The sequence below is a fragment of the Lytechinus pictus genome, chromosome 5, assembly GCF_037042905.1.
Source record: "Lytechinus pictus isolate F3 Inbred chromosome 5, Lp3.0, whole genome shotgun sequence".
Lineage (NCBI taxonomy): Eukaryota > Metazoa > Echinodermata > Echinoidea > Temnopleuroida > Toxopneustidae > Lytechinus > Lytechinus pictus.
This window is the reverse complement of record NC_087249.1, coordinates 39,007,755-39,068,702: the sequence shown is the minus strand read 5'-3', so window position 1 is coordinate 39,068,702 and position 60,948 is coordinate 39,007,755. Positions and strand designations below refer to the sequence as shown.

General features: G+C 36.2%; 3 protein-coding genes across 4 annotated transcripts in view; all 3 read right to left on the bottom strand.

Moving 5' to 3' along the window:
- Positions 1–717: 717 nt before the first annotated feature.
- Positions 718–21,171, bottom strand: LOC129262018 (E3 ubiquitin-protein ligase SH3RF1-like). 2 transcript variants are annotated; one of them, XM_064100339.1, is made up of 12 exons: positions 21,071–21,171; positions 19,997–20,058; positions 18,356–18,569; positions 17,756–17,851; positions 16,891–17,000; positions 13,244–13,610; positions 12,235–12,353; positions 11,292–11,459; positions 7,086–8,280; positions 4,888–5,192; positions 3,210–4,382; positions 718–2,706 (listed from the first exon to the last, which is right to left on the bottom strand). In XM_064100339.1, exons 4-11 carry the CDS (start codon positions 17,837–17,839, stop codon positions 4,214–4,216), a joined length of 2,517 nt encoding a protein of 838 aa, XP_063956409.1. In that variant the 5' UTR covers positions 17,840–17,851; positions 18,356–18,569; positions 19,997–20,058; positions 21,071–21,171; the 3' UTR covers positions 718–2,706; positions 3,210–4,213. The 2 variants fall into 2 exon arrangements, with proteins under 2 accessions (XP_063956409.1, XP_063956411.1); XM_064100341.1 differs by having other exon boundaries at positions 7,593–8,280.
- Positions 17,839–38,457, bottom strand: LOC129261439 (E3 ubiquitin-protein ligase SH3RF1-like). Its single transcript, XM_054899499.2, has 4 exons — positions 38,113–38,457; positions 19,997–20,058; positions 18,390–18,569; positions 17,839–17,851 (listed from the first exon to the last, which is right to left on the bottom strand). The coding sequence occupies exons 1-4, from the start codon at positions 38,455–38,457 to the stop codon at positions 17,839–17,841; spliced, it is 600 nt and encodes a 199-aa protein (XP_054755474.2).
- A 21,883-nt stretch (positions 38,458–60,340) lies between these two features.
- The window catches only part of LOC129261440 (uncharacterized), a 10,356-nt gene continuing 9,748 nt past the window's right edge, over positions 60,341–60,948 (bottom strand). Inside the window, exon 4 of the mRNA XM_064099501.1 lies at positions 60,341–60,574. Within this exon, the coding sequence (XP_063955571.1) occupies positions 60,341–60,574 (234 nt within the window). The remainder of the gene's footprint in view (positions 60,575–60,948) is intronic.

Genomic DNA, 60,948 nt, shown 5'->3' with positions numbered 1-60,948 from the left:
TTTACTAGCTCATACAAGAAGCAGACCATCCATTGCAAATTTGCATTTAATTGCAAGTTATGATTGATTTGGTGAACTAAATGCGATTGATTGCAAGTTTCTTGTAACGATCCATAAGATGTACCGTATTCCAGTACATGCATTATTGTCTTTATAAATCAGTATATTCCCCTTTGTTTTTAAAGGGGGAGTGAACTGAGAGTGGTCTCTCATTGACTGTGTGTTATAAATACATAGTCTTAGAATATACGTTTTCAGATATCTAATAATACTACAGAGAATAAATTGACCGATAATTGTACTGGTATAGAGAAACTAAAATGTTTTGAGAGGAAAAGTAATTGTTTTGCTACTTGGTAACATAATTATTGCGGTATAAATGTATTGAGTAGTTAATTAGCATGTTATCATTTAAGTGGGTATATATTACTAGACTACACTAGCATTAAGGGTCAGGAAACTGGACAGGTATGAGTAGTTCAGGAATCAAGATGGCGCACTTGGTTCATATATGCTTTTAAGGGAAATCGAGGACATTTGCTTTCTGAAGAATTATGACATTGCTGGCTTTCCATAGTTGAGAGGATTAGATCAATCGCAACTCTTTGTAAGATGGGGCCCTGACATATAGTGCTGAAGAAAAAGCCAAAGAAGGTCTAATAATATCTGCTTTACATGCTATAAATACTAACAAATATTCTATATACATTCACCATATAAAAATAAAAGACACTTGTATTTGTTTTAAAAAAACACACATAAACAAAAGTCACAAACACAGTACATACATGACATACCACCACCGGTTACAATAACATAACTATTATAACTATTCAATTATTTGATGATGGTTACGTTGCCACAGAATGGATAATTTTGTTCTTTTTTTCAGTCAGATATTAGCAATTATTCATAAAGTCTAAGTAATATTTTGTTTTTTAGGATAGATTGTGAATATGGTCATAAATATGAAAATTTGTTTACACAAATTTTCCTCTCCAAAAAGGGGCTCTATTCACTTTCAATTACACGAATACACTGCTTAGCTCAAATCACAATAATTCTTCTGAACCCCCCCCCCTTAAAAAAAAAGTGACACGGCCCTTTCGTATGCAAGCATCACTCTTCTGTAGACATCTATATGAAATCAAACAAATCATCTGGATATTTTCCAAATGATTAAAATTTCAGCTTTTTTATCAGAAAAGTTTTCAAGTTTCTGTCCATAACAAAACTTCCAAACAAAATTAATATTTTTTTATTACCTCAGATGTGGGGTCCAAGATCTGAGTTTTCAATAAAACATTACAAAATTGTATGGCACATGAAATGTACTACACACATGTAGAACACTGAAACATACCCGCTGCCTTCACAAGAGAAAATGACAAACCGTGACACATGTATGACTAGAAGCATAGACTGGGTTGAATTTCATATCACAATTTAAGGGAATTGGCCTTGGGCAAATCTCTTTCAATAAAATGCAAGTAATTATCATGATTGTGTCTTTTCAGTCTATGTAAATCTGAATTCTGGCTTTATCAAGTGAATCATGATCTCAATAAGTGAATATCAAATCAAATGAAATAACAATTTTGTTAAATGAATCTACTATTTTCTGAATTGAATTGTATGAATTATCAACCTATTTGTGAATTCCATTGAATGAATTATCAACTTAGTTTGTGAATTCAATTATTCAATGGAATGAATTATCAACTTATTATCTGAACTGAATTAGATGAATCATCCAATATTTTCTTAATTAAATTGGATGAATTATAAACTTATTCTATGAGTTGAATTTGTTTGAATGAATTATAAATTTTATTTTCTGTACTGATTTCAATGGATTATGATATTATCAATTAAATCTTTCAATTAAATTTAATCAATTGGCAAATTATTTCCTGAATTTAATTGAATGTATCAAGATTCTCAGGCCACTGAATACACAATGTTTTGAGATGATTTTCATGCATTTTTCTTTTTTTTATCAATTCAATGTAGCACCCTATTATGCTTTTGTCTGTGTTTCAAGAACCCTCTCTAAAAAAAAAACCCAAACAAGTTAGCGGCTTGGTACTGAAAGTCCGAGTGAAGTTCTGATCAATAAATAATATAAAAGGTGACCTTCACTATAGCTACATGCAAAATTATATTTCTAGCAAACTGTATTCGCAATAAACAGTAATGTGTAATATAAATGAACATGATTCATTTCTACCAAGTGATAAAATTTCTAAAATACTTGAATACAGAAGACAAGGTATAACCTATGTGTAATATATAAAACAATATTACAAATCAGGAAATGTGGTCGAGATAACATAAAAATGCCAGATAAAACAATATTTCTTTGGTATCAGTGATCACGATACATGAGATTGAATAGACACTGAATATTTGATAACAATTTTCTTTAAAAAAATTTAAAAACAGTTTAGAGATACCATAGATACAAGAATCTTGTATATTCAGTCTTACCTGTTGGAGTGAAAAGGGGATTTGAGGGGAGCATTTCATGAGATAAATAATTAACAATTTCACTGACTACTTTTTATAAGCTACTGAAATCCTTCATTTTGATTGGCTCAGAGTTAATCTCCCCCCAAGTCTTGTAAATTGTGGAAATAGCACAGTCATTCTAAGGATAAGACTACATATCGCGCAGGAGGTTTACGGTACACCGTGTGTAAAGTCCTGGAAGGATTAAGATAAGAAAAGTGGATAGAAATGGAGGTGAATTGGAAAGGCGAGAAAGTGGAGGTTTGAAAGTAGAGTATTCTTTTTTATATGAGTTTAGTCCTTAAAAGGACTGTAAACCAGAAGGAGTGGAAAGCTGAGTAGTAGGCAGGCTTGAGTAGGTGAGAGAAGGCTGGCTTTAGTGGAGTAGTAGAATAGTAGCAAGAGCAAGAGAGTAGACTCGACGTTTCGGGCAGGTTGACTGTCCGTCTTCAGGAGTGTCACGAGTCTACTCTCCTGCTCTACTTGCCTACTCAAGCCAGCCTTCTCTCACCTACTCAAGACTTCTACTCAAGCCTGCCTACTACTCAGCTTTCCTCTCCTTCTGGTTTACAGTCCTTTTAAGGACGACTCTCATGTCGAAAAGAATACTCTACTTTCGAACCTCCACTTTCTCGCCTTTCCAATTCACCTCCATTTCTATCCACTTTTCTAATCTCAGTCCTTCCAGGACTTTACACCTAGAGTACCATAAACCTCCTCCATGATTGCTCATACCACCATGCAAACCTTCAAAACATAAGACTACAGATCCTACACTATTTCAAACATCGATGTATATACTCAAGGTTGTGTGTTTTAAAACTAAATCTCAATTCAAAGAATTTTATTACACCAGAACTGAGTCACTGATCATTAAAGCCTGCTGTCAGGCAAAGATGAAAAAAAAACCTCATATTCTGGCATTACGATTCAATTGTCAATGTACTATATGCATGAATGCATAGAAACAGGGTTTTCTGACATCGACTTCATACTTCTGAGTTATGTGAGTTAGAATATATTCATCGTTAACAATGGAAATAATTTTTTTTGCTCATAATTCAACATGATAGCACAGCCATTCGCTTCTGTTGGACAACTGTCACACTGTCACAGACAATGCTAACTGCTTTTTCTTCCACTTTACTCTAACTCTTCTTTTAAACTTACTTGATAGCAGTAAATTAAAGAAGAGAATTATGCTCGTTACACAATTATCTTGCCGACATTCAAACAAATTGGATTTTTCGCACATGTGTACAGACGATTTAAAAACAGAGAAAGTGTTTTATCAAATGCCCCTCAGGACAAAGAACAACCAAAAAGTCTGTCGCAAATTGGTAAATCATAACAGCAGTTTAGTCCGTAACTAAAGACAAACGACCTGTTTGCAATATTCTATCAGCTCCGAAGCTTGGGACGAATCTGCGGTTCCTGCTCGCCAATTTTCGACAAAGACCTCCCAGCTGTTCTTTGTCAGTTGATGGGCATTTTCAATACACTTACTGTGGTCTTGAATCCTTTGTAAGCATACCATACACATCATCTGAACGGATTCACAAAAGCTCTGACACTTGTTCATGAATATAAATGTAAAACATGATTGAGGCTTTCACATCACAGCTTACGTCCGCATCAAATGAAATCAAGTTCTGCATCAGTCGTCGGTCCACCTTGTACGTCATTAAGTCCAGATCAAATCTCAATAGGGTTCAGCGAAACTGCCAGGGAAGAGTCCCGTTTTTCCCGTTCTATGCAATGTGCCTTTGAACCAACCGTCTTCGCGCTTCTTGTGGACAAAGACAGTATCTCCAATCTTCAACTCAAGCTCTGCATCCGTGGTCGGTGGGTAGGGGACAATCACACGATATCTGTTCAAGAAAATAATAAAACCATCACCTTCAGGAATTTTTTACTCAAAATCAGGAGAAAAGATTCCCCTTTTCGTTTCTTCTGTAACAAAGACCCCGAAAGAGCCATTCAGGTAATTTGGTGTATGTCCAAAAGTGAAACCAATTTGGGATGACAATATTGCACCAACCACTTATCAGAAAATGTTTGGTATACTAGGTGATAAGTTTTTAACTTACATTTCTTCCTGTTAGAATACTACATATATGTTTGTAGATTTAAAAATAAACCACTTTACTGTGGATTGTTTCAAGCCTCACTCTATTGAAATGTAACAAGGACTTATTTTGTAGAGAAAGTTATACTCTTGCAAAGAAAAAAAAAACTTGCTCATCATTTTCAAAAGTGGAGATTTGCTTTGAGTACCTAATATAAAAACAGATATTGTTTCTTTTTTCCATTTTTCACAGAACGATACCACATAATCTTTAGCCGACATCGTGGTCGAGTAAGCAATTAGCTCACCTTTCACGCAGCAATGGAGTTGTTTTCGGTGGGGTTTGTTCTGTGGTGGCAGCACCTGTGTCTCCACCCCTGGCTCCTCCTTCTCCTGCTCCTGGCATGGCTCCTGCAGGAGATTCAGCCGCTGGAGCCTCTCCCTGATGGTTGTCGGGTGAAGATGACTTTGAGGAGTTGGGCGAGTGGGTCGCGGATGCACGCACTGCAGAGCGTGAGGGGCTTGTGGTTCTATTGCTTCCCAGTTCAGGGGCTTCGTTCGATGTCACATGCTTGTTGGATGGTTTCTTGCTTTTCCTTTCTTTCTTCTCCTTCTGTACAATTATATCATATTTAATAGAAATAAGAAAGATTTAATCATCATCAGCTTAAGGTAGATTTGTTTTTTTGCTATTCGTTGAATGAATGTGCGTGTGTTTTTCAATATCATCTCAAGCATTGGCTCCCCTAGAGCAGTTCCATATAGGTTTGCTTTCTGATCTGTATATACATTTATTTATTCATTCATTCATTCATTTATTTATTATATATTTAATGATTTATATATTTATTCATTTATTTATCTATTTATTCATTCATTCTAATTTCCAGGTTTATTTCAATAATGTAGTCTCTGTAGCTAAAAATGCTATCACTGAGGGTCCTGCACAATATTAAAACAAAATAGATAAATTGCATCCCAGCATAATCTACGTTATCATGTAATAAAATTCACCAATGGTAAACTTATCTTATAGCTACAATCAACTCATAGTTTGCTGCATTTGAAACTGTTACATGTCATGTGCAATTTTCAATATCTGCAGCAAGATTAATATCAGTTTTCATTGCAATGTTAGTAGATGGCAATGAATACAATAATATATATAACTTCTCTAAATACAAAAAAAAAAGCAGCCAAGCTGCAGTATCTTCAATCTGCTAATAATGCAAGACAAAGACAATGCAGATCATTCTTTCTCAGAATGTGAATAATTCCTTGAATCATTTATCTTTACTGATCATTTACAATTACATCGCACTGTAAAGCAAGCTTTGAAAAACCAAACACACAAATATACTATATATGCAGGTGAGCTCAATCAAAAATCAAAACATCACATCACACACATTACACTGGAAAATTAAATTGTAAGCTACACAGCACACAAAGGAGTAATGCAAATTTGTGAACACTGAGCATACCTGGCACACGAAAAAAGGTGAAAAGGAAAATTAAATTTGAAATAAACTACATAAATATGGTGTAACATTCAGATGATGGAATACTTCTACTATTAATAAATACTACTCATCATTTATCATCTTTATTTGTACGGTAATGAGATGTCATTCATTTGCCAAATTAATTATCAAACTACTACTAGCAAAATAGTAAGTAAGCCACTTTGAATAAGGCAGTAAGATTACAGTTTGAAATAATTCTTTGAGCAAAGCAACAACAAAAAAGCTTGAAATAAAGGCCACTGAAAATGAAAAACTAAGCAAAAAAACGCCCTCCATAAAAGAATGAAAATAAAGCAATACACATACATGTCCTAAATTAATTTGTGATGATATAATTATTGGACCATGAATGCTCTTGCTACACTGAAACAATTTAATAAAGATGACATATTCTTCAGAAATATGAACCAAAAATTGATGAGGTTTTCTATGAATTAAATTCAATGACATGGTTGTTCTAAAATGGATGAAATGAATTTGAGAAACAAAAAGATGCATTAAAAAAATCTTTAAAATGGGCAGTTGGTGGAGTGGATCACTTTCTCTCTATGCCAGCAAATGGCTTTTTCTGAAATTATTAATCTACTTTTCAAGGCTTTTTGCTAGCTTTAAACATTTCTTGAGAGCTGATTTGGTTTTCAAAAATATTATGTTACACAGGTTTTAGAAAGTAAACCCGCATTTATAGCTATCATGTCATTAATTCCTTTGATATGTAAATTTCATTAAAAGCAGTTTAGCAATTATGACTATGTTAGTGATTCTTTTTTGTCTAACTCATAGAACACAAATCCTGAGTGTTTCAGAACAGCATATTCCCCCAACTATATTGTGATAACCCAACAGTGACAAGGGGTAAATTGATATTTTAATTACTTCTAACTTTGGGATAAAACAAGCTGTAATGATCTGTAAAGAGTTACTATCATTTCCCAAGAAATTTTATATTCCTTGATTATATAAGCTAAAGAGGACTCTACCTTATGAGCTAGGGTGAATTGAGATGGCATACTACCACTGCGTCTACGATGACCCCTGACCTGTGGTGGACTAGTGTTGAGTGTTGGTGGAGGTGTTCTACAGCCACTATCGGCCCCTACCTGTGCCTGCCCAATACCATCACCAGAAAACAGGGCAACATGCTTGGAGAAAAGAAAGGTGCCAGCGTGCAGTGGTGAGGTTGGTGGAGGCTGTGCATGCAAACCAGACTTAGAGTAGGAAAAGGTGGTGGTGCTATTTGGTGTAAAAGTGTTATGATTAGCAGCAGCAGACTGTCTACAACAACTACTACTATTGCTGCTACTTGAGGTAGCTCTGGTTGACGAGAGCTGGTCACTCTCGCTGAACCGCCGGGGCTTATCGACTGCGTGTCTCACGGCGAGCATGGGCCCGCCTGTTTGGGTAGCGGAGGAAACAGGAACACGTTTAGATTTAGCGGGTGCAACATTGAAAGTGAGGTCATTAGGGTGACTGAATTGCCTGAGTACCTGGTGAGGGACTACCATCTGACTACAGGCTTGTCTGACAGGGACACCGGGCTGTACATCGGCAGCACCAGCAATGTGAGTTCTGATCCCGTGTGAGACTGGTGGAGAACCCGGTTGAGATGCATTTATGGTGGGATTCGCTGTCCTTGGCCGCACAGTCTGCGCATTCGCGTTTGAGGTTTGAACGGCAGTGTGGACCTGGCGGTGTCCGACACCGGGCTGAGCAGCTTGGGCATTCCCTGGCCAGCTGCCTGCCATCGCTGAAGATGCAACCGGCCCACCCAACCTCGACGACTCCACACCCATAGAGGGCGGGCTACTTTGGGGATGCCTTTCATTCAGTCTTGTCTGGGGTGCTTGGATAGGCCTACTGATAGCTCCTTGGGTTGCACCCTGATAATGCATCCTCAACGCCGCTCGTTCACTCTGCAGCTGTGCTACAGTCTTTTGTCCATCAGGAAGAAATTGTTTCTTCTCTCCACTTCCTGCCCCAGAGCTGCCACTCTGACCGCTCAATGCCGAGTTGGGTGTGGTTGATTGAGATGATGCCGAGGCTGACAGAGAGCTTGATGCTGTTGATGTCAGCAGAGATGAGCTGGTAAAGGTGGATGATGATGATGTTGAAGATGATGATGATGATATCAATGACGATGGTGCACTTTTCTTCTGCTTTTCTTGCCTATCATGCCTGCAGAGGAATAAAATCAACAAATAGCATATCTGAACTCAAATCTAATTCATAACACATAACAAATCAAAGAAATGAAACTGGACGCATGAATGTATAATTTAGTAAGGATAAAGTTTCCACTTCATCACTGAACAAAATATCAAACTTAATATCCCTAACTAGCACCTTGTCACATAAAAAGATATCATCAAACTCAATGTAAATTCTTTTAAGAATAGGGTTAAGAAAAGGGCACTCTTTCATAAACACTTTAGCATCATTGTTACTTCCATTGAAACCTTGATTGTGATTGGCTGCTGAGCCCCGTTACCACGGAAGTTGCAATAATTGTAAGCCTTTATGAAACAGGCTCCTGGGGCCCGTAACAAAAAACTTAGCAATGATCGTAGAACATTTTTCTACGATTGATTGCATTGACTACAATGTACAACTAGATTTTAATTCGTCATGCGGACGAATTAGGTGGTCTGTCCTTATTCTCGCCATCATGATCACTATTACCATGTTCAAGCAGATCAATATGATCTTCATGATGACAACGGAATGTTCATTATGGATGGAATACTTGTGAAAGTCGGGAGATGATAAAGAACTGTGAAAAGGGTCTCTTTTATATATGAAAATACATGTGATATGAAAATAGTAATTATAATCTGTTTAATCTTGCTAAATTTTAACTTTCATACCTTTTAATTATAAAGGATCATGTACGAGGTGGTAAAAAGAAAAAAATAAATAAACATCTTGTTCACCCCCAGAACTCGAACCTGCGCCCCCCAGAACTCAAGTCAAGTGCGTTATCCATTGAGCCACGATATTCCCCATAGAGATTACACGTTCCCATAGAGATTACACGTAAGCAAATTTGAGAATTACAAATCCAATTTTGCAAGCAAAAAACGGGCATGATCCTGACATCTGATCGAAAAATGGAGGGCACATTCCGAAAGCTTAGAATCTCAGCTACATCATACTAAAAGCTCAGGGATAACTAACAAGAAAAAATGGAGATATAGCTCACGAAATAGAGGAATGTAGAATCTAGTTTTGAGAAAAAGTCATGTCCCATAGAGATTACACGTAAAATGAGGAAAAATGACATGCCTCTTTTCATCGCAATTTTACACCATGATGCGTTTCTCAAAATGAAAATTTATGTTTACTGACGAGAAAGAGGACATTCTAAACTACAACATATCGAAATCTGGGCGAAAAATTATCAATATTCACGGAGTTATGATCAAATTTGCATAAATTTGATGACGTCATTTTTGAAAAAATGAAATTTTCAGTTTAGGCGCAATTTTGATGACGTCATGATCAAATTGAGGGACAATGGTGACATGAAATCAAATCTACAACTCATACTCTATCGATATATGAAAAAAAAAATTGTGGTCAATGGACTATTTAAAGAGCTACAGTGAATTTTCAATAGACATGTTTTTGCCCATATATGGCCTGTAGTGAGAGCTCGCGCGCACACGTGCTGCAAAGTTTAACGGGTGATAATTTCGTTATTACTTGTCGCAGAAGGTTGATCAAGGTATCAAATTGTTCAGAATTATATTATCGGTGCATTGATATAAAAAAATTTGGAGAATCTATGTTGGAAGATGCAATTACGCGCGAAAACGCGCGCGCATGTGCGTGCGCGCGTTTTTTTGCAAAATGCTTTAAATGGCCTGAAACGTATGGAAAATTAATTTGGAACGAATTTGAGCATTTTAAAATTTTAATGCGCGCGTACGTGCGCGTCGAGGTGCGCGCGCGGAATTTGATGAAATTTTTAGTTGACCGTTGACCTGAAATTGATGTATACCAAATATAGATGATTTTTGATCACTCGTTATCGAGATATGATAATGACCTGATTTTTACAAAATGGCGCCTGGATGACGTCCCGATGACCTAATGACCTTGAAAAAGTTGATTTTACTAGAAATCATACGGCTTAATGACTGACTGAAATTTGAAGGAAATTGATCATGTCAATTTCGAATGAACGTGTGTACAAAAAAGTGTACGGAAGAAATAAAAATAAATAAAGAAATAAAGAATAAATAAAGAATAAAGAAAGAAAATTCTGGCGAAATCAAGAGGTGATCTGTCATAGACAGACCACCTAATAAGTACAATCAATTGTGAAAATCAAACGTACGATCAATCACGAACCTATGTGTTACTGGACCCTGGTCACCAGTTCTAAGGTCTAGCAAACTTACAAACGGCTTGACAAAACAACCCCCAAGGAAATGGAATAAGGGTAATTTCCACTTGATCTATAAAACCCACTTTATCTACCGGTAGTTTCCAGCTGGTCTCATCCCTTTTAGGTTAGACTTATAGTACTTTGTCAACAATCAATTAACATTGGGCCAAGAGGTTTTAGCCATGATGGTGTTGGCATTAAAACATCTGCTCATGGACCAAGGGGATACAAACTGGTATGATTGGTTGGACTGAGTGGTAATTGGACCAAACTGGTAGTAGACCAAGTTGGATTAGCTATGATGGTGTTTGAATTAGACCATCTGCTAATGGACTAAATGGATCCGAACTGGTATGATTGGTTGGACTAAATGGTAATTGGACAAACTGATAAGTAAACTATGCTGGATTAGCCATGATGGTGTTCAGATTAGACCATCTGCTCATGGACCAAGGGGATATAAACTAGTATGATTGGTTGGACTAAATGGTAATTGGACCAAACTGATATTAAGTAGACCATACTGGATTAGCCATGATGGTGTTCGGACTAGACCATCTGCTAATGGACCAAGTGGATCCAAACTGGTAAGATTGGTTTGAATAAGTGGTAATTGGACCAAACTAATAGTAAACCAGGCCAGTTTAGCCATTATGGTGTTCGGATTAGACCATCTGCTCACGGACTAAGGGGATACAAACTGGTATGATTGGTAGACCAAGTTGAATTAGCCCTGATGGGGTTACAATTAGACCATCTGCTAATGGTCCAAGTAGATGCAAAGTGATATGCATACCTGTAGACCTGCATGTAGTTTCCCGGGAACACGCCAATTTGACCGCTGGATACGGACAAGCCCTTGAACCAACCATCTTTGCACTTCTCCGTCACGGTGTAAAACTCTCCTTTCCTTAACTCAATCTCGTCGGGATTCAGAGGTTTGTAGTTAAACATGGCAACGTATCTGTTAAATAATTGTTAAACAATGACTTTGAGAACTCTAATGATACAACACTATGCAACGTTTATAACTAATACTCTACTTTCTAACCTCCACTTTCTTGCCTTTCTATTTCACCTCCATTTCTATCCACTTTCTATCTCAGTCCCTCCTGGACTTTACACATGGTGTACCGCAAACCACTTCCGCGAAAGCCTGAATTACTTTTAATTAACTAAACTTTTATTGTTCTAAATAAGCATTCTGTTGTATGATAACACTTGGGATTGCTCCCAACCACTTCCTATCAAAATTAGATACCAGGGCTGGTATTCAATTCAATACTTAAGCCAGAATTTGAAGTATTTTACTCAGTATTTTGCTTAAGTAAAATGCTTAACCATCTTTGGTATTCAACTGCATGTTTGGCTAAGTATTTTGCTTAAATCTAAGCCAGTTGCCCACCTGGCTTAAGTTTGGCTTGCGTGCAGTTTACAATGTACACACGCCAAGTTAACCACGCTGGATACGCACAGCTGGATACATACATTGCGCATGATTTGATTGAGCTTTATGATGTCACAAAAGTATTTTGCTTAACGTTGGCTTAGCCAAGTAAAATACTAAGTACAATTCTATTTCAAAGTTCAATTCTAAGTGTTGATTGACTAATTTAATGAACTTAGTATCAACACTTAGAATTGAATACTGGCCCAGAACTCGTACTTAGCTATAACTGTGAATAGAATGTTGATGATTGTTGCCAATTTGAGGAGATAAAACATGATTACACACTTACACTTCTACTTTAGGTTTGGGTGAGGAAGGTGTATCATGGGTTGTAAGATGAGTGGGTGTGGCTGGTCCTCCTGATGTAATCAATGTAGGCGAGTTAGGTGGCAATCCGGCGGCAGTAGGCTTTAATCAAGATAATACATCAAAATTGCATTCATGAATGAATGAATAGATTTTGGATGTATAAGTAGGTAGATGATTGTTGTAAAGAAGTAAATTATATGCCAATAATGCAATATCATCTCATTCACAAAACTTTGTATTGCACTCCCTTACTTCTATTTATTCCTTTTTTCTTCTTTTTCCTTCACCTTCTTTGTCTTCTCCTTTTTTTCCTGTTTTTCCCCTCTTCTCGCTCGTCACACTTTTTCTTCCTCCTACTTCTCTTCATCAAGTTCACTCTTTCTATCTCTCCTCTATCCTCTCTCTCCATTTCAGTTGTAAGGGTGTGCATGTGCTTGATCTATTTCAATGTTCTTTTCTGCAATCACCAATGTATAATCGTTTTATGTAAATTTGATTGTGATATGTTATATATTGCGTATCTGTAATTATTAGTCCTGTACTTCGTCCTAAATAAAAAAAAGTAACCTGGACTTATTTTCATTGTTTGTAACTTCCCTTTGTTTTGTTTTGAATAAAGGTGATATTAAAAAAAAAAAAACTAAACACACAAATACCTGAAAATTTCATTAAAAATTTATCATTATTGTATGATAATAGTTTGTTTTTCACAATTTCTATGTTTCGCAGAATGACTCACACTTTGTTATAATTTCTACAAAGTTCAATGTCATGCAAACAACAAGTTGACTTGAACAAATTGCGATAACTACTTTAAGAATGACTTGAATAACTTATTGTTGGGAAATACATTTGATACATTAAAATTGTTTATGTATATAAAAATATTTTGAATTTCATTCTGAAACACCATATCATTTTGTATTATAGTTTGAACAAAGAAATAAATTCAATCAACCAACCAAACAAATCAATGAAAATATCTAAACCTGGTTGTTCAATGTAAGTGGGGCTGGTTTCTTCTTGCTTCCCTGGGCGGTCTGGGCGGCGCTTCCCGACGCAGCAGCAACAGGGAGAGGAGATGATGATGGCGACGGAGATGATGCGGGGGAAGGGCCACCGGTTGCCATGGCTACAGCTACCGCCGCTGCCTTTGCCTCAATTAGTGTGGCAGCGGTGGGATTGCTGGATCTCAGGAGAACGGGAGACGAGATCTCCATGGAGTGACGATTATCACCACCACCTCCTCCGCTCCCCCCTCCACCACCGCTCCCTCTATCCTGAGATTCCTTGGAGCGGAGTTGGACACCAAGCATGGAAGTGAAAGAATGGCGCTTGTTGGACGATTTGTTCTTGCTGTTGTAGATAAACAAAAATGAGATTGGAAGTCTCTGGATAATCTGCATATCATGAACGTACACTTCAGCTCTCTATTCACAGATTGATGCCAGTTGTGGTAGCAATTTCAAAATGAGTTTTTTTATTTTCAATTATGTGTTTTATTCGTATTCCATCACATACAATCACAATATTTACAAGTAATTTCAAAATTATTAGAAACTATTAAAAAATAATAAACATTGAAAAAAACAAAGAAATAAAGAATAATAAAGAGGTGACATTATGTAAATAAAAGCAAAACAATAGATGATACAAGTTATTGTACGGAAGTACAGTTCTCCCGACCCCCCCCCCCCCAAAAAAAAATATATATATACTTAGGTTTCAAAATATAAATCAATTTGTGGGGGCAGATGGAGGTCATGCGTAGTAAATTTACATGTATAATCACATATAGCATATTACTGTGTACACTGTAACACAAATCACAAGATACAAAAACAAATAGAATGGGGACAATATATCTGTATCTAAAATGAGAATCATAGTGTATATCAAACTGCCACTTCTTAAAATGTACAGTAAGTTTATTTCTTTTCTTGGATAGGCCACATTCAATTTCTTTTTGCAATTTCAAAATGAGTGCATACAGAACCCAATAAAATGACCACCCAAGTGTCTATAACAGCATAAAACGAAAGAGAGAGATCAGGTACAACGGAAAGAAAATTCCAGCTTTCTATAATTTCTAGATCATACTATCATACATGCTTTTACATGTACATAGCTATTAATATCGATCTGGAGAGTATTTCAAGAAACAAATAATCCATGAATTGTCACTTGTAACTGTTATAAGCAACTGAAATCCTTGCACCTGATTGGCCGATGACAAGTTAGTCAGTGAAAAGCACTACTTGCTTAATGAAACACTCCCCAGACTGATCAGTCCTCTCCAATGAACTATACTAATGCCTTTCCAAAAGAAAAGATGCATCAAACGGAGTTTTCTTCTTCTCTTTTCTCTTGCAAATTGTGCAAAATGTTGTGTTTTAGGCACAAACATTATTTATATCATCAGAAAGCTCAAACTCTCTACTTTCATACAATGTGACTTTTGATATGTGACAACTTTTAGATGGGTCAGCATCCAGCTTTTTCCATCAAGATGCAAGACGAGATTTCTGAAATTTCTGAGTAGCATAAAATCTAGAGTTCTGATTGGCTGAATAAGGTTTTCAAACCAACAGGCGCGGGTAATTTGAAGAGCTTACCACATGGTGAGTGTGACCTTGCTGAGGCCCAGTGTGGGGAACATTGCAATTTGCGTGGGTGTGTGGTTTCTATGACCGATCAGAGCGCAGTATTTTTGTTTTTGAGCTGCTAAATGTACTTGGCCTATGCAAAGCTGGCTGCTGACCCATCTAAAATATCTCTTGTTATAAAAATTATATCATATTAAAGCTTAGATCTTCAGCTTTATCAAAATCTAACAAGTGGAACGCCTCTGGCAGTCTCGCCTGCATTACGCAATTTAATATAGCAGCAGTGCTAACTTTGAAAACTACTATAAAATAATCATTCACAAAAACATAATTCATATAATGACATAATACCACGTTCATTGACCATAAATGACATTTGAACGGAGACTTAAGACTGTCAACTACACCCATGTCCACATTTCATTCACTCTATCTATAAACTTTCAAAGTTATGATGGCACTTCAACAATTACCCCAACATGGCCTAAGTTTATTGACCTTAACTGACTTTTGACTTGGTTTTGTGACCTGAAACTCACAGGGGATGTTCAGTGATGCTTGATTACTCTTATATCCGAAGTTTTATGAACTAGATCCATAAACTTTCAAAGTTAGGATGGTAATTTAACATATACCCCCAACACGGCCAAAGTTCATTGACCTTAAATGACCATTGACCATGGTCATGTGACCTGAAACTCGCACAGGATATTCAGTGGTACTTGATTAACCTAATGTCCAAGTTTCATGAACTAAATCCATAAATTTTCAAAGTTATGATGGTAATTCAACAAATACCCCCAACTTGGCCAAAGTTCATTGACCCTAAATGACCTTTGACCTTGGTCATGTGACCTGAAACTCAGGCAGGATGTTCACTAATACTTGATTAACCTTATGTCCAAGTTTCATGGACTAGATCCATAAATTTTCAAAGTTATGATAGTAATTCAACAAATACCCCCAACTTGACCAAAGTTCATTGACCCTAAATGACCTTTGACCTTGGTCACGTGACCTGAAACTCGAGCAGGATGTTCACTTATACTTGATTAACCTTATGCCCAAGTTTCATGAACTAGGTCCATATACTTTCTAAGTTATGATGTCATTTCAAAAACTTAACCTTCGGTTAAGATTTTGAAAATAATTTTCCCAACATGGTCTAAGTTCATTGACCCTAAATGACCTTTGACCTTGGTCATGTGACCTGAAACTCAGGCAGGATGTTCAGTAATACTTGATTAACCTTATGTCCAAGTTTCATGAACTAGGTCCATATACTTTCTAAGTTATGATGTCATTTCAAAAACTTAACCTTAGGTTAAGATTTGATGTTGACGCCGCCGCCGCCACCACCGCCGCCGCCGCCGTCGCCGTCGGAAAAGCGGCGCCTTTAGTCTCGCTCTGCTATGCAGGCGAGACAAAAATCATGTGGGCCCAAACAGAATTAAGTGTAAAAACAACAACTTTTGTTGCATGAAAATAATTATTTTGTTTCATGTTTTAGATCATAAGTTTCCCCTATATTACAACATTTTTTTTTAATCCAAACACATGACCTGAAAGAATGATTCTTCTCCTTTATAAAGATACCAAAAACATAAAATTGGTCAATATTTAGAGCAGCAATGGCAGAATAAAAAGAGGTGTTTTGGACCGCACCAAGCTCATTAACAATGCAAAAACACTCTAGTCATGAATATCACATGGATAAAAGAGACTGTACACTTTCTGGAAGGTTGATATTGTCACAAGCCCTTCATAACAAAGCAGCCTTGGTCGAAAGAAACTCTGTGAATTAAAACAGCAGTGTCGTCCTGGACTCTGGACAAATAACATATTTTGCAATTTTTCGGCAGCTCCGAATCTTAGGACGATCTGCTGTCCCGGTTCACCGATTTTCTACAATGACCTCTAAGCCGTTCACTGCGATTTGACGAGCACTTTCAATAGATTCTCAACGTTCCAGAAGCGTCTGCATACTGATTGGGAAAGCTCGCTATTATCTCCATGATCAAACCACTAACCTGGATCCTGATTCTTGGGAGGAGCTGCCTCCCAGTCCTTCACTAGCTCCTGCATCTCCTCCTGTGGCTCCTGCATTCACATCCACAAGACTCTTGGCTGTATCATTCAACTATACACAAAAAACATATAACCAGTCAAGCTTTTAGTAATAATTGTAATAATAATAATAATGAAGATAATAAGCATTGATATGGCGCCATATATCTCAAAATAATCTAATCAGAAGCACTTTATTATTACCTCGGCATCAGCTTGAGCTGCCTTCCAGCGCTCAGCGCATTCAAGGAATTAATCCTGCCAGGTACCCATTCACCTCATCCGAGTTGAACGCAGTACAATGTGGGTAAATTTCTTGCTGAAGAAAAACACGCCATTAAATCAAACGATACACAATTCAAGACAAGATGGGTAAACACTAAGTGTGGACCTCATCAGTGATTTTAAAGCACTCATCTCAAAGAGCATCTCGACCCGAAATGTTGAAGCTTAAAAAATGACAATTATCTTTCGTTGTTTTGACATAGCACTTAGCAGTTTTGCAGATTACATGGTGGGTGATATGCATGCTCATCTTGGTTGAACAGGGGTGTGAGTGGTCATAAATAAAAAGATCTGAGAAAAGCTGAAGGGTGTTGAAAAACAGAGGAAAGCCAAAAAATAAGCTGCAATTAAGCTGCAAATCAAAACAAAACAAATCTGAAATCAGCTAAAAGTCTGAACTCTCACACCCCTGGTTGAACATACACGGTCGACGGCTGTGATCGTGGGATTCCAACTAATCACTTCTCATGTTCATATAAACAAAATAGTTTTGGATGATCTCCCAGCTCAAATCAACACTTCAAGTGGGAATGCTTTTCTCACCTCCACAAAAGAGATTGGGAATATTCCAATTTTATCCCCCTTTTGGCCCTCTATCCAATTCTCATCCACTCTCCTTATCACCATTAGTACTTCATCCTGTAAAAGGAGAGATAAAAATCAAGAAAAGATTTTATGCATGAGTGAGAGGGATGAATGGGGGAGTAAGTTATACTTAGTGAGGAAAAAAAAACACTTTATACACAGTCTACAAATTGCCAACTTCATTAAAGAACTTGCAGGGCTCGATTTAATCAAAGCCCCCCCCCCCAAGGCCATGGCTTCTGATGCCCTCAGAATAGCCTTGATGCCCTTCCAAATATTTGTAGACTTAAAACTAAACAAGTGCCCTTTTTGCCTGAGGCTTTGGTGTCCTGTGGTAATCAAGTGCATGTGTCCCCATTGAAAAAAGTGAATTTCATAATATCAATGCCCTTTTTTAACAGCCTTGGATGCCTCCCAAAAGTGAGCACCGCCTTCCCTTTTCCTTCTTTAAGTGCAAATGCTAGTCCCACTTCAATAAATTTCTATAAAACATCCCCCACCTCCCCCCCACCTCCCCCCCCCTCCTCCCCTGAACAACAAATAACAAAGTTTAGAAACCTTATTGAAAGTCAGACAATCCTTTTCCTCCTGCTCGTTGACATCGAAATCGTAGAGCGCTTTACACTGAGGTGGGTCAGGCGGGAGAGGCACCAGCACTTCTACGTAGCTGGCCGGAAAGAAGCCCCGACTTCCATCAAGTTCGCCATGATACCAGTTGTCATCTATTCTCTTCAGAAGGAGTACAACAGCACCTTTGTTGAAAGACAAATCACTGCAGAGAACGAGATGGACAGGAAAAATATAGATCAAAAACCATACAAACAATGAATAAAACGATAGAGGGCCCTGCCTGTTTCATAAAACCTATCATACATGTAGTAACAAATAATAATCATTATACTGCTTTATATAGCGCCTAAAACCTCTCTTTAGCCGAGCTACATTACTGTAATGAGCTCCAAACGTTTCAAGGAATAAATTCCAGCCAGGTACCTCACCTGGGTTGAGCTCAGCACAATGTGGATGAATTTCTTGCTGAAGAAAATTATGTCATGGCTGGGATTCGAACCACCCGAACATCTGTTTCAAAGTCTTGGAAACTAATCCACTGGTCCCTCAAGCTCTAGACCAATCCACTGGGCCACAGAGCTCCACAAATTTTCAATAACCGCTACAAGCTACTGAAATCCTTCCATTTGATTGGCTGATAGCACACTTGTTAAAGTTATTATAACAAGTCTTTATGAAACGGGACCCAAACATTCTTTAAAGTTGTATCTCACTGAGGAACAAATGCTTGCTACGGCAGCCGTGTTTGGACTCGTCAACCTTTCTGACGAGTGTTGGAAACGTTTGCAACATCAAAAGCTACTGGCAAATTGTTTTGAATAGGGAAAAGTACAGTATGTTCTCAAACCACATTTTTTGCTTTGGGTCAGTATGAATGCCAAAAAAAAATTATCAGTTAGTTTCTAGACAGAAAAAAATCTTGCAATTTAATTGGTATTCTGGGGCCAATCTTACAAAGAGTTACGATTGATCTGATCAGTCGCAACTATGGAAAGCCAGCAAAGTCAACATATAAATTGCATGTTTGTTCAAAAAAAATTCTAGATATGAATGTATATCCATAAATTCATTGATTTCTTGACAATTTGGTGTGTTCTCCTTTGTTACAAAGGACATTTTGCAAATTTCCTGTATAAAAAATTATGACACTGATGGATTTCCATAGTTACGTTTGATTGGATCAATCATAACTCTTTGTATAAAGACGAGGCCCTGGTGATCAAGGCAGTCTGAATACACTACAACCAGGTTATGACACTACACAAACACAATTTCCTAGGAAGAATAATAATGCTATGATACAAAGACAAAAACGTATATTCTATAAAATAGTACATCTGTAGAGAGCCATGCGATAACAAATTTCCAATGTACATGTAAAGTGCTATTAAAAAAGCAGAATATTATCATCATCATTATAATACCAGGAGGTGGGTGCTGTCTGTTCATCTTGGCAAATTACACTAGCACTGTATTGACCCCCATACATGTACATGTAGGAGTTTACAAGGACCTTTTTGCAACCACAGGTGTATAAAGTGCTATTTAGAAGAAAAAAAATTCAACATAAATATGACAAATAATTTGTCATTGTTTATTATTATTAATTTATTATGCAAATCGACTTACCCAGATTCTTGTCCGTCATACTTATAGATAGCTTTAGCACATGGTTGATTAGGACCAGAAATCTAGAGACAAATAAAACAAATAAATGATAATGATAATAAATCACTTGATAATTAGATACCCGGAACTGAAGGCATTTCAGAGCTGACAAAATATATACAGTAGATGACAGATTAAAAACTTTTAATTTCAAGGCCTATACAAAATTTGCCAGCAAAATCATACATATTTCAAATCAATGACTCTCGAAACATTAAACTAAAGCAATCTACAGTTACATGTATAATCAAAAGTATTCATGTATACCCCACATAGATTCCCTTTATTCTTTGATCATAAAAGAGGTTAAATACAGTATACATGCTTTTCAGATGAAAATTCTGTTATATATAATTTTTTTATCCCACAATATGCAAAAAGAGGGGGCATGTTATTAAAAGTATTCATACCCATTCTGTAAGTTACATGTATAATCAATGAAATACAGCCTTTTGTGTAATTCATACGGCTTGAGTCAACCATTCCACAATGGGGGTGGGATTGTTGCATGATTGATTATTTGGTCATACAGTATTTGTTTTCTTTTCATGGTATTAAAATGCCTTTTTTCAACAATATACAATACTTGTTCACTATTCTTATGTTGGCTCTTGTTATACTGTGGTTAAATAGTGAACTCCAACAGAAAATTAAAATATTTAAAGTGTTCAAGTTCTGCCATATTTACATGTACATGTAGGCAACGTTCTCGCCAGGTTCATTCTGACGCTTGGCGGCGCGAAGCGATGATACGCAAGCCGCGCAGCGGCCTTGGTGCGTGCGAAGCACGCACGGGGGGAGGGTCGCGGGAGGGGGGTGTCCCCCCTCCCGCGCGGAGCGCGGTAGCTATCGAAATTATCAATATCGACGAGCTTAGATTGCTGCTAAATGCACCACATTTTATGTCTATTTAATGCTTCTCCGGCCACACAGCCGTAACGGTTGCGCGAATTGCGATCGATTGAAGCAGAAAGGCAAGTACTGATGAAAAAGGTCAAAAGAAAAGATTTAAATTCAATCTCATTTTATACTTACAGTTTATAGATTTATTCACATCAATGACATCGATAATGTACTCCATACTTTCCAATGTCTCGATCGCTACGTCCTTAGAAAGTGCGATTCATTTTGTGAATGTGTGTCAATGACCGACTACATCTACGGACCGCATGCGCGCCGCGCCACGCCCTTACTCAATCCAAAGATTGTTCCGACTTTGTTTGGAAGCCTCGGAAGAAAACTTCCGAGGCTTCCAAATAATGGGCATCGGTATTCATGAGACGATATAATTTGCATGTTTGTTTTGTTTTCAGATACTCACTGAAACTATGACTCTCATAATTAAGACTTCTGCTGATGATGTTTATACTAATAATATCCAATCAAGATTCGTTTATCACTGTCAATTATTGCTATGTTCATTTGTATTGTTCTATACTCGCCTATAAAATAATGAATGTGTCCATCACGAGCGGGAGAAATATTTTTAGTCATTCATCATACTTTAATATTACGATTTTGTTCTTATAATTAATTGCGATTTAAAATGTTTTAAAAGTAAAGCTTAATTGACAGGAAAGTAGATTTATACTCACTGTCAATTATTCCTATATGTTCATTTGTATTGTTCTATACTCGCCTATAAAATAATGAATGTGTCCATCACGAGCGGGAGAAATATTTTTAGTCATTCATCATACTTTAATATTACGATTTTGTTCTTATTATAATTAATTGCGATTTAAAATGTTTTGAAAGTAAAGCTTAATTGACAGGAAAGCAGATTTGTATTTTTAAATAATGCACTATGTAGGCCTACAAATACAGCGTGTGTGAAAGAGAGGAAGAGGGGGGGGGGGTTGTAGCTAGGATGGTCGAAGGGGGAGCGCGAAAGGGGAGGGGTCGTGGCGTGGACAATGACAAGGGGATGTTGAGATCGTACGTGTGTGTGGGATTGGTGAAGAAGTCAATATTCGAAGCGAATGCATATTTATAGACATGTCTATACTACTACTGATGATGAGTCTGATGATCGACGGCTGAATAATCTTTCTTTACATGTATATTTTGGCGATTTTAAATTTTTTAAATATTTTCTTGCACCATGAGTGGGAAGATCGAGGTACGTGATTCAATAAATTGCATCAGTTTTCAAGTTACAGAAATTCACGAACAGATTATTAAAATTGAAAAAAAAAAGAGTCAGAAAGATCTTTTTATAGCCCCCATCCAGCGTAAACAACATGAAGAATATTTGAGGTCACGAAACCAGCTGATTCGCATTCATACAACAGGTTAACAGGTTACGCACATGGTACACAGTCATTCCAAGGGCGGGAATTCGGGGAAACCCGTTTTCAAGCACAATGATTGGCTCAACCCAGAAAGTGAATACTAATTAGATCACGTGCCATCGGCTTTGGGGCGTCTCGTTCACATTCCAACTCATTTCATAAATATAATCCACTCGCAGTAATTAGGCTAACGACGTTGTAAAGATAACTCTATATATAAAACACAATTCCGATATAAAACATATATAACGACATAAGTGAAATTGAAAAATTCATCCAGCGATATTCAAATTATACTAGCGACTCATGTGGGCGTGGCCGCGTGGGCAAACGAAATACATATCCTCTAAAACGTTCACACATATCAACTTCAATAATTCGTACTTGAAATGCAGGGGCCGCGGAAAGGTCTTGAAAGTGGGGGGGGGGGGCTGACCACCATGCAAAAAACGCAATCAGGGGAGCGTTTCATGTAAGGACCTGTCGGACGTTTTATCCGACAAGTCCCATTTCATCCGACAGTTACCATAGTAACAATGCTTCTTAGCCAATCAACATCAAGAAAAGTTGTCAGGTCTGACAACTTGTCGGACAAAAATGATGATGAAACGGGCCCCCGGTGGTCCTGTTTTTGTACATGGTTTTGGAAAAAAAAGTGGGGGAGCTGAAGCCCACCCAGCCCCCCCCCCCCCCCTGTTTCCGCGGCCCTGAAATGAATATCTGTGAATGAATTGTCAATTCCACTTTGTTGAATGTGTACTTTTATTGAAATCTATTGAATCACGTACCCCTCCCGACCAAGTCCAAGGGTTGATTTTCCACTCGCCATAAAGATTATGCAGCCACAATCACAGTAGACACATCCATAAAAGAATATTAATTTACATGTAATTCGCTCCGAACATTGACTTCTTTTCGCCAATCCCCTCCCCCACAAAGTCACAAACATCCCATCATTTTCATTTACATTGCCCACGACCACCTCCCATTATTCTCTTTCTCCTTTACACAAATTAATTTCAAATAATATTTTATTTTAAATCGTAGTTGTATACCGGGAGTTGTTAAGCAATTGTACAACAAATTCATGAAGCATTCACTGTAATGACTAATTGGCAGGCAAAGAGTAATAAAGAACAATACAAATGAAAATACACTGTACGTATAACTCACATTAAAAAATGAGTCGTAATATGATAAAAAGCGTGAATAAAATTAATAAAGATTATTACTTATGAAAATTATAACAGATTCAATGAATATCTGAAGAAAAAAAAAACATTCAAATCGGTTTTGGATCCCATCTAATTTTGGAAGACTCGGATAGATTTTGATGCCATGTGCGATTTGTATTATGTACGTGGCCATGGTGAGCGCTAGTGCAGTGACACAGAACTTGGTAGACACACCGTCGCGAAATTAATCAACACTTTCAAAAGATCGATGTAGAGATCAAGACTTTGGAAATTATGGAGTAAAATTGGAATATAAATGTGAATAATCATTTTGCTGTGAGTAAATGAGTTGGACATTATATCAATCCATTCATGTGGCTGTGGCTTTGTCATTATTAACGTGATCTTTTAATAATTTTCTCAATTCGTTCTACGGCAGTGTCATCAGAAATGCATTCAATGAATTCATGTAGATGTAGCTATAATAAGGCTGGGGCCTGGGACGAGATGAAACTAAATTTCGATCGAATTTTTATATTATTTTTTGACACACTTTACTTTTGACAAAATAAATGACAATATCAACTGAAATTCGTAACATCTAAATTACATTGCCCAACCCAGTAACCCACGGTACCCCTCTCTTCTCACTTTATTTTTGAGCGTATTTTACTACCATTTTAAAGACGTAAATAATGAGAGCAATGCGATACGCAAATGCGAGGTAAACATCTTCGCACTTCCCACATAAGAGAGAGAGAGTTAAATTGGGCCTCGAGTCGAGGTCGTATCGTATACAGCATAGTAGCGAAGCAAAGAAATCCCGGGAAGAAATCGTGGAAGAAATAATCGACAAGTTTATTTTAGGATCTGAAAAGCAGATTGTTTTTATTTTAAATATATTATTCAGTTTTTTGTGTGGATCTAGGCCTGTTTTACAGTTGTCGGCCACGGTTGTCGGGGAAGTTTACGGTTGGCGGATTTGCCCTGAAAATTTTCAGGGTTGTCGGCGCCCGCCAACCGTGACGCGTGGTAGCGAGAACGTTGCATGTAGGTATTTCATTGTGAAGTTCATGAAGTCAGGTGATAAAATATTACATTCAATAAATTTTATTTCTCTGAGCTCACTGAACATTGTACATGTACATGTAGTGTTGTTGTCTACATCCAACACTCGGTATAAAGGAGTGTATATTGTATAATTCAAACAATGAAATACAAAAGAAATACCAAGTGGGCGACATCATTGACTCTCATTTGCATATCATAGTGCTACGTATGCAGATGTTTTGTGAACAATAGGTGGAATTTTCAGCATTATGTTTGTTTGATATTTTTCTTTTTATTCCAATATACTGTTTGTTGGGATAGCCTTGCCCTTTAAAGGACAAGTCCACACTATTAAAAACAAAAAGTTGATTTCAATAAAAGAGAAAAGTCCATCAAGCATAACACTGAAAATTTCATCAAAATAACATGTAAAATAAGAAAGTTATGGCATTTTAAAATTTTGCTTAAAGTCACAAAACAGTTACATGTATATGCACATCCTGGTCGGTATGCAAATGAGGAGACTGATGACGTCATCCACTCACTATTTATTTTGTATTTTATCGTGAGAAATATGAAATATTCTAATTTTCTTCTCATTGTCAAGTGAAACAATAACTAATTCTTCCATGAACATGTGAAATTAGCATTGTTCAATACTATATGGTTCAGTCAAGTTGGTCCTTATTGTCAAATCTGTAAAAAATGAAATATTGTATAATTCAAACAATAAAAAACAAAGAAAAAGTGAGTGAGGGACATCATTGACTGTCTCATTTGCATGTCACTGAGTTGTGTAGTATCACTGTTTTGTGAAAAATAAGCGAAACTTTAAAAGATCATAACTTTCCTATTTTAGATCAAATTTTGATGAAATTTTCAGCATTATGCTAGTTTGATTTTTCTATATTTATTAAAATCAACATTTTTTGGGTTGGAGTTGACCTTTAAATAAGAGTACATGTAGACTTGCCCAGTCGCCCTTTAAATGTGTGCATAACTTGAAATAACTGTTCATGATGATAGTCAATCATGTTCATCGGAATGTTAATTGGACATTCACAGATTGATGCTATTCTACTCCTTGCCTCAATCAAATGTAAATGTATGTGCACATCATCTATTTCAAAAACATACATGTGGACACCACTCTCATTACAATGGTTTATTTTCATTTGGTCCAATGCCAAACCATCCAATTGCCAACTCCACTATTATCACTTGGTCTACCATCAGTTCGTCTAATATCCACATGGTCTAATCGCCATTTCGTTCACAGTTTTAGACGAAATGGTAAGTGGACCGTCCACTTACCATTTCGTTTATTAACCAGTTGGTCCAATAGCCATTTAGTCCATATACCATTTGGTCTAATTAGACTAAGTGTTAATTGGGCAAAATTAATGAAAATAAAACGAATATTAGACCAAATGGTTATAGACGAAATGGTCATAGATGAAATGGTGATTAGACAAAGTAATGATTGGACCAAATGGTTATTGGACCAACTGGTTGGTAGACGAAATGTTGATGGACGGAATGGCATTAGACACTAAATGAAGGTAGACCATGTGGTGAGTGGAAGAGATGGCAGTGGACGAATTGGCAATTTACCATTACAATCCTAAAGCTAGTTTAACGGAGACCAGTTCAGGAATCCAGTTTGGAAGATCGCTTCAAATGCTAGCTTTCCCATTTGATCCCCCAAAAGTGGTTTTCAAACCACAGCACATAAAGCAGTCTTGTTGCTACAGGAACACTCTCAGTGGTGACATATTTTGTGCGAAATTTGAATCTTCAGCGTCAACATTCTACACACAGTGTGTAGAGTAGTAGCATGCTCACAATGTGCAAAGATCGCTTCCTGAAGAATGGCTGTGTCATCACATCACTTACGCTAAAACCAGATTAACGAGGCAAAGCGATCTTGAAAACTACATCGCGAGGTGATATTCCGAACCGGTTTGTAAGATCACTTCCAAGACCACTTAGACCATTCTCAATACACCTTTTATTAATAGGAGTGGGCTATACGTGGGTCAAAAATACTTTTTTGGTCATTTTAATGTGACAACAGTTTTTATTCATTCCTTGTAATGTATCTCAACATGAAATGACAATATTTTTTGTCTCGGGTCCGAGAAAAAAGTGTGCCGGGCAAAAATCCAAAATGGCCACCAAAACCCCCCAAAATCGCAGTTTTGGCCAACACTTCTTTATTAGGTGGTCTTTTTCTCTGGTTTTGGTGTCTATTCATATGTTTTTGGGAGCAGGCATTTTGTTTTTCCTATTATTAGTACTTTTAAACCATTATTTGTAGAGTTAAAAGATGATTTTGCCTAAATTTACCAATTTTTAGACCCTTTTTTTCAGCTAAAAAGGAGGTGTCATCGTCATGCGGTTCTTGGATTTTAGACGATGCGAGCTCCACAATTGCAAGCAGTTTCAAATAGCTATATAGCATTTATTCCTCTACTTTGGGTTTTACAGATATTTGCGAAATGATCTATAAATTTAAAAAAATGTCAATTATCCATAAGGGCTATACAGTATATGATGTACTGTACATACTGCACCGCATACACATGTATGCCCATGTATGCCCATGCATAGACCACCATGACAAGGTCTGTATATAAACTATAGTGTCATAGAAATTAGCTCTTAGGTTTATAATTAGATGCCTCAGAAATCAAAGATATGTTTTGTCTCAGAAATTTAAGACATCTTTTGTCAAATATGCAAATTCAGGGGTCGAAGAGAGGTAAATTAATAATGGATTATAGTCAACCCCACATTATGGCATTTACATTGTAGCTATTCTGGGCCCCGTTGCATAAAATTTACCATTATGGTAACTTTGCCATTAAATAGTAACTGCATGGAATCCTTGATTCTGATTGGCTGTTGATCAGCATTACCATGGTATTTACCTGACCTCATAAACATAGGGTTAGACACAACCAGGTTAAAAAAAAAAACCTCTAAATGTTGTAGAAATGGCTAAAATTGTGATGTACGTATATGATGTTTATGTGCAATTTATGTTACATCAGTTTAGATCATGTACATCAGCTGACAAGCAGTCAAATTCACAATCTAATTTTAAACCTCAGAAGCTCATTTTTATGACACTATATAGTTTATATACAGGCCTTGTTATATGTCATGGTGGTCAATGCATGGATATACACTGGCGGTGTATGCAGTGTCCCTGTATTATGTACAGTACATTGTATATCGCATTGCCCCTATTGATAAATGACATTTTTTTTTGTTGATAAGATATATTTCACAAATATCCGTAAACCCCAATTTAGAGGAATAAAAGCTATATAGCTATATGAAGCTGCTTACTACTGTTCAACAAGTATCGTCTAATATCCAAGAACCACAAGACGATGAAACCTACTTTTTGACTGAAAAAAGGGCTCTAAAAATTGGTGAATTTAAGTAAAATCACCTTTTAACTCCACAAATAATGTTTTAAAAGTACTAACTTTAGGAAAAACAAACAGCCTGCCCCCCAAAACATATGAATAGACACCAAAACCAGAGAAAAAAACCACCAAATAAAGAAGTTGTGGCCAAAAATGTGATTTTGGGGGGTTTTGGCGGCCATTTTTTATTTTTGCCCGGCACACTTTTTTCTCGGACCCGAGACAAAAAATATTGTCATTTCATGTTGAGATAAGGTAAAAGGAATACAAAAAAACTGTTGCCACAGCAAAACCAAAAATCACCCATTTATAGCCCACTCCTATTATTAACTATTTTCCTCTAAACTCGTTTCCAGTAAACTAGTTTTAGGACAGTAATGAGAACAGGGTCATATACGCCTTCATGCACATTTGATTTGATGTTGATTTTACATGTACACATTTACAGGAGTTTTACTTGTGCCTCATGTTTTCAAGAGTCATGTAAATGTTTTTTAATGAAAAATGTAATTGTTGAAAATTTCCCTAGAAGGGCAATCCACAAACACATTACATTTTGTTAGCCTCATTTGGGCAATATCTGCATTTGGGAGCTACATATGTTCCTCTCATTTCAAGGGCCACTCTTTCCCCCTAAACAAGCAAATTATGAGCCACTGTAAAAGCATATCTCATTATGGTGTATGACAGTATGTAGATTGTAGAATATTGATTTTTGATTAATGTTCTTGAAATGTATGTTTGAGAAAGATCTTTGGGCAACTGAAGAAATAATAGTCGACCCAAGTAATTCCATTTTTACAAATGACGGGCAATTTTGGCTATTATAAGTGTGAAATCAATCATCACCTTCCTGAATTTCTTAGGCATTGTCCATATAGCTACAATGTACATGTACATGTATGCCATACATGGAGCTGATACACATGTACATTGTACATCACCAACAGATGACATGATGGGGGCCCCTCTCACAACACAAGACAAGGACAATTGACATTGATTGGGCCATATCTCATCTCTTGACTTGAGGTTTGGAAAAATAAGAAGGGCCTTTGACATGTCACATACTAGAAACATTATTACTATTACAGAGCAATCTCTAATACAGAGCAGGATAAGTCGGTATGCAAATGAGGGGACTACATGTAATGACGTCACCCATTCACTTTTTCTTTTGTACTTTATTATATGAAATATGAAATATTCTACTTTTCTCTTCATTGTCCTGTGAAACAAAGTTTTCTCCTCACTGAACATGTGGAATTACCATTGTTTTAACATTTCATGGTTCAGTAAAGTTGGTCCTTATTGTCAAATCTATAGAAAGTGAAATATAGTATAATTCAAACAATAAAAAACAAAAGAAATAGTGAGTGAGGGACATCATTGACTCTGTCATTTGCATGTCACTGAGTTGTGCATATAACTATTTTGAGAAAAATAAGCGAAACTTAAAAATGTCATAACTTTCTTATTTTACTTCTGATTTTGATGAAATTTTCAGCGTTATGCTAGTTTGATATTTCTCTATTTATTCAAATCAACATTTTTTCTGGGGTGGACTTGACCTTTAAACACCGAAACATCCCTTCCATGATAACAATGATCCAAAGTTTTCTAATTTGAGCTCCCTGCTCTTCTATGAAATTGGAGTGGAGTATCTTTTTTTATGCATGAAGAGAAAAGAAAGAGGATATCAGTCCCTGACATGTATCTTTAATGGGTCTTCACAATACAATCAAATGAACTATAAAACATACAGATACTATGGCCCGAATTCACAAAGGTGGTTTTTAAAACCCACGGTTGAGTCCACGGTTTATGCAGATTTCCTGTATAAATCACACTTATTTTAGCGCGTATCAGGCGCGTGTATAAAAAATGTCCTATGCTGATGCACGCTTTTGTCACAGTGCGCCAAATTGACGCCTGTTACCATGGTTAGATACGCTATTTTATTCATGAGTCCACTCTTCAAAGAGTGGACTCATGAATAAAATAGCGGGGATAACCACGGTAACAGGCGTCAATTTGGCACACTGTGACAAAAGCGCATCAGCATTGGACATTATATAATATACGCGGTAAAATCAGCGTAATTTATACAGGAAATCTGCATAAACCATGGACTCAACCGTGGGTTTTAAAAACCACCTTTGTGAATTCGGGCCTATGGGTCTGTATCTCTTCTTCTCTTTATTATGATTGGTGTACATGTAATCTTATGGTCAGCCTTAAAATTGTAAAAGGACAAACAACTAATTAATATATTAGCACAACATCATGCTATGTGCAATATAAATGTTCAATTATCATTATAATGTATACCATGAAATGAATCACCCTTTATCATCAGCAACCTAAAGAGGATTCATTCCTACATGGATAAGATCTTCAAATTTCTGGAAATAAGTGCTGAATCACTATACTGAGTTCCAATAAACAGGATCGCGGCATGCATCCTACATCTCAATTAGGAATCTGGATTACTCATCTTTACTCAAAAAGCATGTTTGCATTAGCCCAAGTTGTGCTACTCCCTTTATAATCCGTCATATACATGTACATGTGAAATACAAGTTAAAAGCCCCCAATCACCACTGACCAGTGGCGTAGTTTTTGCTTCAAATGTCAATTTAGCTTCAATTAAACCATTGTATTGTACTAGTACATGTATGTGTCAGCATCATATTGACTTTCCCTTTTTTTAAGTCAATATCTGTCCCCATTTTAGACCAAAACTTTATCATAAAATTATTCATTACTTTTGATATCGCTCATTTTCCAGCTTGCTTTCTACGCATTCTCTCACAAAGTGCTCCATATTTACATATAAAACTCAGTCCCATCAAAATATTTACCTCACTTTATTCCTTGATATTATTAATGAGCTGGTGTATTTTTCAGCCACATAATTTTCACAGACTTTCCTTCAATATCTGGCACATGACCCACCAAAAATTTATCATAACAATAATCAATAATTTTATTATTGATTTTTCAACTCGCTTGCTTCACTTTCTCACAATCCAAATATGTGAACAATATCTCTCCCAACTCCCTGGTCCCATCAATACGTTTGCCTCATTGCATATCACAGCGAAAGCCTTTACTTCCTTTCCAGGGTTAAATGAGACATGCCCCTCGGAGGCTCTATCTAAGAATTTGATTAGGACTGCAATAAAGATAAACTGCTATTAGGGTCCTGCAACTGGTCAGTTTTGTCATTCCAAAAATGTCAATTGCCTACCATGCCTCATAATACAGTATGCAATAAATTATATACTGTATCTCCAGCGGCAACTTTATTCAGGTCAAGTGGAGAGTGTGATGCATAATAATCTAACGATGATGTCATATTCAGTTGGAGGCATCAAGATCGCAAAAGAATTATGCATGATATTGTCATGTAGAACATACTGTACATACATGTAATAATAATAATGTACACATGAAGAGGAAAAGACCCTACAATCCCAGCTGCACTTCACAGCAAACGGTAATTGACAAAAATATGCTACTGATGATGAAAAATAAATATTTGTTTCAGAGCAAATCAAGAGCAATTACTGTTAACTTATGTTATCTTTCATCAAATTTGAATTCTCATTATCTTAAGGGCTTGTTCCTCAAGAATACTGTATAGCGTAGTAGTATTTGTTTCAGAGCAAATCAAGAGCAATTACTGTTAAATTATATTATCTTTCATCAAATTTGAATTCTCCTAAAAGGCTTATTCCTAAAGAATAGCGTAGCATCGCGCCGTGTTAACAGGAACCCCACAGTCCACCCTTCGTCCCAAGCCCCCCCCCTCACTTCTTCAGACTCTGTATTTATGCATTATGCGAATTGCGAAAACGAAGGGTCTGTGTCTGCAGAATACATGTACACCAATCATAATGTTCTTTTAATTGCTTGCTCTACAGTGCGTATAAAAAAACGGGACAGTTTTGAAAAGTCTATTAAAAATTGTTTCAAATTACGATATCTATATTTTGATGTTGATAGATCTATGCTCTGAAATCTTATCATTGAAATGCCATTAAAAAAAATAAATTTTGTTCATGCTTGAGCGAATACGGGATGTTTTTTGTCGGGGGTTCAAAAAGAGGCTTGCGCCAAAACAGCAGGAATGAGAAATTTGATGATTAAACTTCTTGCTAATCAGCAGACTTCCTCTTAATCTTTTCATTATCATTGCCATAATTTTCAAATTATGCCATATTTCATTTACAAATTTATTTCTTTACTTGAATTATTTTGTTTTTCATTTAAACTTCTTTTACCTTTGAATTTTTCTTCATAAGTAAGAAAAGAAGACTTTTTGTCAACCCAAGCAAGATTTGCATAATCAATTGGGAGAACTAGTAATTATTTAAATCCTTTCATTATGTGAAACGAATTATGTTATGGTACCTTTAAAAGACATGAATCCTATTTTCAAGGGGCTATTGATTCCTTGAAAATAGGATTCATGTGTTTTAAAGACATGAATAATTATGTGCTTGACAGGACAAACAGGAAAGGATTCATGTCTTTCAATGAAAATGGTGTATTGAGTCAATTTTGAAGGAGCAAGAAATGGCAGATCGGGTAAAATGTATTTAAAACAGTTGTGAAGTGAGCAAGCAAAAATTTCCACTTTTTTATCAAAATATCAAATTTTGTGATAGATTTTGACATAATATTCAGAAAATTATATCATATTTCATTTTCCATCTTCCATGTTATTTCCTTTCCACTTTTTTTCTTGGTCATGATTTTTTTTATGGGGGGGGGGGGGGGGGGGCACCCCGAGCCGCCGCCCATCTGTATGCCACTGTTCAAAGGCACCATAACCTTTGTATCACACAATGAAAGGATTTATAAAAAAAACACTCTCCCATACATCGGTTGAAAAAAAAAATGTTCTTGCCTAAAGAAGGAATATTCAAAGCTAAAAGAGAACATATTGAAGAGAAACAACAGAACAATTCAAGCAAATAAATAGATTTGAAAATGAATTTTGACCGCATAATTCGAAAATTATGGCAAAGATAATGAAAAGGTTAAGAGGAAGTCTGCTGATTAGCAAGAAGTCCGACCATCTTATTTATCATTTTATGCCATTTTTGCCAAGCCTCCTTTTTAACCCCAGACAAAAACATTCCGTGTTCGCTCAAGCATGAACGAAACTAAAAATTTTTTATGGCATTTGAAGGATAACACCTCAGAGCACCTATTAACACCAAAATATAGTGATCATAATTTGAAACAAAAATTTTACAGACTTTTCAAATCTGAAAACCAACCCTAAAAATATAAAAATAAACCTTCCTTTTAATAGTCTGAACAGATACTAGTAGGTGAATTATTAATACAGTCATACCTGTATAAAATTCAACTAATGTGTCAGTGCCCCCAAATACTTTTTTTCCAAACACTTTTTCAAGGGCAGTTTCTGAGAAAACAAAAAATCCTAAGAAAGTAAACCAGCACAAGACTACATGTATTAAATATGCTGAACAAACTTCCATAAAACCCATGGATTATTAACTTTTTTTTCTGCTGCTATTATCAGGATAGATTCTCCAATGAGGTGAATAATCACAAGAGTCACAGAAAGTTAATGTCTCAACTCTCAATGCTCCAAATGTACTTTTTCTCTGCCAGTTTCTGAGAATTTTTGTCCCAAAATTAAAAAAAGAACAGTGATAATAAATTTCAGAATTTTTTATTCCAAGTAGATATTGGAGACGTGACGAGTGCCATATTGGTTTTTTGATCTAGCCACAAAACTGCGTAACAGTATACAGGGTACTCTCCTCTGGGGCTCACGAACTGAATCTTAATTTGGCAAAGACTCTGTCATCCTACAGTGAAGAGGAGGATTATATTTCTAAACCTATTCCCAGCCTCACACTGTCCAGTTGCTTTGTTTTCAACTGACCTCCTTTTCTCTTGAAACACTGAAGGCGCAGAGGTAATCGAGGTGTTTCACAGTCTTTGCAGACATTCAGGCAATAGAAACTCATACACTGTAGTAAGAATTCAAACAATGAATGATACTGCCTCCTAAATAACAAAGATCCAATTCGTACACTATTCCATTTTTTTCTTCAAATTTCGACAATTATTCCATTGGATATACATGTATATCAGGCTGGTATAAAACAATATAGGCCAAAATAGACGTGTACAGATTCAGCTCAGTAGTCAATAGGCCTTCAAACATGAAAATCAGGGCTTTTCCATCCTCAAGATGGCCAGTATTTTTAGGCCACGCCCCCTCAAAATTGTTTTTTTTTTTTCAATCACTGTCACAAGGCATAAAGTGCTCAGGTAAATTTAATATGCAATAACTGGATTCTAAAATCTTGAGCCCACCCTAACTGACTGCAACTTCCAGTTAAAGGGGTACTCCGGGATGAAATAATCATTATCTAAATAGATGGAGTAAAATTCACAGAGCAAAATGCTGAAAATTTCATAAAAATCTGATAACAAATAACAAAGTTATTGAATTTTAAAGTTCAGCGATATTTTGTGAAAACATTTGCACATCTTCATGAATATTCATTAGGTGGGCTGATGATGTCACATCCCCACATTCCTTTCTCTTAGTTATTACTTGAGATCTTAATAATCATTTCATTTTTTCATACATGTGTGAATGATATTTTTCTGATTTCCACACTGCAGATAACTGGAGACTTTAAAGTAGACTTTTTATCCTACAAGCAAATGCCCAAGAGTTGTTACATGGTGTGAAAGTACATGTATGCCACCATGATAATAAGATCCAAAAAGAAGTTTCCACTTCCAGTCTGTGCTGCTTTGACTGGCTCGGCTCGAATTTCTACAAATCCTGTAGCAATTTTTCTTTAAAAAGCCAACGTGGGTCACGGCACAAAGAATTAGTTTCTGTCTGTCTGACACAATTTGTATGAAGAGCTCCCAACCTTAACCACGAATATTCAGTACCGGTACCATTATTTGAAAAGCCGAAAATCAGTATTTTGGTGAGGAAATTAGTATTTTCAAAGAAATACCATATGACAATACTAAATAGGTTCATTATTGCGGATTGAAATAATCGCTAGAGGGTATTCATTTGTCTCGCAATCTACTATGGTCAACAAGGAAATTTGTGATCACTCTCGCAAAAAGTGTTCACTAGCTTACAAGTTCACGAGCTTTCGAGTGCCGCTGCAACTCTTTATCAAGTGACGAAAATTATCTGATGACGTACTCTATTTATACTAATCTCCAAGACCGTACGCACGAACGCGAGAACAATAGGTGGGCATTGATCCGTTGCGTCGGATGCGGTGCGGCCGGTAATCCGTATATGCAAATAAGCCGGGGGTATATGCAAATACGCCGTGGGTAAGCTAGTGAACACTATTTTGAAAACAGCATGAACCTTTTATACAGTCTCCAAACAATACCAATTTCCACCACTTTTCTCCCTTTATTTTCAATGTTTATTTTGTAACATGCTTGAATCAATCATTTCATATTCTCTGCTTCAATCTTCATGCTACAATGGACTCAAACTTCATGCAAGTTTGACAAATATTTGTCCTCTGGCATTATGAAATTACTATGCAGCCAAACCCTTATAAAGACCATCATAGAACGGCAAGAAAAGTGGTCTTTATAAATATTATCGGGTGACATTTATGAACTGAACAGGTTCCTTAATCCTAATAATTTTAAAATTCAAGGAAAATCAAACTTGTGGAAGGCTTAAAAAGCCCTGGGGAACTCCCAAAATCAGACAATCAAATGCCAAAAATGTCATCAAACTCAGACAAGGAATAAAGAGTTATGACATTCTAAACTTTTGCATTATTTTTAATAGGTGAAACAGTTCTATGCATGTCTTCATGACTATGCAATGAGCAAGCTCATGACGTCATATCCCGACTTGATTGTTTTGTATTTTATCACATGAATCATAATTAGTCAAATTTTGTCCTCCAACTATGAAAAAAAATTGGATTGAATATGTAAGACAATAAATATGTATGATTGCTACAACTAGTAAGATTGCTGATTTAATTTGTAACTAAAGATACAACTATTAATTAAGGGAGAATGAAGTATTAAATAATTAGTATGTATAATTTCAGGAAACATTGAATTTGAAATTTTATTTCCCACTTTCACAAAAACATTCATGAAACATACAGTATACATGTACATATCAAGAAATGTTGACTATTTCATAGTATAGCAAATTAAGAACAATTACTGTACAAGAATAATGGAAGGATCATTGAGAAGTAGCTAAGAATGATCCTGAAAAATACTTATTTAAAACAAAACAAGAAAATAAAAACATAAACAACTGGGGAATCTATTTTTTTTTTAAGTCGGGACATAACATCAGCCCATCTATTGCATATTCATGACCATGCATAACACTGAATTTTAAAAAAATTCAGAAACTTTAAAATTCAATAAATTTGTTATCAGACTTTGAAGAAATTTTCATCCTTTTGCTTGGTGAATTTACTTTATATTTACATGTATTTCGATATAAATTATTTTCGGTCCGGAGTACCCCTCATAAATCAATCCAGGTCCATCGAAGACCATGGCTGTGGATGCGTTTTGATCAGGCTCAATATCCCTCTCATTTAGTCTGCAGGCACAGACCCTTGGTTTTTGCCATTTCACATAGTGCATAATGCAGAGTCTGAAGTAGTGAGACTAGATTCACTATGTACATATAGGCTACTGTGGCTGGCTCTTACTTGACACAGAGAGAGACTTTGAAGCCTAGTCTTCATTCTAGACATAGTTTTAGTTAAAGTATCAAACGTGAGTCTGGGCTTGCAGACTACCTCTCATTGGCATTGGGACACTTGTTGCACTCTTTTATTTTATACATTGGTGTAATATACAAATGTGCCTGGTAGAAATGTGGCCCTACATGTACCCTAAAAATGCAGTGAAAGTTAAGGGCCACTTGTTGTCGTCTTTAATAACAGGCGGTCATTAAAGTAGATACATGTATATTGTATTTGTCTTGTTTGACGACATTTATGGACCTTGTAATACTGTACATGCATCAGTTGAGAGGAAACTTAAGTTGTCATTTCAGGCAAGTCATCCTTTGACACACTGGTAGTCATCACAAAAGGTTTAATCGCATTTCAGCCTGATCGGTGGGGCATCAGCTATCATGGGGAACATGCACCACCGCTGATGCGGCATGGCCGCACAATGATCAAAGCAGCAAAAATAAACCCTAAAAATTGCATACTCACAAGATAAATGTCCTAAATAATATCCTTTAAAAGTACTATAGTAAGGGCTCCAAAGTGTCAATTGCATGCTGTAAACTAACAAGTTCGTTTGGCTTTATCCAGATCTCTCGAGCTCTCAAAGAAAATTGAATCAAATATCGTTATGAGATGTCACGTATGAACGTAACGTACTAGGAATACATGTATAACAGGCGATTAAGAGACTACAAGAAACACCCTTGGAGGAGTCTAATTTTTGTTTTGGCTGTATCGTAATTTCCTTGCTTATTTTTTGTTGTTGTTTATTCTCTATTATATTTTCCGGATAATCGGCGGTGGGATCAAAAGAAACAACAGACAATTATTGACAAAACCGGAATTTATGGTTTAAAAAAAATGGAAAGCCAGAATAATAGGAAGCCAAACATGTCAAAATTTTAAACTTTGTATGCTTCTTATATTTTAATGTGCTCTTTCCTAATTCTTTAATGGTGAAAAATTCTGACAACTATCTCCTTCCAAGACAGTTAAGAATGATTTGAGTCAAATGAACTGATACATTGAACACCTACATGTACATGTACTGAGAGGTTTAAGCCACAATTGGCTGTCCATAGTTACATATAAACCACAACTTTAGACCAGAGTACAAATTAACCTGACTTCAGAATAAGGGACAATGACTTTAAACCATAATGCATTTTCCAGTGGCATTACATGTCTGCTTGTCATAAATCTTGATCTACCACACTTCCACCATGTGTGATAATACTGGTGTCAAATTCCACATGAAAGCTGACACTCCACTGACTTTAAATGATAAATTCAAAGAGAAACTACATGTACAATGTAATAAAGCAATGTCATCACGCTTACCTTCGAAACACCACTCCTACTTGAAGAAGTTGACTCTGCCTGGTCACTGGTCTTCGACAGGCCTCCTCCAGAACTCGATCCAGTTGAAGCAGGAGATGCCGGAGCAGGCCTCTTCATTCCATCGAGCAACCTCACCAGGAGAATATTGGTGGGTAGGTCCGTCACCCTCTGTTGCGGGGTAAGGTCTCGACATTCCGGGCAGCGTAGCTCGCCCCGGGTGTTGAGGATCTGCTGAAGACATCGCATGCAGAAGGTGTGCTGACATGGCAAGACCCGACTGGTCGCATCCAAACGCTCTAGGCATACAGAGCACTCGAGGATGTCAAATATCGATTGTTCATCCATTTTGAATGGACCATTCATTTATCTCTGCAGCCTCATCACGTTAGTTTGATCGGAAATAAAATGTACCCATGTGAACAAAGTCACGATCCATCCATGGCTTATTGTCCGTAGCACGCTACATCATTTCACAGGCATACCGATACGCGACTATGGATGAAAATAGGTTTACACGCAGCTTTCACCTGTGACAACAGAGAATTATGAAGAATGATAAACATGTATCTCCAATATCATGATGGAAATTATTTATTACCACTATAAAAATCATTTATAAATATAATACAATACAGATTTCAGAAAATTCATTGCCACATGGAAAATTGAAACTATATTATTCTTATATTGGAAGAACTGTTCTCCAAATACGTAAATAACACAGCAATAACAGGGGTCTTCTTCTACCCTGTATAGATCTACCAAAAATCTGGAGTGACCTAGGAGAATACCTCAGGTCGTCCTTTTGTCAAAGGTTAGATCTTTGTGTAAACACTCTCAGCACAAAAGGACAAAGCACAAATCTGCGGTAAGTCTGAAGCAGGAAAAATTATATATTTATATTTTCAGGGGCTACTTTTCACAACTTTAACATTGCAATGAATGGGGATTTTCCAGGGCTCTTTTTTTGGTTTCCAGCTTATTTTTGGGGTGAAACTGCCGCGAGCCCCCAAGTAATATTTTCCATAGTAAGAGGTAAAATCATGCTAGACTGTCGAGCACGACATAGCACAACATCCGGTGTCATGCTGCGTGATCGGTAAATTGCCAATTCGTCCACACACCATTTGGTCTACCTTCATTTAGTCTAATGCCATTCCATCCATCAACATTTCGTCTTACAACCATTTAGTCTAATAACCATTTGGTCCAACCATCACTTTGTCTACATTGTAATCACCAGTTCGTCTATGACCATTTTGTCTCATAACCAGTTGGTCTAATATTTATAATATTTGTTTTATTTTCATTCATTTTGCCCAATTAACACTTAGTCTAATTAGACCAAATGGTATAATATGGACTAAATGGCTATTGGACCAACTGGTTATTAAACGAAATGATGAGTGGAAGAAATGGCAATAAGACCATGTAGATATTGGACGAACTGATGGAAGACCAAATGATAGTAGACGAGTTGGCGATTGGACCAAATGAAAATTAATCATGTGATCCACTGTTTGAGAGTAGATTTATCTTAACAGTCACAGACCAGAAAACAGAAGTCATCTTGGTAAAGCGCTTTCTTGCTGCGATGGGAAATAGATGATAAAAAAAGACATTCTAACTGTATGAGAAAAAAAATGAGAAGAAAAAAAAAACAATACATGAGAAATTATAGAAAAGAAAATGGAGGAAAAAAGACAGAAATGCATAATATTTTAGTCTAGACGAGAAGATGAAATAAGAATTAAAACAAAAAAAATAAATTCCAATTGATAGAGGAAATGACGATATTGAAAGAAGGATTAAAAAAAGAATGTATGATTTGAAAGAAAAAAAAGATGAAAAAAAGAATAAAAACAACAAAATACAATTGATACAGGAAAAGATGAAAGGATCAAAACAAAGAAATACATTAGTAGCATTAGTTAATAATGTTGTAAGTTAGATCAATAACGGGATCGGAGTTCGGTTCAGAAGTTTTGCTCCTAAAATCGGAATCGGTTCAGATATCGGATCGGCAGATATTCAAAAACAAAAAAATACATTAAAATTTGTGGGTGGCCTGCACGTGGACAAATGCTGCAAGCTACACTGATGACAGAATTTGTTTTGATCTCCGACAAAAGCGGAGGAAGAAGATGATGATTTGTTTTGATCTCCGACATAATTGGAGGAAGGAAAAGAAGATAAAGATGATGCAGCGCGCGACACTACCGCCGATCAACGATAGTCCTCTTCTCTACAACATCGTGATGATGGCGGAGGCAATCGTAAACTCTTAGAGGACGCATGACCTACCGAAATAGACGCACTATTATCCAAAGTTGTTTACGATGATATTCACCTTCTCTACAACATCATAGTGATGGCGGAGGGAATCGTAAACTCTTAGAGGACGCATGACCTACCGAAATAGACGCACTATTATCCATAGTTGTTTACGATGATATTCACCTTCTCTACAACATTGTAGTGATGGCGGAGGTAATCGTAAACTCTTAGAGGACGCATGTGACCTAGCGAAATAGACGCACTATTATCCAAAGTTGTTTACGATGATATTCACCTTCTCTACAACATCATAGTGATGGCGGAGGGAATCGTAAACTCTTAGAGGACGCATGACCTACCGAAATAGACGCACTATTATCCATAGTTGTTTACGATGATATTCACCTTCTCTACAACATTGTAGTGATGGCGGAGGCAATCGTAAACTCTTAGAGGACGCATGACCTACCGAAATAGGCGCACTACAATCTGAAGTTGTTTCCAATGATATTTACCTTCTCTACAACATCGTGGTGATGGCGGAGGCAATCTTAAAGGAGAATGAAACCCTTGAAACCAGCTGAATCCATATCAAAGAGAAAAATCAAAGAAACATATTGTTGAAAATTTGAGGAAGATTGAATGAATAATAAGAAATTTATGAGCATTTGAATATTGAGATCTCTAATGCCATGTAGATCCTCCCATTGGCAATGCGACCAAGATCTGTGATGTCACACACGTACAACTCCCTCATTGCTTTAGTACTTATTTCACTTATATTCTCACTTTTATAGAATCTATCACAAGGTGAGGTGTTCTCTTTATGAGAGGACAAGTACAGAGGTTTCACAACATTATATCATTGATGAATCGTTTGTCATATGATTAGAATGAGCAAAAAGAGATGTTTTGGGGTATGTTTTCAGTGTCCAAAAGGGGAGAGTTGTTCATCTGTGATATCATAGATCTTGGTTGCGTTGCCAATGGGAGGATCTCCATAGCATTAGTGATCTCGACATTCAAATGCTCATAACTCTTCTATTGCTAGTCCTATTTTACTCAAACTTTTGTTGATCTTATTCTTTGATTTTTCTGCTTTCACAAAAGCTAACTTGCTCCAAGAGTTTCATTCTCCTTTAAACTCTTAGGCCCATATTCTGAAGTCAGGTTTAACTTAGACCATGGTCGAACTCTGTGCTAAATTATGGGAAGCCAAAAGTGTCAAAATTTGTATATTTCTTATGTTTACTGTGCTCTTTCCTGATTCATTGATGGTGCAGACAATAATCTATTTATACTTTCTACACAATTATGAATTATTTGAGAGCCAAATGAGGTGAAATATTATATCTCTACTGTTAGTGATTTATGTAACAATTGGCTATCCATACTTAAACCACAACTTTAAACCTGAGTTTAATTTAAACCCGACTTCAGAATACGGGCCTTAGAGGTCGCATGACTTAATACCGAAATAGACGCACTACTATCCGAAGTTGTTTCCAATGATATTCACCCTCTCTATAACATCGTGGTGATGGCGGAGATAATCCCAAACTCTTAAGGTGACCGCACACCTTACGATTGGTCTGCGACCCGATTTCAGAATAAAACGTAGTAGAATTTGATGCTAATATTGAGACTTGGGATTTTTTACTGTGTTATGTTCTAAATCATCGTACGAATACCTATGTTCATATCTGTGACTATGCTCTCATCCTTCTTAAAATAAAAGCGAATTTAATATCTATTCGTAATGACGTCATAGCAGTCATACAATTGGCTACGATTTGAAACTAATTTGGCATTTACTCCAAAATAAAGGCTTGCAATCTTTCAAAATGGTTATATTAGTATTCTTTCTATTAATTTTAACCTCAAATAAAATGATATGTTCCATTCACATTTTCAAAAAATGAGCAAAATGCGATTTGTTCCAAAATCGGATCACGAACAGTCGTAAGGTGTGCGGTGGCATTTAGAGGACGCATAGTCGTAAACATTACCGCGCATGTCAGCGTGTTCAACTAAATTGTATTTGTCTCCGCTTAAGATCAAAACATATCATCTTGTTGTTTTTCTTCGTCCTCCGTTTTTGTCGGAGATTAAAACAAATTATCACCAATCATCATCATCATCATCTTTTTCTTCTTCCTCCGAGTATGTCGGAGATCAAAATAATTCATCATCTTCTTTCTCCGATTACGTCGGAGATCATAACAAATCATTATTTTCTTCTCCTTTCACCGCTTTTGTCCGAGATTAAAACAAATCATTGGCGCATTTTGATGGCAAACATGTCGCCACATGTTTTTTGTCATGTTATGTTTTGGTTTTTCCGATCCGATTTTTTTCCTACTCGTCAAAAATTAGAGTTCGGAAAAATGTAGAAAAAAGGGGAAAATCAGATCGGGAATTGGAATAAAAATCAGTTACATTAGTATTAGTATTGAAAGAGGAAAAGATGAAAGGATTAAGATCTTATAATTAAAGACAAAGAAATATAAAATTTGATTAGGATGGGGGGTGAGGTGTCCAGACACGTTCAAATTTTGAAGCCTTCTTTTTGGCTTTGGATAAGATCTACACAAAAATATAAATGCAAATTGCAATAGTTGTAGATCTTAATCTTCTTCAGTTTGATTTCTTCTCTGTACTAATATTATTAGGCCTACTATTACTTAACAGTTTATACCAAAAATTGCTTGAAATTTTCCTGTTAAATTTTCCAAATGGCTGTTTAAAATTGATTTTCCCGACACACAACAACTGGGTATGCCTATAGACCTTACAAGTATAGATAGTATGTACATGAAAAAATGAAAGAACAAAGAATTATAGAAAGAAAATTGAAGGTGAAATAATAAAATATTAAAAGACAAAAATGAATTAAGTCAAACTCAAGTCATACCCCTTTCATAAACCTATCCTCCAATTAGCCGCCTAATAGTAATGCGGATAATTCAATAAAAATTGCGTTTCCAAACTCCGAAAATTATCCGCATTATTTTTACAAGCGCCCGTCCTGAAAAAGGCGGATAATCGTCATGACAACTGGACACGCCCCCTCCGATGCGGTTGTGTTGGAAAAGGGTGACGTTGTGACCGCACCATGGCAATTATCCGCATTATTTGGAAATACGTTCATAAACTCAAAATCTTGTCCCGATGCTGCTATTATGCGGATAATTGCAGCATCAAAATAATGCGGATAACTCTGGTCCTCCTCCAATTTTATGACCAAATTATGCTGCTATTAGCCGCATAATTGGGTTTATGAAAGGGGTATCAGACTCAACAGTAGAGGCGCACGGCCAATATGGGAGACTGTCTCCCATGAGAGAGATTATCTCCAATATCAGAGACTTTTGTAAAGAATTTGGGTATCCAATTTCAGAGACAGTCTCCAGTTTGGTAGACTAATTTCATTTGTTTACATTTGCTGCAAAAGGATTAGCTTGGCGGCAAATAAAAATGTGATAAGCAGATTCCTCATGAAAAATTACCCCTTTTCACCGTCTACTTTAAAAATCCACCGTCTACTTTTGTTTTGATAAGGATTTTTGTTGTCATCCACACACAAAACAAATGGGCTTCTGACCTCAGTGAGACAAAATTTTGGATGGAAAAATTTACACTTTTGTTGGTGTCGTTTCTTTTACTCTTTTGCAAAGCAAGTCTCCAATATGGGAGACAATCTCCCAAATTGGAGAGTAGGCCTGACTTGAAACGGATATTTCAATATTCAGATACCCGACACTGAAAACCGGACGGCGGACGGGTATCCGAAATTTTACCCTAAAATATAAAAAATAATATCCATTTGCAATTATTTGAGTTATATTTAAGATTTTCAGTTATATTTGAGTTTTGAACCTATCCGATGATGGCGAGAGTCAGCGTGCGCTAATTAACATATTTCTGAAAACCACGAAATTACGAGAAGCTGAATATTTTTGGTTGAATCTGTTTTGCAATCGGATTTGATTGACTATTATTTGAGTTATACAAGTCGGGCCTAGTTACGATCCCATTTAATGGTTGCGAGAGTATGTGTGTTTATTTTTTAGTTCCGATCGAATGAAATAAGATGCAATGAATTTGACCGAAGCGAGTGTAAGAGCGAGTCTACTATTACTAAGTCTAAAACCAGACAGGCCTACATCATTCAGCTCGCGCACGTGCTGTCCTGACTGGACGTGTCTGGAGTGAATCGTCCGACATATATTTGGCCACATTACACTCGCTACACCTTCAAATGGGATCGTACTTGGAATATTTATTATATTTTCATTTTCATGTCGGGTTTCTCCCCATTCCTGTTTTGCAATCGGATTTGACTAATGTGAGTTAGCGTGAGGCTACGGCTACAAATGTAGATCGTATGACTGTGTAAGCTATTTAGTAAATGACTATTATTTGAGTTATACAAGTCGGGCCTAGTTACGATCCCATTAAATGGTTGCGAGAGTATGTGTGTTTATTTGTTAGTTCCGATCGAATGAAATAAGATGCAATGAATTTGGCCGAGGCGAGTGTAAGAGCGAGTCTACTATTGCTAAAAGCCCAAAACCAGACAGGCCTACATCATTCAGCTCACGCACGTGCTGTCCTGTCTGGACGTGTCTGGAGTGAATCGTCCGATATATATTTGGTCACATTACACTCGCTACACCTTCAAATGGGATCGTACTTGAAATATTTTCATTTTCATGTCGGGTTTCTCCCCATTCCCCAAATTATAGCCAAGCTTCTCATTTCTCAACTTCTGAAACATAATCACACTTCTAACAAAGATTCAAGACAAGATTTAATCACAGTAACAATAACTAATCACTTACATTCATCACCAGTAAGTTTTACTGCAAAACACGTCGATTCACAACCGACCACAATAATCATTTTAATGACAGTTCAAGAAAGAAAAGGGATGATTCATTATTTCGGATTTGATAAATAAATCAAAAGAAACAAAATAAAATGGCCAATCAACATGTATTTGACTTATACATGATTTCAAAATTATCTTCATTCTTCATTCATATCGAAAGTTGATGTGAGAAAAAAGTACTGAAAATGAATATTTCGTTACGCATTTCAATTTAAACAAATTACAAAAAACATGTCACACGCAGCCAACATTCATTCGACGTTTTCATAGTTTCAAAAATAGTCATCTTCATTTGTAAGTGAGAAAAAGGAGAATTCATTATGTATTTGATGAATAAATCACAAAAACAACATGACACACGCAATCAACATTTATTCGACGTTTTCAACTTTTCATAGTTTCAAAAATAATCATCTTCATTGGTAACCAAAGTTGCTGTGAGAAAAAGGAGAATTCATTTTGCATTTGATAAATAAATTACAAGAAACAACATGACACACCCGATCAACATTTATTTGACGCTTAAATGGTTTCAAATATTATCTTCATTCTTCACTCGCATTGAAAGTCGAGGTAAGAAAATATACGATGAGTTACGCATTTGAAATCATCAAAACATAAGACGGGAAAGAAAAACGATCTTAAGCGACACCATAGTAAAATCGCCATCGTTGTCAGAACGGAACTTTACTCCATTCACGGACGGTCATGCTCCAAAACTGATATAAGGTCATGTTTCAAAACTGATATAAAAACGATGGTTTTCGGCAAGAATATATTACCGAAGAAGATTAATTGACATTGGTGATTATATTGGCGACTAAAACTTATGAATTTTGTTGGTGAGTCTTACTAAATTTAATGAGTTTTTGTGACAGGAAAGTGGTGAATCAGTGTCCACGGATACCCGAACCCGAAAAATGAAAACCGGTATCCGTCCACGCGGGCGGAAACCGTTCGGATATCCGTTTGGTGGCAGCACTATTGGAGAGAGTCTCCCATATTGGCCGTGCGTCAAAGTCAAAAGACAAAGAAATAAATAAGCTTGTAACCGATTTTGCAATCGGCAACCGATTCCATTCGATTTCACCACAATCGGCAATCACTTGCCGATCTTCGATCATGCCCCTTGCAGGAAAAAAATCGAAAATAAAAAATCGGCGTAGATCTGGTTACAGTGCGTGATCGCTCAGAACATATTTCAAGATTGTTTTTGAGGTGCTAGCTATTTAGAGGTCGCATTATTCAGGGAGAAAGACGCGATATTATCTATGGCGATGTTTAAGAGGATAGATATCTTCTCTTCCAACTCATGGTGATAGCGGATGCCGCCGTGAACTTTGAAAGGTCGAATTACCGACGGAGCTCACTGCGTTACTCTCTTACATCGTTTATGATTATATACATTTCATTTTCAACCTCGTGGTGATAGCGGATGCCGCCGTGAACTTTGAAAGGTCGTATTACCGACGGAGCTCACTGCGCTACTCTCTTACCCCCTTTATAATGATATAAATCTTCTCTTCAACCTCGTGGTGATAGCGGACCCCGCCATAAACTTTTAAAGACTGTACTATTGACGTAGCTTATTGCGTTACTCTCTTACATCGTTTATGATGATATACATTTTATTTTCAACCTCGTGGTGATAGAGGACCCCGCCGTGACTTTTAAAGATCGTGCTACTGACGGAGCTCACTGCGTTACTCTCTTACATCGTTTATAATGATATAAATCTTCTCTTCAACCTCGTGGTGATAGCAGACCCCGCCATGATAAACCTTTAAAGACTGTACTATTGACGGAGCTTATTGCGTTGCTCTCTTACATCGTTTATGATGATATTCATTTTATTTTCAACCTCGTGGTGATAGCGGAAGCCGCCGTGAACTTTGAAAGGTCGTATTACCGACGGAGCTCACTGCGCTACTCTCTTACCCCGTTTATAATGATATAAATCTTCTCTTCAACCTCGTGGTGATAGCGGACCCTGCCATAAACTTTTAAAGACTGTACTATTGACGGAGCTTATTGCGTTACTCTCTTACATTGTTTATGATGATATACATTTTATATTCAACCTCGTGGTGATAGCGGATGCCGCCGTGAACTTTGAAAGGTCGTATTACCGACGGAGCTCACTGCGTTACTCTCTTACATCGTTTATGATGATATACATTTTATTTTCAACCTCGTGGTGATAGCGGATGCCGCCGTGAACTTTGAAAGGTCGTATTACCGACGGAGCTCACTGCGCTACTCTCTTACCCCCTTTATAATGATATAAATCTTCTCTTCAACCTCGTGGTGATAGCGGACCCCGCCATAAACTTTTAAAGACTGTACTATTGACGGAGCTTATTGCGTTACTCTCTTACATCGTTTATGATGATATCTTACATCGTTTATGATGATATACATTTTATTTTCAACCTCGTGGTGATAGCGGACCCCGCCGTGAACTTTTAAAGATCGTGCTACTGACGGAGCTCATTGCGTTACTCTCTTACATCGTTTATAATGATATAAATCTTCTCTTCAACCTCGTGGTGATAGCGGACCCCGCCATAAACTTTTAAAGACTGTACTATTGACGGAGCTTATTGCGTTACTCTCTTACATCGTTTATGATGATATCAGGGTTGGCACGTTTTAAACGGTGCGTTTTAAAACATGTTTTAAAACGCGTTTTAAAACACCTGTTTTTTTTACAAAAAAAACGTGTTTTAAAACACTGCATAGACTTGTGTGTTGTAAATTTTCATGGTTAGATTATTTTTTTTTATCAATACTTTTATTTCTTAAGCTGTGTATTATCTTCTTATAACTATAGCTAAAACTCTTTCTCAACACCACTCCTTTTCTCCTCTTCTCTTTCCCCCTTTATTCTCCCCTTCTCCATTGCTTAAATTTGTCAACTTCCTTTCCTCCATGTTCTATTGTGCACATCAATCCATAAGAATAATCTCATAATAACAAACATATCTGAGTGTTCTGCTAAATTTTTGGATAGGAAAAGAAGCATTTGAAATAAACTCAAATAAACGTAGTAGTAGAGTACTTGAATGAAGTGGAAGTGTGGCACAAGCATAGGCCTAAGGCCGATTCCAAGCAAAAGTGGACATTTTCCAAAATTTTATATTGGATCCATTTCAAATCTGGATCAGAATTTTCTATTAAAACTCATATGGGTAATCATAATTCTAAAGCCTAAAAAAAAATTCTTACGCATCTCCTAGGAGAATCCGAAACAAAAAATTATATACATGGGACTACATATATTTTTAAACTTAATTTCAATTTAAACGTTAACTATTGTTTGTTTTGAAAAAATTTCAGTTGGATAATCTCAAGGTCATTATTTTACATCATATTAAAAGAAAATTTGCCAATACAAGTTGCAGGAAGGGGTAAAAAAATGTCAAATTTGTGTAATGTGACTGACCGGAGTTTTTGTATTCACAAAAGAAACTCGTAGCTGCTTCCCAAATTCAAATCTCTTGTTTGAGACTTCTATATGTAAGTAATGCTTTGTATTGAAATTGGTAAAAGTGCTTTGGAATGAAAGAAAGATAAAAAGTAATCAGTCACTTTTTTCCATTTCCTTTTTTTGTAATGCGACTGACAGACTTTTGGGACATCATGGCGTCCATAATTCTGTATGTATTATTTACAAGCCTCAGAAGTCAAGATAAAGTAACAGTATAAACTTGACAAAGATTTGTCCCTATAAAATTGAAGACACCAAGTATTAGAAAAGTGTAATGCACTGACAATTGGAATCGCCCATAACAATATTTTACAAATAGACTGTAAAACTGACATCGTACTCCTAGGTACAAGACTATACGTGAAAGCAAACTTTGCGATTTGTAGAGATGTAGAAAAGTACTTTAAACCGTATATTAAAGATAATCAGCCAGCAAACTTTGACCCGTAACAGTCCTAGGGGACTTCAATTGCCCTCCCCCAAAAAATTATATGACATATCCATCACACAACAAGGCCACGTCATATCGTTCAAGACTATTTTTGGGATGCATGCATGGGTATGCGGTCATGATATTACACAAGAGTATGTCAGACCCTGAATTGCTTTAAAATGTGATTTTATGTATAAATCTAATGTGAATTCTCGCCAAAATTTATTGATGAGTGGAAAATTATTGACAACAATCCCATTAAAAACATTTGAAGAAGGTTTTTTTCAAATGTTCATTAATAAATTAAAAAAAAAAAATTATACTGATTTTTTTCTAATATGCATTTCCTCAATTCCTCAGAACTCCTTAATTACAGAAATAAGCAGATCAAAGGCTAACAGATTCAAACCTAAATTTGTATTTCATGCACTAAATTTGGCGTAATTGATTCAAATGAAATAAAGCATATTGATCTAATGAAATTAAGCATTGAAACCCCATAGACCATGTCATTTTCTACCATTCTACCATTCTTGTCACCCCTCCCTAAATTGATAAGACTCAAAATACCATGGGATACGTGTACATGTACAATGTATGAGGATTTAACTTATAAAATGTCAACTTTAGTGTTTTTTTAAGTATTCAATTTCTATAGTTGAGTAATTTGGGGGGAAATATTAACTTTTCTATTCGAAATTCAGTTTAAAAATTGTAGTCATCTCTTACTTACTTAAAAAAATGTATTTAGAGCATCAAGAGCTTAAATCATACTGTATAGTTTCATTGATTTACAGAAAATTTCAAAATTCGTCGGAAAAAAACGTTTTAAAACGATTTAAAACGTTTTAAAACAATAAAAAACGTTTTATTTGTTTTTTTTAATAAAAAACGTTTTTTATCACAACCCTGGATGATATACATTTTATTTTCAACCTCGTGGTGATAGCGGATGCCGCCGTGAACTTTGAAAGGTCGTATTACCGACGGAGCTCACTGCGCTACTCTCTTACCCCCTTTATGATGATAGACATCTTCTCTTCAACCTCGTGGTGATAGCGGACCCCGCCGTGAACTTCAAATTGATTTGAAAATGCTAGCTACCCAAAACATTTTAATAACATATTTCAAATCATCGTGCGTGCTTGCGTCTTCTACTTCATTTTAATTGCACTTGCGACTTTAAGATGATGCGTCGTAAGAGATCATTCCAATAATTCTAAATCGCTAGCACCTAAAAATACTTCTAAAAGATGTCCCGCCGATAGTTCATTAACCTGTGATCTATGAGAAATATTTTTCATTTTTATTTTCCTTTCCGCCTTTGCTCGGAAGATGCGTCTTTCATTTATCTTTCTAATAAAAATCACTCGGTTTATTTTAAAGCAATTACACCTCAAAACCCCTGGCTTTAAAACATGTTCCAAACGATCGCGCATGTTGGCGACTTCCATTCCAAGTCATTCGTCTTTGTGACTTTGTCAGGAAGATGCGCGCGACCGCGAACAACATTTTGATGTATTCCTTTGTTTTTAAACATCGCCGATTCGATTTTCGATTCGATTTCGATTTTAGAAGCTTAACTGCCGATCCGATTTTCGATCTGATTTTTTATCCGATTTAATACAACATTAGAAATAAATACACGTTAGCTCATTCATTTGGGTGGCTGTTGAGCTGAATAAGATTCCAAATACTACTACTAGTAGGTTCTAGAGGAAGTAAATCAATATGAAAGAGTAGCAGCCTGTGATTCAGTGAATTCATTTGTCATTTGGTCGAGGCTCCTACATGGAAATGTGATATTGACTTACTCACTTGTGTGCATAAGAAATTGCACACGCCGACATTAAAAGGATCCCTGTCCCTTGCAAGACCAATCAATGGTTCATTCAACACTCTCATCGTCATAATCAATACAAATCTTTGTATCGTTTCTGACCCTTTCCTTTAATTCTTTCCGATTCAAATAAACACACACAAAATTAAATAAACCTCCACAAAAATGAAGTAAAAATTATGTAATAAACAAGATAAAGTCTAATTTCTGTCGACTTACGTGTAACATCGAGAGAGGTTTTGTCGCTGCTTGATGGCGTCCATTAAAACTATGGTATCTCCAACGTGCAGCAGAAACTTTAAAAAAGCCAAGAATTCTTGCGACGAAGTTTTTTTAATTTGTGACGTCACATAGGCAGCTCACCAGGCCTTTCAATTCCATATATTGTTAGGCCTATCATGTGATACAAATTAAGAAAAATTCGATTTCAATTTTGAAAAATACAAATGGTTTTATATCATTGAATAACTCTTCTCATCGTAGCCTCGGATCTTCTCCCCTATTCTTATACGAAAAATATTTTCAGTCCGATCATATACATGGAATAAGGGGCATCATTGTGGCGTGCGCCTGTAATCCAAGCTATATATTTGGATTTTGGAAGGTACAAACTGATGTTACCAGCTACCAGCTACATATAGATGGATTGAATAAAAATGAATAAAACAGCTGTTTTTGACTCGCCGTATACGGCCACCGTATATAGCAAATGTGACTGAGGTATAATATGGTTCGGCCCAAGATGAATATAATTATATATCTGATTGATACACGTCTGACAAAATTCAATTATACACAAAGACACAAGCATCTGCTCTCATAATCACACCTGAAAAATTCAAAACTCAATATAACCCCGCATCAAAGCACCACATAATTTATATAATTATAATACTTTTCTATTTTCTCCCCCAACTTAATTCCTCTTCAAGCTGCATGGGGTTAAGCAGAACGGCTTCCAGATTTTTTTTTATCCTTTCTCATTCTCTTCTTTCTCTCTTCAACAATATTCCTTTTTTTTTCTCTCTCTCTCTTTTAACTTCTTGATTTTGTTGAATCTCATTTACAGCTGTAATCTTTTACATGGGCCATGGTGTCTTTCAAAGATTTACAGTGGATACAAAGCTTAACATAAATTGCGATTGTTCTAAATTTGTGTAGTTAAGAGATATGCATTTTAGAATAATTGTATTTTTTTTGTTTTTATCTGATTCTATCATTGTCTATTGCAACTCTTTGTAAGACGGGGCCTTGTAATCATTCTCCATCAAATGAAAATCTAAGATTGGATAATTTCACATTTATATGATAATTTCTCTCATCTACATTTTCCTCTTGTAATCGACAGTACGTGATTGTGTCCAATGACATGCACCAAAAATAAGCGGCCTTCACCTTCATTTTCATTTTTTCATTTAGATTTTATTTCCACAAATCCGTTATGTTACAAAACTTTGATAACTTAACTTACATAACTAAGCCATAGGCGGATCCAGCTTTTTGCGAAAGGGGGGGCGCACTGCCGAGCGGCGCACAAATTTTTGGACTTCACCGGCGCCATAAAAGAAATTGTTGAAAAGGGTGTATATATATAAATAAATATATATATATATATATATATATATATACATATATATGACTCATGAGATAGAGACACATATCTCACCAACAAATTAATGCGAGCGCAAAGCGCGAGCTGAAATTTTTATAGTATACTGACCTGAAAAAAGGAAAAAGGTGCCTGTTTATGACTGTTTGTAGTAACTCATCAGGAGGATACATATCTCACTACACAGATAATGCGAGTGCCGAGGGCGAGCTAAATTTTCTTTACATTCTGACCAGAAAGGTTTATATTCTAAGCATTTTGGTACCAATGATTAAAATGGGTACCTAAAAAAACAATAAATGCTTTTCACTAAATCTAATGCAATTTGTAATGATGAGTAATTTTTATCTAATTACTTTGATGAAACTGGATATAATGCTTATGAGCTGAATTCAGAAAGAGATCTTTCAAGACAGAGCTTTGGAAAGAGTTCTCCAGTTTTATAGGTATCGTTATCTTTGTTTTAAACTTCTACCTGAGTGATCAGATGAATAATATTTAACTTAATGGAAGATGAAAATAAATCAAATTTTGTGTCGTAAACATTTAAACAAAGGTATTTACAAACTGTATTTATACATTGAAAATGATATTTAGTGGTTTAAGGTCTAACGAATATACGTCTGCATGGTTGCGTAATTATACACTCCCGGTATAAGCAACGTTTTGGACTAAAATATCGAATCATCTTCATAAAACACTAGAGTAGCTGTCTTACACTAAAGGCCATAGAGGTGGCACAATGTGGAATGTGTAAAGAAGAACAGTGACTGACCTTTTTTTACTAAAGCATTGAAAAATAAGATCAAAATTAAAGGATTTGCTCTACACTTTTGTATGATTCTGGGATTTCTTAAAATAACAAATTAAAGATTTCATGACATCTGTGGGCAACTGTCCCGCCCCAGTCCACTCTGTAAGGGCATGCGATAAGCTTTGTTATTCATTTTGACCATTCAACAATAAAATGTATAACCAGCTAGGTGCCGCTGATCATTCTTGACCGGCACCGATCTAGATTTGGTTGGCAATAGGTCCTTCTTCATTATTCTACCGGCGCCTATTTATTGGAACCAGGGGACGCTGATCATTCTTGACCGGCGCCGATTTAAATTAAGGTGGCGCCGGTTAAGACAAAGGCAGCGCCGATTTGTCTTGACCGGCGCCGATTTAAACAAGTAGTGCTGAATATTTTTACAGACGTCACGAAAGATTCAGGCAGCGGCAATTCATAATCGACTGGCGCCGATTTAGAACCAGGAGGCGCCGATTATTCTTGACTGGCGCCGATTTGGATTTAGGTGGAGCTGATTATTCTTGATCGGCGCCGGTTAAGAACTCAGGCAGCGTCGATTTTTCTTTACCGGCGCCGATTTATAACCAGATGGCGCCGATTATTCTTGTCCGGCGCCGATTTAGATTTAGGTGGCGCTGATTATCCTTGATTGGCACCGGTTAAGACTCTTACAGTGCCGATTTTTCTTGACTGGCGCCGATTTATAACCAAATAGCGCTGATTATTCTTGCCCGGCGCCGATTTAGATTTAGGTGGCGCTGATTATTCTTAATTGGCACCAGTTATATGCAGGCAGCACACTGCTACCGGCGAAGTTGTTGGGAAAAGGTAGTTTTCTTTTCTTTTCTTTCCTTTATTTTTATTTTTTCAAGCGGCGCCTTTTCTTTCTTTCTTTTTTTTTTTTTGAGCGGCGCCGCTCAAATATTAGGGGGGCGCGCGCCCCCTGCGCCACCCCCCTGGATCCGCCGATGTAAGCTGAGCAACCATTACACACGTAGACTATATAAGTATAGATAGCAAGCATTCTTAATCACTACATATTAATACATGTTTAAGTACATAAAAACGGAAAAGTGGAGGAAGCCTTAGAAGCAGAATGCTTGTAGATAAGGTTCCCTTTTTTATACATTACTTTTGATATAACTACCGTTATAAACAGTGCATGTGGAAAAGTTGTATACATTAAAAAGCTGTCAGAATGATATTTAAATAATATTTATGAATGATGTTTTTGTCCATATTATATATGGTAAATGCTTTAAAATCTCATCTACCAGAAGGCACCCAAATTTTTGTTCAACCCTCGAGCAAACAATATGAATTTTGTCAAGGGACCCGTCGCAGAAAACTTACTATTAAGGTAATTTTGTCATCCAATGGGAACTAACATGGCGACAATTTGCAACAGCCAATCAAAATAAAGGATTCCATAGGAGTTTTCATTGGATAACAAAGTTATCATATAACTTTTATGCAACAGGGCCAAGCTGGAGTGAAGCCCATTGTTTTTGCCTGTCAAATTTCTCTGTCAAACCCCCTCCTTGGAAAAATTAATGCTAGATCCGCCCCTGCGCCATGCAAGATTTTGAAGGTATTTTACAGGGGCCGCGGTACGGTTTTGAAAGTGGGGGGGGGGGGGGGGAGGGGCTGACCATGAGACAAAAATCACAATCAGCCCCCTTCGGTTCCGCGTCCCCTATTTTACACACGTCACATCGATGATCCTAGTCAAGCAAAAAGTAAATGCATGATGATGACGGGATGATGAATCGAAACATGATCCCAACATATGTCACAAATTGAATGAGAAAGCTACCGTGTTGAGGGAAGTTCACCCTGACAAAAAGTTTGTTGTAAAAATACCAGAATACAAATTAAAAATATTGGTAAAGGTTTGAGGAACTTCCATTAAAGATTAAGAAAGTTATTTGAATTTTAAGTTTTGGATTTGTGGCGTCATAATGCCAGCAGCTGCCCCACATGCTATGTAATATAAAATGCATAAATTCATTTTTTTTTTATTGGTCCATGATGAATAAAAATTTTCTTCTTTCAGGAGTAGATGTGAAATAATTTGTCTATAAGTATGCTAAAGGTACAATAATACCCATTTTCAAAATATTTTAGAAAAATTACATTTCATTGATTTTTTTAAATTCACGATACATGGGAAGCTGCTCGCATATGACGTCACAAAAAAATTATAATAACTTTTAAAATCTTTAATGGAATTTTCCCAAACCTTCACCAGTATTACATAAAAAAAATCTGCTATTTTTACAATAAACGTATTTGTTAGGGTGAACTTCCCCTGTAATGCTGCTCACTACCTTCGTTCTGTTGGCTATGACACTCTGGACAAAAACTGTGTTTGTTCAAATATTTGACTTTTTAGTATAATCTGATCTGATACTGATGAAGGAGACTTCATTTTCACAATTTTTTTCGATAACCAATAAAATTTAACTATTCCCGTTGTTAAGGGGATGTTCAGAGGGCAACGGGCGGAAATCTTATCTATGCCCGTTGCCCTTGGTAACCACCTTAGTTTGTTGTTTTGCGGGCATCATCAAATACATGACACCACTTTTAACCAATCAGAGGGACAGATTATTCGACATTCTTAAAGAGAGGTTTTTTTTTTTGTTTTTTTTAAATAATATTTTATTTTCTTCCTTTTTTCAAAATCAATTTGCTTACATTCACAACTCATATAAATCAAGATTTTGTACATGTATACGAAACAAAGAAATATATCAATATCAATGAGATTACAAATTTTTAGAATTATTACAAATGAAGTTAACTGCCCAATTTCTCTTCAATAACAATGTGAAAACAGAGAAAAAGAATCATATCAATCGACGAATAAAAACAGACTTTGTTAAAGATGACTTTTTTCCTGAACAGAATAAAACTAATCTCTTTTGCACATAATTGTACAAGAAAAGAAAATTGATAAAATATATAATTTAAAGGTTGATTAGAGGAAGGTTATTTTGCCTAATATATATTAGAGCTTGATGGTGAGGGCGCCATCACCGATACAATGGTTCAAATATAGAGATTATACCTATCATCAGCAAAGTCGGTGTCATTTTGCAAGCAAATCAATGTAATGATAGCTTTATGCAGGGCTGCACCACAGAAGGGAGGAGGGGGCAGGGGTGCCCCCTATGATTTTCAAGTAAAAGAAAAAGAAGAAAAAAAGGGGGAAGAAAAATGGGAGCAGGAAGAAGGCACATAAAAAGAGGGAGAAAGGAGATAATACCCAAAATTCAAGTGAGCAAAAAATATGATGTCAAATTTATTTCCCCTACGGCCGCCGTATGGTGAGTCAAAAACATAATTATGTTTTATCTAATTCTATTCATATTCATATGTAACTGATACAAAATCCTAAGAAGCGGGTATGGATCGATGGGGGAGGGGGCGAATTCCCAGCCCCTCCCCTCACACAGGGCAAAAAAAAAAATGAATGGATAAATGAAGGAATTAACAATGAATGAAGAAAGAAAGAAAGAATGAAAGAAAGAAAGAAAGAAAGAAAGAAAGAAAGAAAGAAAGAAAGAAAGAAAGAAAGAAAGAAAGAAAGAAAAAAAGAAAGAAAGAAAGAAAGAAAGAAAGAAAGAAATAAAGAAGCGCATGGTGCAGTAAAGTAGTTAGTATTCTCTGTTGCAGACAGAATGAAGAGAAGTTTGAAATGTAATTCAAAGAGAAAGTATTGATTATTTCTTCTCTCGGAAACAGGCAACCAACAAAATTCATTGACAAATGAGGAGCATTAGTCCATGTAATTCATAAAGAGCTCTAATATGACTCTGTACGTTTAATAGAACACCACAGACTAACATGGTAAAATGTGATTACAACAAGATTCATCTTGCAATAATAATGCATGGATATTTCCAAATAGATGCTTCTTATAATCGAATAATTTAATCAGAAAATGCAATAACTTATCGACAAGCTTCTAAATGAATATGTAATTTCTTATAGATATTCATGTGGATGTATCATAAAATCATGAAGTCATGTATGTCTAAATGAATAAATCAATCAATCAATAAATAAATCAATCAATCAATCAAAAACATTCTTACATGATTAAATTCCACTCAAATATGGATATCCCTTTCACCATACAATAATTTGATCATAAAAAGACATTTACATTATTGTTCGAAATACATTTACATGTTATCATATCTATAAATTTCATACTATAAAACTAATGATACTTTGATCAACAAAGTTATGAGAAGAAAACAAATTCTCGTCGATGTCTTATAATAATGATTGTAAAACAGCAATGTTTTACAATCAACAATGTAAGACAATATGTATTAATTTTTCACATAACATGTGCACGGTCATGAGCGGGGGTCGGGGCTGGGGGGGGGGGGTGTTCGCGGGGAAAGGCTTTAGGCTCCTTTAGGCCCTCAAACATTTTCAAAACCAAGTTTCGTTTTTCAAATTTTCCGAAATTTATGCATATACTAAAGTGTGCAGCAGGGTAGCGTTTCATGAAAGGACTTGTCGCATGTTTTTATCTCACTGTAAAAGAATGTTTTATTCTAGTCAAAATACCAACATGATAAAGGGAAGTTGTCTGCTCTAAAATTTGGCGAACAACGAATATTGATAAAATGCCCTCCGTATCCTTCGTTTCCAATCAACGAAGACAAAAATGCGCCCCCATAATCCGCTCGACCACTTTGCTCTCTCGCGTGTTAACATTCATGGACATTCGAACCCCCCCCCCCCTTCATGGAGAGTAGGGCTATTCCTGGGTATGGCGATGTGGGCGGGCTTATCATAATTATCGTCACAAATTTATAATTTAAACAACATTTTATACTATTGACAGTATATTTAATGATCATTCGAAAGGAAATACGTGAAATAATTACAAATGAGCAAAATAATCAATCGATCAATCAATCTATTGATCGATCAGTCAGTCAATGTGGAGGTGCCGTGGCTGAGTGGTCTAAGGCGCCTGGCTATGTCATGTAAAGTCCGGGGTTCGATCCCCGGCCGCGGCACCTATGCCCGTGAGCAAGGCATTTAAGGACGTTCCACAGTTATGTTTGTGCGCATTATGATCTGCGCATAGTTTACACTCTGCGCGCTGACGTCACAATGGATGAACAGGTGATTAATTAGCTACGGGTATGAGCTGATTTTTCTCGTCTTCTGCACTTTAACTGCAGATCCGATACGTTATTTCATGAAGCTAAAAAATTGAATTATTCCATGGACCATTCAAAAAATATTCTCTACAATTTCAAAATACTTTACTCTGCAGTGCTGCCAAGAATCACGAATATTACCCCAAGTTTGAATAAATGGTAGAGTGGTTTTGATTTTTTCTTCACATAGATACAATGCATTTGGCGCATTTTTGGTGTTATAAAAAGCACATTTGCTCTAATAAAAATGCTGATAGTTTAAAAACAAGCACATGAACCCCTATTTTTTAATGTTTGTACCTCTTAGGTATACCCTCCTCTACAACTTTGCAAATTTTGGTGAAAATGACATGGATTTTGAATAAAGTGCAGCATTTATTGTACGTTTGTAGTTTGTGGCTGAAATTTTACATTTTTTAGATTGGGATTTTGTTATCTTTTACGCCATTTTTAAGAACTGACAGTGCTGTTAAACTTAAAATTGCAAACAAATAGCACTATCTATAGATTCTCCATTCTAACGATACAATTGTTAACTCTCTTGCGAAATTCGATGAATTTTTCATGTATTTTGACCGAGTAATAGAGGTTTAAACTCATTGTAGTAATCTTGGGCGGTCTAAAAATGCCAAATTATTTTGAATGCGCAATTCTTAAGAACATCAATTTGGGTGAACTTTGAAGCTCTATAGCAAAAAATCAAGCACATGGACCTATGTTAATTTTTGCATATTTCGAATATTAAGGTTCTTAAGTATATATGTTCAAAGTTTGATGAAAATGACATGGATTTCACTTTAACTGTGGAACGTCCTTAATCTTCATTGCTCTTTTATCCTGCTTTCAAATAAATGGAAATGCTATTGGTAACTAGGTGTGCACTTGTTTAAAAAAATCAATCAATACATCAACTAAAAACAAAAACAAAAAAAAAACAAGTAGGAGCCACGCATGTATCTATAGAAAATGGAAGGGGGCATTTTTCAATAAACTTTTACAAAAACACAAAAAATACCATCTGATTATGATTTTTTTTCTATGATAATGGTCAGCCCCTCCACTTCAGTCTCAGTCCCTCCCAAAAAAACCTTAACACGTCTCCTGTTTTGCCCAATTCGTACATAATCATGAAAATGAAACACAATGACGATCCTTTCAGTGAGTAATACAATACGAAGTGGCGTAATGAGTCAACAAAAATCAGGGGGCTTAACATGGTGTATGGCGGGAGAGCGAAATGTTCATCTTTTTAGAAATTAAATCTAATTTTTGTGATAGATATTTACATAATATTTAGATATGTCATGCATACTGTATCATCTCATTCCATTTCTTCTTCTTTTCCCCCTTTTTGTTTTTGATCGAGGAACATTGGATGGGGCGGGGTTCCAGTGCCCCAAGCCCCCATCTACGCGCTAGTATACTTAATGCAAGTAGTAATAAATCGTACATATTTATTAATATAAAGCTACAGCTTCAATATTTATAGAGATTTTCATTAATGATCATGAAAAATAATGTATTCTCGATGTCTTTAACATTGATTTTTGTCATACAAAAATAAACTTCAAGGTGGTTAACACGCGATTTAAAATATCACTGATTCACATTTACTTATATAACTTTAAATTGATGTTACATACTATCTAAACTGAGCTTGCAAGAAATTAAATAAATGCAGGTGAAGAGATTCGTTATCGAGCCTGTTTTATAAAACAGATTTGTTGCCTTGTGGCGCGACTCTGTCGGTTCCAGGCAATGGGGCGACTGTTCCTCGTAAAGCCGATATACCACGGTCGTCCACTCGCCGGCGAGGTGACGTGATACGTCAGGAGTGTGATGTCATTAAGAGGGGGGAGCTGAAAGGAAGCGAGGCGTTCGAACCACACAGACTTCCAATCGCTGCAATCCGAATCGCGCTCGTCTTCCTATATAGAATCAAAAGAAAAAAACCCGAGAAATAATGGGAAAAGAGGAATATGCACTCTAGAAAAATAAATAATAACCCCCCCAAAAAAAGAGATAAATAAATAAATAAACAAACAAATAAATATATAAATAAATAAATAAATACATAAATACATAAATACATAAATACATAAATACATAAATAGATAAATAAATAAATAAATAAATAAATAAATAAATAAATAAATAAATAAATAAATAAATAAATAAATAAATAAATAAATAAATAAATAAATAAATAATTAAAAATATCCAGGGTCAGATATAGACCGTGGAACAGTTTGAAAAAGTTCAGTTCAGTTCAGTTCAATTCATTTATTTCCAATCTAAATCA

Bases quoted from the DNA above. Each gene is read 5' to 3' on its own strand.
- LOC129262018 (XM_064100339.1), bottom strand. From the start codon at position 17,839: ATGGTGATAAGGAGAGTGGATGAGAATTGGATAGAGGGCCAAAAGGGG. The intron at 17,001-17,755 runs GTGAGAAAAGCA...TTTTGTGTATAG, and splicing joins TCCCAATCTCTTTTGTGGAG to TTGAATGATACAGCCAAGAG. The intron at 11,460-12,234 runs GTAAGTGTGTAA...ATTATTTAACAG, and splicing joins CCCAAACCTAAAGTAGAAGT to ATACGTTGCCATGTTTAACT.
- LOC129261439 (XM_054899499.2), bottom strand. From the start codon at position 38,457: ATGGATGAACAATCGATATTTGACATCCTCGAGTGCTCTGTATGCCTA. The intron at 20,059-38,112 runs GTAAGCGTGATG...ATTTGTCTCTAG, and splicing joins GTAGGAGTGGTGTTTCGAAG to ATTTCTGGTCCTAATCAACC. The intron at 18,570-19,996 runs GTAAGTCGATTT...CGTTCTCTGCAG, and splicing joins TATGACGGACAAGAATCTGG to TGATTTGTCTTTCAACAAAG.